General features: G+C 36.7%; 1 protein-coding gene across 6 annotated transcripts; it reads right to left on the reverse strand.

Moving 5' to 3' along the window:
* Positions 1-1,346: 1,346 nt before the first annotated feature.
* Positions 1,347-54,379, reverse strand: LOC145668410 (long-chain specific acyl-CoA dehydrogenase, mitochondrial-like). Of its 6 annotated transcripts, none has more exons than XM_081736217.1 (8): positions 54,270-54,379; positions 44,454-44,597; positions 43,510-43,647; positions 34,088-34,252; positions 30,089-30,320; positions 12,321-12,536; positions 9,940-10,067; positions 1,347-1,702 (listed from the first exon to the last, which is right to left on the reverse strand). In XM_081736217.1, the coding sequence occupies exons 1-8, from the start codon at positions 54,362-54,364 to the stop codon at positions 1,525-1,527; spliced, it is 1,296 nt and encodes a 431-aa protein (XP_081592343.1). In that variant the 5' UTR covers positions 54,365-54,379; the 3' UTR covers positions 1,347-1,524. The 6 variants fall into 6 exon arrangements, with proteins under 6 accessions (XP_081592343.1, XP_081592344.1, XP_081592346.1 ...); XM_081736218.1 differs by having other exon boundaries at positions 54,203-54,349; XM_081736220.1 differs by having other exon boundaries at positions 54,133-54,322.
* Positions 54,380-72,089: the final 17,710 nt, after the last annotated feature.

Below are 72,089 nucleotides of genomic sequence, written 5' to 3' on the forward strand. Positions count from 1 at the left end.
GTCAAAGCAGTAAATGCGAAGAGGCGTATCCAGTGGTGCAAGGACCACAAGGCATGGACTCATGAGCAGTGGAAACATGTAATGTGGTCCGATGAATCGACCTTCACCTTATTTCAACAACCGGTCGTGTTTACGTATGGAGAACATCGTCGAAGGCTTATGATACAGATTGTTTGCTCCCAACTGTAAAGCATGAGGGTGGTTCTGTTGCAGTATGGGCAGTGATATCGTGGTTTTCTGCAGGCCCCATCATAGCCCTGTATGGAATGATGAATGCTAAGGCGTATGAGGCCATTTTGGGGGATCAGGTTCTACCTATGGCCCAAATATTGTTCCCTGATGGTGATGGCATCTACCAAGATGATTTGGCACCCTGTCACGCTGCAAAACGGTGAAATCATGGTTTGAGGAGCATGACCAGGAGGTATCACACCTCCCCTGAGTCCCACAATCACCAGATCTGAAAATCATTGAGCCATTGTGGTCTGAGTTAAAAAGGCGTGTTCGGTCTCATTACCCTTCACCAACATTTCTTAAGGAACTGGAGCATGTTTTGGAGGAACAATGGTACAAAATTCCAGACACCACGAATCAGAAGCTGTATACGTCCATTCCACGTCGGATCCAAGCTGTTTTGGACGTAAAAGGAGGCCCCACACCATACTAGGTATGATTTTCACACTTTTGCAAACGTTTTAGATTTTTTTTGTCCAACCCCTGTATCTATATCTTCAAGCTGCAATAGAGAAATAATGTGAGATATGGAACTTGTTTATCTGACGCTGAATCTATATCAAAGACAATTTCTTGCTAGCTCTTACCAGCTCTTACCATACAGAAATCAATATTGAAACAAAGTTTTATTATTTCTTACTACTTCTGGTTTCAATAGAAGAATAACACTCAGATGAAATCTATCCATTGGGTGAAGAATAACTAGGTGGACTGCTCATCTGTCTATGAGCAAGTTCAGATCACTGCGCATTATGGTGTGGAAATCGATTCCTTTAATACAGAGATGGTGGTTGAACTAGCCTTTTGTTCGCTGCTACTACTACAAATACTATGAACAAATAGATAAAAGAAATGAAATCTTTCAGTTTAATGTCCCACGTTTATGCCATTTAGGCTAAGGGAGACGATGATTAAAGCAAATTAATGACGATGAAGAATTGGTGGATTGAGAATGTGGAAGGAAACGGAAGTACCCCGACAAAACCCATGGACGCGGAAATCGAACTCCAAGTATCAGAAGTAAGAGCTCTACCACTGAGCCATCATGCTTGATAAATAAAAGAAGAGACTCGTGTTAAAAATATTTAACAAGTGATAAATAAAATTAGATATTAGGTCAACAATGATAATTTATAAGTAACTTTTTACAGTACAAAAATACAACAAATCTTACAAATACTTTTGGACTCTTTCACCATTCATAGAAAAATATTTAGTTTTATCATTAACAACAAATAAGAATACAACATAACAGTAGAAGGTTTTAGAAAATCTCTGTTGTAAAGACTATCATCCATTAACAATAGTTCGAGCTATTAGTTCCTTCATAATTTCGTTGCTGCCGCCATAGATTGTTTGTACTCTTGCATCAACATATGCTCGGGCGATAGGTGTCTCCCACATATAACCCATTCCTCCATGTAGTTGAACGCATTGATACGCTATTTTGTTTTCTAAATCTGTCAGCCTGTGGAGATAAGAATAGGATAAAAAATATTATATTATTATATATATATATATATAATAATTATTATTATTTAGAAATTTACAAATTCGTTTACATTACAGTTGCTTCTTACTCATTTACATTTTTTTCAAACACTAATTTGGTATTTTGTCCCTTAAAAAAAAATAGCACCAATGCATTATATATTTTATCTAGCAACAATTGCGTGAGTTTGGTGAGAGGAGGGTGATTACAGAAGGAAGATTTCGTCCAATGCTTTTCCCACGGGAAGCGTTCCTAGCATCGCTGCTACGTTCCCTCTTTCCACAGCCATACTTAGTCTTTGTATAAGAAAGGCTGAAGCTCGAGTGTCGCCTGTGTTGAGAGTTATTCGATGTCCAACTTCTTTAATAAAGTTTAGTCCTTCATGACTCCAGAAGCCACAAGCTTCGATGGCGATGGTGACGAAGTATTATTTGTCCCAGAAGTTGTTATATTTTCGTCTCTTTTCAGTTTCTCTGCGAGTTGCAACCATATCCCAGCTTTTGTGGAAGAAGGAAGATTAGAGGGGGCTAGAGTATCGGTACACGTGAAATCCCATATTCAAGCCTTCCCTCGTTTCCATGGCACCAAAGACATTCCGTCAGGTCTCTTGCCATCAGAGCGACTACACCCCATTGGCTCTCTAACTGAAGGCGTTCCAGAGGAGATGAGGACTCTCATGATGAGGTCATTAACATCGGAGTGGCGAGAGAATCTGCCAGGACTGTGAAGACATGATAGGTCATGTATACCTTTCTTATACACTAAACTTCCGCAAGCAGGGTACCGGTGTTTTTCGCAGACATCTGCTCCCAAACGTAACGCACAAGCGATTCGAAAACTTTCGTCGGGAAGAGGCATGGATGGAGATGGGATAGCTTGTACTCAAACATCTGCTTCACGGGAAGAAGTAGCAAGAAGACGTGCCTTATCCTTAGGTTTGGTGGAGGACTGAAGAAGAGAAGAAAATCTGAAGTTTATAAGAGGAGCGTCCCATGAAGATTGCAAACTTCTCTTATCAAGATCAGGTAGATCAAGTCCGCCGCACGATGTCCACTGGAAGATAAAATCATTAATCTCAGCTTCAGAATCCTGATGAATATCCTGGCGAAGAGAAGTATTCAAAGGCATAGGGCTGTAAATGGAAGAAAGGAAAGATGGAGTGGCCAAGTCAAGGGCTCGACGAATGCCTAGACCTCCGTGATCCACTGGGAGTGATACCTGTAGCCATGAGCTATCCGTAAGAGAGCTTAGATTTATTAACTTAATTTCTCTTTAAAAAATAGTACCTGGCAGCTGTGAACGAAATGAAAAAATTAAAAAAAAAAAAAAAAATAGTACAATAATAAAAACAATAATTTCAAAAGGTTATTGAATTAGAGTCGGTATGGGGGCACGTTCATGAATATTATTATAGATCACTCCACCAATTTGAAATTCCAATGATCCTTGCACTTCCAAGTTTTCGACTCACCTCTGGATACTAGAATATATATAAGAATAAAAGAAATAAAAACAATATTTATTATATATATGACGGTTAATCAGCTAAAACTGGTTCGTTGATCATAAACAGTACGGCGTGGTGAAAGGAATGTACATTTGTAATGGCATACCATGGCATATGTCCTTGTTCATTCACAGTAGAAATAATGTTTCCATGTTTGTGTCGTTGCTGAAATAACCGCAGAAAGATGGCGGTTCGTATACACAACCCGTCCAAACAAGATCAATATGCTGCCACACAGTTCCTCACTGCTGAAGGATGTGTATGGTGACGCATCCGTAACACAAACAACACTGGTCGATGGTCAAGAATGTCTTGGGAAGGATGTGACGTTCAGGACTGGTTCCGAAGATTTAATTGGGAAAGTTCCGTTACTCTACTTATAGTCCTGACCTTTCACTTTATGACTTTCATATCTTTGGAACTTTAAAGTCAGAAGCTTTGCTCAGATGGTGAAATGAAGGCTGCCATCCGTCGCATGAACAGCATTCGTAAATTGGTCACACAATGGGACATACGCTTGAACTCCTATGGTGACTTCTTCTGAAGCAGAAATGCTGTGATAAACTCATCATGTACGCCTTTACACTGTGTGTAAAGGGTAGTTAGTACCATTAGTACTAGCGAACTACAACTTGGATACCAAAGGTCTGCACATCATAATATTTTTTACACATCCGGTATTAATCTTGCAAAGGTCTATCACCATGCCAATTTTGTTGAAGATCAGATTAGTTTCATCGATTTCGTATGGTATATCAGAAATCAGATGAAGGAAGAAAATTTTAATGAACAAAAAAGCAGTAGTAAAAATATAATTCTAAAGATTTAAATGTTTACTTATTTTTAGGGATAAACTACAAGAAGACTGTGCTCAACCCATGTAAAGTACAGGAAACCGATTCATATTCGCGTTTCATGATACGGTGTTTCCTCTTCTTTTACTTTGTCATTTCTTACATTCGTTCTTTAAATGTGTGTATGCAATTCATGGGGCCTGGACTAATAGATACACCACAACTATAAAATTCCTGTGCTTTCATGAATGGTATATTTTTACGTAACATACAGTCACATTAATACTCACTTGATCAGTTACATACCAAGAAGTTACGCACATTTAATTATATCAGATTGGAACACTAATTGATACTCACCTCAATATCTTTCATTTACTTTAATGTGGGTACAACGACCAATATTTGGAGTGCTGGGAATATGCAATCGCCTTTCAAGTAAATATGAGTAGCAAAAGGGAATTAAATGTTAAGTGTTTTTTAAACGGGGAGGTGGAAATTACTTTACCTGTAAAATCAAATATCCGTACGTAAAGTTCAGTCAGATAAGTATAGTAATTTTTACGTAAATAAACTACAGACACTGATGTAATCTAGGAATCCCTGACATTCACTTTTATCACGGATAATTAGTTTGCACTGAAAGAATGACATATATAAAATTCCCGTCTAGGTTCTATTGTATCCAATGTTTCGTTCTTTTTATCGAGTAGAAAATCGTATAATATACTCTAATGTAAAATGAGTTAATATATTCTTCTGTTTTATTTTATTTATTTTTTTTTTTTTTCAAGAGGGTATCGCGGCTTAATAGGGAGATCCCTTTCTTCTGATACGAGGCGACCTTGGCTCACTCCCAGAACATGCAAGTTTGTGCAGGACAAATGTTATGTCTGAAGATTCTCCCATTTTCTCCCATCAAACATACGTGATTGAGTCTGACCTGCAGGATACATGAACATTGAAAGCATTCTAAGGTCAACTGTGAACATTTCTGCAGTAAAAGGTAGAAAGGGACCTAAGTAGGTAGTCTGCTTTAATAATAATAAAATAATGTGTCTCTGTCTGTCTGTCTGTGATCATGTTTTCGCACAAAAAGGCGTCACCTAGAGCCACTAAAATTCTTAACAGAAAGATCTTCAACTGATCTAAGCGTGTACGAAGTCTTTTAAACGGCTCAGGGAAAAAATGTATGCACGTTTCTCGTAGTTTTTAAGAACGTCTTGTCTGTATGCAACCGATAGTACAACGTGGATATGTGGGCTTACATAGTAGCAGAGGATAAATACAAGGGCAACTAACTTTCTCTTTTCATTCAGGTTCTGAATTAAGACCTGGAATGACGGGTGCTTACTCTTTTTTATGTATCCAGGTTACAAACGTACATGTAATATGGTCTACAGGATGATTAATAAATATAATCTAAGATCCGGCAACGATCCAATGGATGCTTATAACTAGGGCCTGGAAGATGAGGAAAAATTCTTTTTTTACGAGTGCCCGAAGACGAGGCATAACATAATATATGCTCATTTTGGGTCATTGTAGGCCAGAAAACTGTGGATTTTATTTGTCCTTTTATTTTGCCTTCTTCGGCGTTTTTTTTTTTTTTTTTTTTTTTTTTTTTGGTTTATTGATCTTTTTGAAAGCTTTTCATAGGCCTTAACGTCTTTTTTTGCACTTCATCTTTCGATAATAAATTTATTGGCCATTAACTCGAATCACCATCACCTCTTAAGCATCTTTACTTTAGTCAAGAAAATTCAAAAGATAAGACATTATTTTACGACTGAACTAATACGACCAAATCTGCAACAATCACAAGTCAGATAAGGACGCGTAATAATGTCCTCCAGCAAGGGTGGCTGAGGGGTGGGAAAGTTTTCTTATTTTAGTTTGTACTTCAGTTTGTGGAAGAAGGACAGACCGTTAAGCTACCAGAAGCTTGTATTTTTTGAGCATTATATTCATTAAATATGTAATTCTAATTAAACTGGGTCTTATTTTTACGTCCTTTTTTCCAGTTTTTAGATATTTTAGGTCTTCTTATAGGTCCTATTTTGGCAATTTTTAGGTTTCCAACTTCCGAGCCCTACTTATAGCTAATTACTAAAATAATGTGTGTTTCTGTTTACCATCAGCTTTCGCAGAGAAAGGAGCAACCAAATTTGGTACAAAGATAGATCTTCACCAGATCTAATCACGCACGAAGGCTTTTTTTTATTTCGACTCGGAGGGGGGGGATTATGGGGGTCAAACGTATGTATAAAAGGAGAGGATAAATACCCGGAACAATGGACAATATGTCAAATTTATAGCTCTCAGGTTCCCTAAGATGAATAGTAACACTCCCAACAACATTCCAGTCCAACTACAGCGCCATCATCACAGGGGAAAAAGGGTGAGCGAGTGAAAAATAACATGTCCAAAATGACCGATATTATAGTGGAATCTGGAGTCTTCGGGATAGTCAGGCTGATCGGTGACAATCTTGATACCATTTACGCCCAACAAGGGACACGGCAGCTAGTCAGGTAACTGACAGGGGCAACGCCAACGGCGTTACTCTTCGTTATTTATTTTATTAATATTCACACACTTAAGACGTTACTCTTCCTTCCTTATTTATTTATTTATTTACTTCATTTTTTTTAACCCTTGTTTTATTTTCGGCTTGGGAGGTGTCAAAATGTATGCGTAAAAGGAGAGGATAAATACTCGGGACGACAAATATTAGAGTCAAATCTATAGTTTTCGAGGTTGTTGAGATGAATAATGAGACTCCCAATGTCGTTTAGTCCCAAGTTTCACTGCCAGCGTCATGGAGGTGGACGGTGAAAAATAACATCACAAAATGATCGATATTGGTATCGAATACATAGTTTTCGGGAAATCTAAGCTGATTGGTAACAGTATCAATGTCATTTGAGCCCATGTTTAGGCAAGAAGGGGCACGTCAGCTAGTCCGGAAATTTACAGGGGCAACGCCAAAGGCATTATTTTTCGTTATTTATACATTTTACACATACAGGTAAAAGGTATGGCAAAGGCATTGCTCTTCCTTGTTTATTTATTGCATTCGTTTCTTTACTTTCAAATATTCTGCATAGGTCTCATCATCCTAGTGCGAAGAACGAGCATTTCAGTTAGTATTCAATAAAATCCCTGTCTGATACTTCCACTTTCTCTTACAACAGTAATACCATGATATACAAACAGATACTCATCAATTTAATAGAAAAACCTGGACTTGGAAACACGTCCATATCTGGGCTGGCACTGGTCATGTGTTGATCGCAGCGCCGGGTTATTGATGTTGTTACCGAATTTTAGGCAAACACCATACTACGTCAGTAACAGTAGAACGGCAATATGAAAAGAACTGGCTAGTCAGTGACAGTGTAAAATTCGTGACCTTTGATTTCCAAAGAGAGCACTTGCTGGCATTCGGTTATGTGGTGCAAGTATGACAAAAGTAACAAGTGTATTAGGTGTGTTGCGAGGGACATGGTGTACATGATGATGACAGCCTACAAAACTCACGGTTAAATCACATCAATGAAGAGGAAGAGTAATCGGAAGAAAACCCTCACTGACAAATCCAGCCAAGAATTAAAGGGGAACTTTTACTTAGAACGTTCGTGCAATTTCAATACAAGTGACGGAGAAACTCAAGCATCACGTCCTAAAACCTGTGTCGAGAATCAAAGTCCGTCGAGAGTTACATGATGTGGATATTATTGTTATATAGTCCCTTGGGTCCCGAGTCAAAGGATGAAGGTTTTATTAATCGAGTTTAGTTCTATCTCTTGCATCCACGAGAATCGAGCAGCACACAGAAGTCGAATCAGATTCGTCACGAAGCATGGTCACTTACCTTTAAGTTCATCATCGCATCAAGTTACATCATCCGTTACGTCAATTACACTTCATTTTTCTGCTCAATTAAGCTCGATACAAATTAGTTATTCACTTGTTATTGGAATCAAGAAAGAATTCCATTCACTGTAAATTATACTGTAGCAATAAACCTTAGGTCATTTATATATCCAGCAGCTATCACTTGAATATAACAAATATCACTATTTCCCTTAATTGCAACTATTTTATTTATTTTCCAACTATGTCATGTTTATTTGGCTTTCGTATTTATTGTTACGGCCATTGATTTACTTTTGTGCTCTCCAATAGTTCGTTCCTTGCTCGTGTGTCAAGTTTTGGAGAATTGTCAAGTTTGAAATTCTTTTCCAACTTTCGAATGTGGCCTGTACCTGTCATATTGGAAATTGTTTTAGCGTAATATCCCACGACCAGACTAAGGGAGGCGGAGAGTAATTTAAGTAAATGATAATGGAAGAATTGGTGGAATGAGAATGTGGGAGGAAACAGGAGTAACCCGGAAAAACCTACGGACACGATATTGTCTACTACAAACATACCTTGGCCAAGGATCGAACGTACCAGAGGGAAGCGCTTTACCACTGAGCCACCGTGCCCCCCTTGCCACAATGGAGAAAATGCGATGTCATGTCCACTTTCTGTTGGGACATGGGGAGTAAGTTATTAGTAGGACATGAGAGGGCAAAGCTCACTTTGTATTTGGTAAAGTTCCACTTGTGACATTTTAGCCACAGGTAACTATTATCTGACGTTTCCTATCTCACACACACGCGGGAACAAAACCATTGGAGCAGACCTGTCTTGAGGAATTCGGAATAAGATTACATTAAGGGACTGACTGATTCGGTTTTCAATTGGAGCACGGTAGCTGCTACTTGTTTGTAATCGTTAGCTGAAATGATTTCGTTTCATCGTCAAAACTAATCCTTTACTGGATTTTTCATATCTGAATATCATATTATCATAATTCTACCCTTATGGTAATTTCTGCCTTAAATTTTAATTACGATTGTCTTGCATTAGCGAGCGGTGGAGTAGCACAAATTCTTAGTGCTTTATATTAACGAGTTAGCTCTCATTCTCCAAGTACTTTTTTTTTTTTTTTTTTTTTTTTTGTATCATGTAACATTACCGAGTCGGGTTGCAACAGCGAAACTGCTGATAAGGAACCATCACGCTTTAACACGACGCCAATGGTACCGCGAATATGTAATATGGACCGTTGATGACTGGAAACATGTGATATGATCAGATTTGTCATGGTTCAGCTTATTACAAACCACAAGCAGTGTGCACGTGTGGCGGATGTCCAAAGCAGCATATAGTCCGCAGTGTCTCCGCCCAACCGTAAAACATAGTGCTTCTGTAATGCTATGGACCGCAATATCCTTATTTTCAGTGAGTCCTGTACCGATGCTTACCGATCACATCACTGTCCATGATTATGTCGCCATTTTAGGTGAACAAGTGCATCCTATGATCCAAATATTGCTTCCATATTCCATGGTGATAATGCGCCCATTGATTTGAAGAACATCAACTGCTATTGCAGCGTGGTTTGAGGAACAGCGGAATGAAGTCAACACTTTTCCTGATCCACCTAATATCTGCACTTGAACATAAACATCTGTGGTCCATTATGAGGAGATTAACCCGCGCAAATTCTGCCCCTATCTTCTCTCACGGAACTGAATGATGCACTGTAACTGGAAATGTGTAATATTCCTCTAGCTACCATTCATAATCTCTGACTGCGTTTCGCGTCGTATCAGAGCTGTTATGGGGGAGAAATGTGATTTAACGCCATATTAATCTTGTAAGTTGCACTCTTTTCAGTTTTTTTCCATTAAACTGATGTATTTTCGAACCAGTTTTTAATACTGACGAGTTTTCAAAGCATAATGAAATATCACACATTCTTACTTTGGAAAACTGGAATCACTTCCCTAGGATTTAGTCATTAGAAGTGTGTTTTATATACTGTACTGACAAGTACATTGAAACATATTTACCAGTACTTCGCCATTGAAGCCATTCCATGATCAAGTTGTTGTCCAATATGAAGCTGAATGCACTGATCTACAAATGCTCTTCCCACACATATTTCAGTCTTCATTTCAGCCAACTTATGTTGTATAGTCTGAAACAGAAAAAAAAAAAAAAAAAAAAAAAAAAAAAACCCTTATTATTGCTAATTATTTGAACTAATATTTTGTTCTAATTTCTGTGAACGAATCTTTTTGGTTTTCTATAGTAGCCTGGGTCAAGACTAATGACACAAGGATGAAATAAAATCTAGGAAGTAGCATGAAATTAACTCACTAGGAAGATATGTGGAGCGGCTGATAAGTTCGCGACCTGAAGTACTTAGCACTGATTCTTGTACTTACTAATGTTAGTACTAATTGCAGCACTCTTTGCGAGCATAAATATCACCTCATTTCAATAATATCCCATTACACTATTATCTGTGAAAGGACAAACATAGCTATGTCAGTCGAATCTGAAAATTCTCGTATTTTGAGCACAGCGCCGTGACAAAATACCTCAAAAAAGTCCGCCTCTTTCAGCATGGGTGAGAGAGCTGTGAAAATGACTCCTGCTCCTCCTTACAATATATATTCTATATTCTCTAATACCACATAAATAACAATATTTTAGAAAACTGCCAGAATGGAAACACCTAAAGAAAATTGAACTTGACTAATTGGTTATGGACCATCGTTAGCCTGCAGAATAGCTCTGATTCCTCATGGAAATGGAAGCATTTAAATCATGAATAATTTCCAAAGAAAGAATGTACCATTCCTCATACAGTTCACCTCTGTTTCGCCACCAAGGATGGAGGAGGACATCTGCTCTATAGTCTGTGGTCCAGAACTGACCACAGGTATTCAATGTTGAGCTCTGTAGATTGACCGGGATAGGAGAGGTATTTGTAGTTCAAGCCGATGTTCAGCAATCACACTTTTAGCAGTTCCAGGCGAGTAAGTTGATGCATTATCATTTTTTAAAAAGTGCGTCATTGCCCAGAAACATCTAGAATACCTATAGAAAACTTCAGACAATAATAGGCAGTAACGTGTCCTGTAGGAACACCCACACAGCAAACGAAATACCACGAAATTGCAGCGGTGCTGCCGATATATTTCATGAAAAGAAAACTGGTCGGAGCATAAAGTTTTTTCTTTTCTTTTCTTTTTTTTTTTGGGGGGGGGGCATCATACAGAAATACTGTCTGTTATTGGAAATAAGATGAGAAGAATCACCGAACCATATTATGCACTTCCTATCTGCATGTTTTCGGCATTGCTATTGACATGTTAAAACGTTATTGGCGGTGAACAATTTGAAAATTGCAACCCGACCGCAGATGCTCAGATTATCATGCAACTCGCGTCGGATTATCGCTGTCGCAATAGACTGCTTCAGGTGCTGATTGAGTTTCGCAGTCAATTTTGCCACATTTGCTCTACGATCCTTGCTGATAATTTTCTTCAACGTTCGGCTATCCCTGTTACTAGAGTTGCCGATGTTGTTTTGCCTTAAGTTCCATAGGCCATCATCACCATGAACACTATTCCTGCCAATATACTGAACACAATGGCCACTTTAGATACATTTGAACGAACTAACTGTGCACCCACAACTTGGTCACCATAACGTTTGCATCCTTTAAAACATGTTTCCGTCACTAACAACGGTCAGGCGCAGCATACACGCCCTCAGTGTTACCTTCTCTCACTTCTTACTTAATGCAAGATATCGGCGTTTCCAATATTTTGATAAGCGTCTGTGTATGTGATAAGACAGTATTATTTTAAACCAAAATAAGTGTGTATAATTTACTTACGGTTGCAAAAGTACATTTTATTTTTAACCCTAAATAAAAATAATAGTCAACAAAACTGTGATCTTATCCCTAAATAGAACTGTTCTATCCATTTTAACTGCAAGACAGCCCTTTCCTACGCTCATACTCACTTTTTGAATTTTTGTGAATGACTTACAGACAATGAAGAATATAGAAAGTGTAGAAAGTAAGCCAGATAGTATCTACACGAACTAAGGATTATTTTCAAGACCCTCCGTACAGTGTGTAAATTTGGATGCCAAACAATTATAACGTCATGCACCGCGCACTCAATTTTCTGGTCTAGAAGAGAAGGTTTAGAAACGGTTATTATTCTTATTTAATAACATTCTGTAGGTACTACATGGCTCACTTTCCGTATTTTAAATATTTTTCACTGTCTTTCAGTTATTCATTGGATGATAAAAAAAAGGGGGGGCTGAGGTTAGCAAAGAGCCTTAATAGACAGAAATTACTTATTTACTTATTTTCTACGCAATAATCAGACCAATTTATACTTTTGTACACCAAAACACTCACCTGTAGTTTGACCAACGGCTTTCCGAAAGCTTTTCTTTCCTTTACATAATTTTTGGTTTCTTCAAACATCCACTCAGAATGTGCACAAGATCCTGTAGCTATTGACAGTCTTTCTTGAGGTAGTTCTGCCATTAAATAATAGAAACCTTCATTTTCATTTCCTAACAGACTTGATTTCGGTAAACGAACATCCTCGAAAAATAATTCAGCCAGATCCTGAGAAAGACAATATGAACAAAAGACAATGATTCACATAGAAAAAGATGTGTTATAGTAGTATAGTTAGTGTATACAAAATCAATAATGAGAAATTATTCTCAATCTCTTCCTAAACTTAGTACTAACCTTTTAGTATTGCTAAGGAAAATCGGAAACTTTACCGACTTTCCATTATGAAGGATCATAGAGGCTTGTAACATATTAAGCAAGAAAAGTATTCACATGATTGAAGATTCATCTCCAGTGGATATCTTACTTAAAAATTGTATATTACTTTTAACTTCGTTGTTTCTTTAGATAGCTCACTTTACTTTTCGGGGAGTATTCTGTATAAACATTCCTCCTTCTTTATGAATTAAGTTTAGTGTAAATACACTTAATACTATCAAATTATTCAGTTTCCTACCTCATGCACTACAGAATCCAAACAAGTACAATCTTCCCATATCCTGTATGCATGCGCATCTGTAATTAATTCCTCGAAACTTCAACTTAGAAAATCATATGTAACCAAGAAATTTATAATTTAATAAATTATTGATTTAAACAATAGATAAGTGTGAAACCAAAATTCAGCTATTTAATTATTATTGTTATAATCTGAGATGATGGTATCCCATTACCTATCCAGATTCCCTCTTTCAGTGTGTGTTTTAACCTTTCGTAAAGTTTTGAAATCCTATACTGTATATTTAGTTCCCTGAAGATGCTTGGATAACCTAGGGATAGCCTCTTTATTTTCTCAGAATTCCCTTAAGTGTTCTTTTAATCTGGTGTTGATATTCCTTTTCGTGATACCTATATCAATATGTAAGCAGGAACAAGATATCTCATAAATTATGCTTGAATAGTTTTTGTCTACAAAACAGCTTTTATACTGACTACAAGACTTTCTAAAATAAACTGGTGATTTCAAGCTGAATTTTCATTTACATTTTGAAGCTATGTTGTAGAGTCTGTACAGTAAGCTGGGAAAGTAAAGCAAAGTACGAAGAGGTTCTGTAAAGGGAGGGGACAATAACGAAAGAGGAACCCATCAAGGTTAACAGTACGCAAAAACACATATAGTCCAGTCCAGATACCAGTAAGCAAGAAAATATACAGGCAATACGGTCCAGATTCATAGAAAGGTCACATACAGCAAAGGTAACAATAATCAGAAATTGACTCTAACATAAGGGAAACGGGTACATGAGTTCTAGTAATTTTATTTAATAACAACAAACAGATCCTTTTTTTTTTTTTTTTTTTAAATATTTTTGAACATGGTTGTAAATTCAGTTTCTTTTCCAGAAAAAATTCCATATTGGATTTTACTGCAGAGATGGAAACAGCAGCAGTTAGGATTAGTGACGCTGGAGGAGTGGAAAAAATTTACATAAGAATGCAAAAATGCTTTTGAAAATTATATTTGTAGTCACCATATGAAGCATTTAGGGTCAGAATTAGCTCGACTTACTAAAGGGTTTAAGATTGGCTACAAAGTAATGATTGTTGATGTATTAAGGTGGATAAAGATAAAAGTTCACCCTGATATATAAAAGCGAAAAAGATATTAAAAGAAGTTGAAAGTTAGAATTTATTTTGGTTACCTGAAACGATTAAGGAAGCGCGTAACGTCAACTTGGTTAACAGATGACAACTACATGCGGATTTCGCTCCCAGACTCCAAATTTGCTCAGTCTACGGGCTCGCACCAGATATATTCGTTCTTTGCAAGGGAAGAATACACTTATGGCATTATTCTTTGCGAAAAATTTAAACCCATTTCCTCATTGAATACGAATTCAAATCTGTAAGTCATTTTTCTACATTCACTGAGAAAAATAAATTAATAGAAATTGATCCCTGTCTCTCGTTAACAGCAGAATTTCCGAAAACGCTGTTAAATGTCCACCTGTTTTGAATAAGGATTTTATATACCAAATTTCGTATCTCTAATCTTGAGAGATTACGAGATAGGTCATCTTATTATAACAACTGCAACGCCCACCCTTTCTTCTTCCCGTCTTTTCTCTTCCATTGTAGGAGAACTATCAGAAAACTTTTAAACACGCCTTAAATTAATTTAAATGAAAAATCTAAATATCAAATTTCATGTCTCTGACCTGAAAGAATTTCGAAATATGGTCATCTGTATGACTTGTAATAATAAGTGGATGTATCAAAAAACGATGAAACGCGACTATTTACTTTAAATGAGAAGTTCATAAACCAAATTTCAAGTTTCTGCTCTTTAGGGATTCGAAGATATGGATATTTTACTACAATAATTGCCACCGCTATTTTCCCCTTTCGTTGTTTAATTTCCAGAGCTTCTTTCTTAGTCGTATCTTACGTCACAAATTCTATGCACTGTCAAAATTTGAAGCTCTTAGCTTAAGTAGTTTTTTCTGGCCATTGATCAGGCAATCAATAAACTCATACGGGCTTTCAAGATATGGCCATCTTATTATAACAATTGCAACCCCAACCTTTTTCTTCTCGCTTTTTTCTTCCCCTCTAAAGGAAAACTCAAAAAACGCTAAAAACACATCATCAATTATTTTAAATTAAAAGTTTAAATACCTATTTTTATATCTGTAAACTTAAGTGATTTCGGAATATGGCCATCTCATTACAACAATTGTTAACTCCAATCCGTTTTTCTTCTCATCTTTTTTCATCCCTTCTAAGGTAAATATCAGAAAGTGACGAAACACATCTAAAATTATTGTACATCAAAAGTCTAAATACCAAATTTCATGTCTCTAACCTTAAAGAATTTCGAGATAGGCCATCTTATTTTAACAACAGCCATCCCATCCTTTCTTCTTATCTTGTAGGGAAAATATCAAAACACGCTAAAACAGGACTTTCATTATTTTCAATGTAAAGTCTAAATATCAAAATTTCATGTATCTAATCTTAAAGGATTTTAAGATATGGTCATCCTATTATAAAAATTGTAACCTCACCCTTTTTACTTTCCTTTTAGGGGAAATATCAAGAAACAGTGAAACACGTGTCTAATTATTTTAAATGAGAAATCTATATACCAAACATTGAAATACAAATGAGAGGTCTATAAGCCGAATTTTATGTCTCTAACCTTTATAAATTCCGCGATATGGACATTTTAAGATAATAATTGGCATCACTCTTTCCTCCCTTTCTCCGTCGAATTTCCAAAAATCCTTCCTTAGTGTCACAAATCATATGCCCTTTCAAGTTTCTAGCTTAAGCGGTTTGGCCTGGGTGTTGATCACTCACTCACGTCTTCTTATATATATATATATATATATATATATATATATATATATATATATATATAGAAAAAACTAAAAATAGATGCATCTGCCTTACCCGTTATTTACAGTATGCCGAAATTACATAAAGAGGTTTTTCTAATAAGGCTCATTATTTTGGGGGGCACTTCCATCCGACATTTAAACTTTCTACATGGATTTGAAAACACATTTCAAAAAATTTTTCAGAATTTAAATATGTGGTTAATAACAGTTCGGAAGTCACTCGTTAGTGAATGCTAAACAGTTAAAAATGATACCCGTAGATGTTATAGATATGTTAAGCTTCATACTCATCAGGGGTACACCCAAAACTGGTTGAAACAGAAAAATTCAATCACTTCGAAATTTTCTTGAAGTTAGCCTCTTGAACAATTATTTTAATTATGAAAGAAAATGTTATAGTCACAGAAAGAGGGGTCAGTCATGAGGAATCCATTTTATACATTATTTATTTAATATAGTTATGAATAACTTTGAATCTGGTATTTTGGCCGGAACTAGAGTACAATTAAATATTTTCGTTTTGCTGATGACACGTTAATTATTTATAAAACATATATAAAGGGCAATTACAACACCTGCTTAGACAGCAAGAACTTATGAATTCTAAAATCAAATTTAGGTTAGGAAAAGAACAAAATTGCTATTAATTTTCTTGATTTAGCTTTTAATACAAGTAACAATAAATTCCAGTCCAAAATTTATAGGAAATCTACTATCAGCACTTGTTCCGTATGTAACAAATTTGGACATCCATGGAAGGTGAAAGCTAAACATACAGAGTAATTATTTTACCGGCGGATCTAAATGAAACTGAATGCATCATTAAATTGGAACTGATTAATCGTTGTAAGCAGCCCACTATAGTATGTTGGCAAAAAATCAAGCCTTAAATATTGTCAATAAGTAGGAAAAGAAAAAGTAGACTAAAAGTGACAAGCAAACGAACAAATGGGTTCAATTTCTCAGCTTATCATACAGATTACCAAAATAGCTTTAAAGCACAGCTTGAAATCACCAATTAATTGGAATCTCTTAGTAACTGTAAAAGCTATTTTGAGGAAGGAAGGAAAAAAAAAATCTTCACGCGTAATTTATGATATCTTGTTCCTACTTCCATACTAATATAGGTATGACGAAAAAAATATCAACACTAGATTAGAAGAACACTTGAGGAAATAACCGAGAAGATAAAGAGGATCTCTAGGTTATCCAAGCATCTCCAGGAAACCAAACATACAGTACATGCTTTCAACAATTTACGACAGGGTCGTCATTAGGACGAAAAATCCAAATGAGACATTGAAAAAGAAAATCTGGATAGGTAACGGGATACCATTATCTCAAATTACATCAATGAAAATTAAACAGCTGAATTTTGGCTTAGAATGACTGGCCTGAAAAAGCTCTTACATCTTTTTGACCGAGTGTCCCCACCGGGAATCGAACCCGGATCTCTCGCATCACAGACGAGAGCATTAGCAACCACGCTAAATGAGCTACTTAGAATCTTCCAATTTGGAGCCATATCCGTTGTCACTTGACAGTATTGCCAGGTTGAAAATGAAGAAAGATAAAAACTTTGATTCTGTTCTCAATTTCTTCATCGCTATAGTCCGTTTTCGTGTTCCTGCACTTCGAATATTATCTAAGAAGGAGCTCTTGCGACATCTTAATATTGAGACTCCTGAAGTACGCAGAATTATCTCTGACCTGAAATATCTACATAAAATAGTTAATGGAAGCTTAAGATCGGAAATATTACTTCAGGAACTATCCTTACGTGTTCCTTCCCGCATCACCCGGAATACCCACCTATTCCATCTTGCCCGTCCTAGGTTGGCTGTTATACAGAGGTCTCGTTTTTATAGAATGCCAAACTGTTATAATCAAGTAACAACTGATGTGGACATTTTTTTGAGCTACCCAGTGTTTGAAAGAGCAATTAAACGAGCTTTGACGGAATAGTTTTACTTTTACACTCTTTTTTTCTATGTTGTTGTTATTGTTGTCTTGTTTTTCTTTCTTTCTTTTGTTAGCATGTCCCTATGTAAAATGGCAAAGTTATGCTGTATCTGGGAATTTGTTCAATAAATAAATAAATAAATAAATAAATAAATAAATAAATAGGTTGGTTGGTCGATAAGACTACATGGAGTGGGATGTACAAATTGACAATTCATGGAGGAAATATATACATAACTATATAAGGTACATGGAAGTGGTAGGCTGGAATTCTGAGGGTACTTACGAGGAAATCGTGGTCGAATGTATTGTAAAAATGGGTAGTATGTTCTAGGGCCTATATATGAGGAATTTGAGCACTGTAAATTATCCGCGAAAGTCGATGCGGTCGAAATCAAGAAATTCACCGACACAGAAGTACCCTTTAGGATTGCAATTTGGGATAGAGGAACGTAAATGTTAACAGTGTGGTGGTACGTACACCAACTAACACTTTAGTCCCCAGTCTAGCAAATGTCCAACTGAGCTTTTCACCAACTAAAATATCACCTTTACTGAAGTGGATGTCAGACGTAAGAATGGAAGACTCGAACCTGAGAAACACGTCAAAGCTACCAATGGTATACAATATCTTCACTTCATACTATCACACCAATGTTACTTATCCTTATGTTCTGGTAATTCCGGAAATTCGTACCTTCCCCGTATCTTCAACAATTAACTCACCATTCTCTCGACAGTACCCTCTAGCAGAGAATACCACTAAACTTTCCCTTCAAATAATTCAATGATACTAAAAACTCTACATACTTACACAACACCATTTCAGTCCCTCTATTCCCTGCAGAAACTTACGAATCCTACTTACATAGTGTTTATACAGAAATTCTGGTACTGATTTTCCTGACTTTTTCAAAATTTCCCTGACCTACGATAAAGCAAACACTATAATTTATGGCTAGGTTTAGAAAATAAATAAATTCTTAATCAACCTCCATCAATGCCATAGCCGTCTCATGCTCTCCTTTTTCATTTTCTAAATAAAGTATAAGCTTACTTTCTTACTGTAAATGGTTATTATAAATCGAAGTTTCTGTATTTGGACTAGTAACAAATAATAACTACACACTGATGCTAATTTTAGTATCTTCGCATTCTGAAACTAACTAACATACGGTATATCATAATTTGGCCTCTCACCTTGATTATCTTATCTACAATCAACAATATAACTTACTTCTTTTCTATACCATTTGATTTTTATTTATTTATTTATTTATTTATTTTTTCAAAACTTGAAGATCTCTAACATCTTTCTGGAACTCTTCAAGCTTCTTTATTTCTCAAGATATTTTTAAAGCCTCTTTCTTATTTTCTATTTGAATCTGTCTTCATTCTTTGAACTTTTCTTCATATCCAGATAAAACAAATAAATATAATTTAAAAAGAAATAAACAAAATCCCCTGATTTTTTTTAAAGAAATATAGCAACATTTCCTGACTTTCGGCATATTTTGATGTATTTCCTTGATTTTCAAGTTCAGTGTGAGTGTGAAGTGAACCCTGTTACAAAATACTCACTCTCTACCTTACCTGAAACCGAAAAGGTTTTTCCATCCCGCTCATAATAGTCTATCAAACACACACTTGCACACACTTCACATTGTTATTACTGAACTAACTCCTTAAAATATTCTGTACTCCAACCGAAGAAATACCAGGAAACCAGTATATACAATTTAACCTCTACGCGACACTAGTTCTAACTTGACAACATCCAACCTCAAAGGTAATGCACAATTCCACCATTCTATTCAATTCTTCCTACCAAATTTACATGCTTCTATTTATCTACTGGCCTGCTTTTACGTAGATGAAATTCGAACTTTGATTTCGTTCCATATCAATAATCATTGATGGCTCCTACAGCACTCAATTTCAACCGATACTTGTCTTAACCGTTGTTAAGTGTTGAACACAGTTTACAAGTTGGCAAGAAGTCTTCACTGAACTTGTATCAAGTTTTGTTAATTTGTGCTTTGTATCCCGATTTTACTCAGTTATTGATCAAAGTAGACATATTCTTTTGGACTGTATCCCAAATTAGTTACTAATAAGTTTCAGTAAATAACTGTTACAATTAAAAGGTACATTTTCTAAGCAAGGAAGCTCTGGAGTTGAATTACGGTTAGAAAAGAGAATATTAAAATAAAGTGATAAACGTGAAATCATAGATTTTTCGGTTTGGGTTTTTAAGTCGACCACGTATACAATACACGGTACACAGAGATTACACGATTTTGAATAGTCTATAATAGGTGAGCACTTAAAGTGTATAAAGCCAGTATCGAAGTAATCAGCAGAGACATTTTAAAGCTGGGCCGCGGTGGCTCAGTGGTAGAGCGTTCACCTCTGGTGGTAGGGGTCTCGGGTTCAAACCCTGCTCCCGCCAAGTGAACTTTGTGGTGGACAAACACCGTGTGCGTGGGATTTCTCGGGGTCCTCCCGTTTCCTCCCACTTTCTTCATTCCACCATTTCATTCATTACTCATTATCACCGTCTCCTTTAGCCTAAGCGGCATAACCGTGGGACGTAAAACTCAAAATTTCATTTCATTTCATTTTCATTTCACATTTTAAAGCTTAACAATAAATAATCCACTTCACTATACTGATTTCGATTCTCACACAGCTACTTGTTTGATTCTACATAAATTTTCCCCACGCAATTTTCATTTCGTATTTTCTCTCATTATTATCACTCTCTTTAAATCATTTCTTAATTTAATTCTTCTTATTAATTTATATATTATACTTTTTGATACTTGTTTTTTTATTCTATTACTTTACACAACTATAAATATATCGTATATAAATTCCTCTCTATTTGAATTACTTTTTCTTCTTTCTGTGCTCTTAACGACCAACCTATACCATTAGTTTTAGCCTCTTCTCTCTCCAAACCGTCTATTTCAGCCTTGCAACAGTACCAAGTGACTCTAGATTCTAGACATCCTACAGATTCTTTTCTGGTACTTCTTCTTCCCCATCCCTACCACCTAATGAAGGTACTAGCGAAAGTGTTTATAGTTTACTTATTTTCCTATGCCATGCTTTAATTGTCACTTCTTGTATTGTACATAAATAGTATATAGTTTTGTCATTTCTATTTTTTTCCCACCGCGCTCTTATTAATCAACGTCTTGTAAGTTTATCTTTACTACTAAATTCTCTCCATTTTCCACCTGGCAACACTTCATGCGATTTGATGCAACCTGCTTTCACTTCATAAGCTGTGAGCAATTGATCTTTCTCTCCTGTTTTTTTCTCCCATCTATCTGATGATACATATTTGCGAAAGATTATAGTTTACCTTTATTTGCTGATAATGGCTTTACTATTTTCTGGATAAGAAATTTCATGTCTGCTTCGGGATTTCTTTGTTTCGATCCTCGATAATTTCAGCGGTAAAGAGATATTTTGCTTTAGGTGGTGGAACGGTTTTTCGTTCAAAATCAGTTTATCTTCATTGTTCAATTCTGCTGCAAATCATGGAATAAGAGGACATTTTGATTTTTTCTGTACAAAACCTACAATCTACATATGTTATCTTGTAATGAGCTGGTGGCCCCTTTTATGTGTTTCCACATTTAGAAAGAAGTCGCAGGGTGTAAGGTCGGGTGACTGCGCCAACCATGCTATAGGCTTATTTTGGTATTTCTACAGCAAATTCATTCTTATACACATAAATTTTTCTTCTCATCCTTAATTGGGGTATGTGAATGTTCTGAGCAATTCGAATAAGTCTATCGATCTAACTATGAGACAACAGAGCTACTGTCTATCGAAACTTACCTACTCTCTTCATCGAACATACTTTTGTCTACAGAAAACATGATTCAAAGATGCCTCACCTACCAGCACTCACGATAGTTATGAAGTAAGCTTGAACAATGTTATAAAGTTAGTGATAAAATATTTGGAACACCAATTTTAAACGGAACGTTCTCCGTCATCTAGGTCAAGATACCTCTTTACCGTTGAACATGTCTCTATGATCTACCCTATCAATATTTTGCTGATGGAGTGGTTCATACCATGTTGTCATATGGGACTCCTCCTCCGTTTATTAATAGAATCCGCTGCATTACTTTTTGCTTACAATTATGAATAATTGTGTGTTAATAAACACATGCTTAACACAAATGCAGAAATCGTTATCAGTTACACATACCTCAATATTGATACTAAATTTACCCAGTACATAAGCCAGTGTTAGTATGTTAGTAGACCTCATCTCTGGTTAAAGAACATCACATGCAATGTTCAGTGTTAGTGTTATAATCATAGGTCACCTTTCAAACTGCACTGCATTCAAAGAGATTGTTAAACTCACTAATCCCAAACAGATTCCAAGGCAACATGCATTAATTTCTAAATAAAAGTAAACAAACACCCTTAAGTTATACTTATCACTTTTAAAAGACACACAAATTTAAACAGTTTACAAATAATGCATAATAAGGTATAAGGACTGTCGTATCAATATTAAGATACAAGTAATTTTCAGTCCAAGCATTAATTAAAATGTAATATGGAGTACCATATATCTGATCCATCTTTTACATACATACATAAATAGGATACTCACTTATGTTGCACCTTCAACTTTTATTCCTAATATATTCGAGAAACTGCGGATCCCTTAGTCGGTCAGATGTCGAAAAGAGGAAGTCGGTGTCAATAAATACATAAAACTTTACAACGCATGTGTTCTTATAACGATAAATACTGAGCTTAAAGTAGTGTACAACAAGCTTGCGAGCAACTATTCTTTAAAATAATAATAATAATAATAATAATGATGATGATAATAATAATAATAATAATAATAATAATAATAATAATAATAATAATAATAATAATAATAATAATAAAACACTTCAGAACACAGCACTAGTTTTTTTTTAAAATTCAAAACATATATATTATATATACACACTGTATATTATATATTACTACAAAATTAAGAATGGAATACTACAAAGTATTCATATATTTACACAACCACCGCAAACACAATGATATAAACTAAATATACTTGAGCTAGGGTTGCATATATTGTTGCCAGGACATAATCATATACAAACTAGTGCTGTGTTCTGAAGCGAGAATAGGTACTGGTCGGCTTGCTGCGAACTATTTTAAACCTAATTTTTATTGTTTAAGGAAACCATATATCACTGTGGTACTATGTGATTTCATTGATACTAACTTCAGTTTATCGACATCTGATTGCCGAAGGGAGCCGCAGATTCCCGATATATATGTCAGGGATAAAAACTGAAGGAGCTACATAGGTGAAGGAAATCAATTGTTACTATGCTGTGCTGCTCTCAATTTAACTAGAACGAACGAAAGAAAGAAAAAACATTGGAAAGGAAGTTATTCAATATTAGGATTGGATATCCCGAATCCGACGAGATCCGAGTCTTGGACCTGTATTCTTATCTCGGATCCAGATTGTATTCATAATTTGAATCGTGAACTCAGATTGAAAAAAGGTATCCATATTCTTTGTTTTAATTATGTGGCCGAAAACTTCTCACTCAAAATATTTTCTAATCAAGTTTTTTCTTCTTACATAAAGGTGTGCATCCACAAAAGATTGAGTGTGAGATGATTATTATTATTATTATTATTAATAATAATAATAATAATAATAATAATAATAATAATAATAATAATAATAATAATAATAATAATAATAATAATAATAATAATAATAATAATAAAGACTTAAAAATCTCTCTGTCTTGCAAATATGTAGACGGGCTGGTTTGCTGGTTTTTCGTGGGCCACCCGTTAGTGGAAGTGACCGTTCTTCGCACGGAATGAATAAAAACCGGAAACTTGAATATTATAAAAATGCTTCTCCCCTTTCCCCTTTTCAAGTGGAATTTTTGGAGACACTGCAACATGTGTTCGCTTATTTTTAATGAAGAGGTTACACATCGGACTTTACACCTCTAACTTAAGCGCATACTTGCAATGGACACTTTATAAATATAAATTCGGAAATTACAACATATTACAGAAATTATTCCCTTTGCAGAATGTATTTATTGTAGGATTACAAACTTATGTTAGTTGATTAGGTATAGCTTTGTATATGTTTAGTACAAAATGTGACTGCAGTGCAATAAATGAAAACCCAAGACTGGACAAAGTGGATGTAGTTCCCAAACAAATCCATGAGGAAATATCTGCTGTATGTGATGAAAAAGTCCTTCATATAGTGTTGTTGCTGAGTGATACAGATACATAGATACTTCAAATGTCGACGCATGAACATAAAAGGATGATGGAAGATGTGGTAGACCATCAGCAGTGAAGGATGAGATGACCCGAAAAGTTGGAAACCTCCTAAATGAAGATCGCTGGGTACCCATAAAAGAAATATGCTAGGATGTTCATCCAAATATAGGAACCGTGCAAACAACCATACATGATCACCTGTATATGTCAAAAGTGTCTGCACGATAGATTCCACGTCTGCTGACACCGTTCCAAAAGCAACAAAGACTGGACTTCTCAAGACAATTGTTGGACCCCGCTAATCAGGACACAATTTGTTTTTTCCCCACTAGTAACGATGGATGAGAAGTATATTCATTACTTGGATTCGGAAAGCAAAGCAACTTCTAAACGGTAGAAGTATTACGGCTCCCCGTCCCCTAAAAAGGCAAAAGTCCTTAAGTGTGCAAAGAACTCAGTTTATTGGGTGCTGTTACCCTCACGGATTATTCCCATAAGGCCACACAATTAATGGGGAATATTAGGCATATTTTTCTTTTTTTTTCTTTCTTTTTTTTTGCCGAAACTGCGTGACAAAATTAAATATTACAAACGAAGAATGCTTCTAAAAGTGTGTGTTTATCCTACATGACCCCGCGCGTATCCATACATTTAATTTCGCTCTGTGTGGGTATGATATTTTCCCGGATCCTCCATGCTTCCTGGATCTTGCGTCTTCGGACTTCTTCCTCTTTCCTAATATGAAAAGCTTTTTTTTTTTTTTTTTTTGGGGGGGGGGGGATTTTCAAGATAGCAATGACGTAATTTCCGCAACAGAGGCATAGCGGGCTCAATGTTCAAACTACACAGTTTTACAAAGATGCCATTCACAAGTGTTCGCAGGGGTGAGAAAAATGTGTAACTTTGAGGAATGTATGAGAAGTAATATTTCTGCAAAGTTTCACTTTTTACCGACTATTCGAACTAGGTGAATACGGAAATTTTATAAACGTCCCCTGTACATAAAATAATCTTGATGGAGTCTTACATACAAAATTCCCTAAGAACAAACTCAAACAAATAGCTCTATACCAGGGTGTCTATAGAGTTTCATTTTCAAAATTTCAGTATATTTCCAGTATATTCAGTATAATTATCAGCAAAATTCCAATACCTAATATAATGATGTTTTAATTTGTAATTGTTTTACCATCAAAAGAATAGTTTGTTTTTAATAAATTTATTTAGCCTTGATTTTTTGAAATACAATGGTTTTTTAACACTTTTAAAAGGGCCTCTCAACTCCCCTTACAGCCCTCTACTCCACCAATTGCTTTAAATGTCTAATTACAAAATGTATACAACTCTTGCTTTGGAAAAATTGACAATCTCAATGAATACAAAATTGTTTCTAAGACTATTAAAACAATAAATAAATAAATAAATAAATAAATAAAAATAAAAGCAAATAAATAAAAAACAGTTCCATGATTTTTTCAATATGTGGATCAAAATTCCAGTATCAACATTAATTGAGTTGATTTTGAGTTTAACGTCCCGTTCAGCAGCGAGGCTATATGAGACGTGGACCTACTGATTAACGTGGAATCCGAACCACATGAGCTCCCGCCGGGAATCGAACCCAGGTCTCCTGCGCCAAAGGCGCGTACGCTAACCGCTTAGCCACGGAAGAGCTCCAGTATCAAAATTAAATTCCAGTGTAATTCAAGTATTTCCAGTATCAGTAGACACCCTGTATACAGACCTTTGTATTTGTCTGAAACCAGGCACGCACCCAGAAATTTTTGTTTGGGGGAGGGGGTCCAATACTACAAGCCACTACGTCTATATAGTATTGAACGGATATTATTTTGTACCCGATAAGTAATTGTAAAATTCTCCCATCTATATTTTCAGAAAAAAAAATGATAGAACTAGATTGTTTTATAAGAGAACGAGTACAGACGGTGTAAGATCAAATGTTCATGTTACATCAATCATTTCCCTGTTAAAAAGTATAATTTTATCAAGAAAGTGTACAAATGCATGCTGATTTTTTTTTTTTTTTGGGGGGGGGGGGTAGGTGATCTGGACACGGTGGACTTCCTGTGGGTGGCCCCTGTCTGGAACACGCACGTCTCTTACGAAAAAGTGAACATGACAGGAAGCGTACGTGAATTTAGCCACATATTTGAAAACACGTATACATCAAACAGTAAGTTGAAAAAACATATTTCAAGCGAATACGTCATAACTGTCAAAGAAAGCCAAATACTTCCGATTGCTTTCAGAGAAAAACTTTGAAAATTAAATTTTAAAAAAGAGAAGTGTTGCTAATCTCTTTTTACTACAGTAGCATTAAAGGCTTCTGAAAAACAGATGAACCGTACGATCGATATTTCTCTGAAAGCCACGAGAAATAATAAGGTACACAATTTCAATAATCAAATTTCTAGTTCTACTCCAATGGCTATATCCCTTAGGTTAAAGGATATCGATGATTAATAAAAAGAATGATTATGAAATAATTGGTCGAATAAAAATGAGGAATGAAACGGCAGAATCCTAAGAATTCCAACGGATAAGATGCTGTGCATCACAAACTCACGTAGACGGGAACACCACGCATCAGAGGTGAGCGCTCTATATAAAAAAATTAAGCTCACTGACTTTTACTATCAAATAATCGAAACCATTGGTCAAGGTCCTGAAATTTGTATAAACGTTTTTCATAGATGTAAGACTGTGAATATCTATAAAACAATCTATAAAACAAAGTTTTGCAAAATTTGACTCCTCTGGAAGGAAAAAGGAGATTTTTTCTTCGTCTAGAAATTTGAAATTTTGCATAAATATGCTTCTTAAACTGTAATTTATGAGTAAAATTAGGACTTCGTAACCTTAAAATGGTTGGGAGCTTAAACGGTCTCTCAGTCCTTACCAATTTCAGAAACCGTTGGGTCTGAGAACTTCAAATTTTGAACAAATGTTTTTCTTAAGGTTAGCTTAAAGGGACAAGTTTTGCCGATAGATGTCATTACAGTATACGTATCTCTCTCATGTTTTTTTTACCTTTCACGAAAATTCAAGATTTCTCTTACAGATTTCAACTTAGAGATTTCAAATTTTTAGAAAAGGAACTTCATAACCTATCGAAGGCAACACTCCGTGCCGATTTTTTATTTAACACTTTCCTCATTGTTGAAATGGCTTGTTTATTGAAAAGGATATCCAAACCTTTAACAATATAACTCTTTCAACAATGAAGAAAATTCAAAATAAGAAATCGGCACGTATTGTTGCCTTCGATAGGTTATGAAGTTCCTTCTCCAAAAGTTTGAAGTCTCTAGGTCGAAATTTGTAAGAGAATTTATAAATTTTCGTGAAAGGTAAAAAATACATGAGAGAGAGACGAAGATTGTAGTGACATCTATTGGCAAAACTTGTCCCTTTACATCAACCTTAAGCTGTAAATTTGATTAAAAAGGGGATATACAAAATCTGAAGTCCTCCTCATAAAACTTGCCTTCTGCTGTCACAATGAGTACGAGGATTGATCCAAAATTATTGAAAGAATTTACGAACAGAACATATGCGAAGAGTAATGCACTTTTACTAAAAGAAGAAGTGAATGGTCATATTTGTACTGGGATAGCTAACTGAAAAGCTATGCGTATGATGAGCAGTTAACCATAATATTCGTAAATCTGGAAAATGAAATGAAATCTTTAAGATTTAACGTCCCACAATTATGCCCTTTAGGCTAAGGGAAACGATGATTAAGGCAAGTGAATGATGAAATAATTGGTGGAATAAGAATGTGGGGGGAAACGGGTCTACCCGAGAAAACCCACGGACACAATGTTGTCCACTACGAACTTTCTTGGCCGAGGATCGAACCAGGGGCCCCACGCTCGAGATAAGCGCTCTACCACTAAGCCACTGTGTCCCTACTCATAAATCTGAAGAATGCACATGATAACATACGTACGGAGCATACATATTGGAAAGACCTTCAGTAGACTGGAATATAAGAAAGAACAAACAAATTATATGATGAACAAAATAACTCTATAAAGACTGAAAGCGAAGAGTGCGAACGAATCACAGAAAATGTCGATGTTACAACGTGAAATGTCTCAAACAACGTGGTGTTATACTATTCAACGTCGTTATAAAAAGCAGAGTTAGGGAAGTATAATAAAATCAGAATTAGACTTATGTTTACATCTGCAGATGATGTAATGATTTGGAAAAAAAATCTGAAGAAGTAGCATAAATAAAATTGGATGCTTGGGGCTTAACCTTCGAATAAGCCATAAAAAAAAAAAGTCAAGCTCGGATTATTTTAAGATAAAAACACCGACAAGACAGAAAGAAAGAAAAAAAAAATACAAAGAAAAGAACGAAGATATCAGAAACTTTTAGGTATCTGTTTCAAAAGTGATAACAGATGACCAAATGAGAAAATAAATTATTAGGGGAATACAAGAAGGAAGACTTTACCAAAGTGTGAATCATTTGATAGGAGATCGGAACAGCAGAAAATTGAGATGCTATTAAATGTTGAAGATTTCATATTTTAAGCAGTTATGTAGGTCGGTTTTACATATTTCATTGGTAAGAGTGCACGACAGCGAATGAGTGATAAATGAAGAGAAAATCCTACATGAAATACACAAGTATGTATATTGGTGAAGAAATTAACAAAACAAATGGTAAATATCCATCTGATGAAGAGTTTAACGAAAAGCAATTGTAAATCTTTATGTTTTCATTATTTTCTGGTAAAAAAATTAATTGAAAAAATACACTTCACGTTAAAAATTCATTCTGAATGTTTTTAGTTGCTTGTGATTGTCAGAATGTTTTTATGTTTCAATGAGTTATGAAGTTACATTCGTCATGCGTACGCAGTAAAAATCAAACCACAAAATTCGCGTCTTTTTATACAATACAAATGCAAACCACATATTTTTCTTCTATAGAATACGTCACTATGACGTGGCTTGCGTTATCATTGATGATCCCGAAAGGGTAGAAACATATAGAGATAATCTCACTACTTAACAAACAACATCAGCAGGCTGTTTTCTAATGCTACGTGTTACATCCATCATCTGAGCTAAAGCTAGGATTTAACTCCTAATTAGCACAGCATTGGCTCAGATGAAAAATGCAGACATAGTATTCAAAAACTTAGTCTTCACATTCTATACTGGATACTTCTTGACCCGTAAAATATTAATATTGATATCCTCTTTGACAGGGTTCATACAAAAATATTGAACTTAATTTCTCTGAATTTTCCAGGTTTTCCAGTATTATTTTTGCAATTTCCAGGTCTAGTGGAAGAAACTAACAGTAAGAGAACACATAAATTTTAAGAATAATATATTTATATATTTAAGAATGGCCATCCTTCTCCTCAATGAACGATTACTTTATTGTCTTAGAAACAGTAGGAGTCAGTTCTGAGGTTGCAACGATGAAATTCTAAAGAACTGCTTCTATGGGTCAGTATCGCTTTCAGAAAAAGTGGAAAGGTTACTAGTGTGCCCATTATATCAACGAAGGTGCATTTATGAGTATTGTACCGGATCGGTTAAAGGAAAAAAATATTAAGTTGAGAAACCTACTATGGGAATTAAGTAAATACGTTTGTTCCATACTTGAATACATTCAAAATATTAAATTCAGTTTCCCTGATATTGCCAGGTCTTTTACTAGATATGATCGATTTCCCTGAACTATTCAGGAATTTTTCTCCCAAAATCAATTTCCCTGAGATTTCCAGGTTCTCCAGGTTTTCCAGGTTGTGTATGAACCCTGTTTGATACTGAAAATGTACTCATTGTGTTGTATCACCACATACAAATGACATATAAATGGCGGAATAAAAATGGAATGAATCAGTTAAATTTTAAGTTTCATATTTCAGTATTTGTTGAATACTACTAAGACACTTTTGCAATAATGATTAAAAGAATATCAGACCTGAGTTTTCTGTCCCATTTTCTTCAGTCTTTGTCCCTTTTTAAATCCTGGCATACCGTCCTCAACGAGAAAGAGAGATATTCCATGAGCAGCTGATTTGGCCTCCTTATTTGTAAGAGTAACGACAATCACAACATCACACATGCTACCATTCGAGATAAACGTTTTGCTTCCATTTAAAATGTAATCATCTCCATCTTTCGTAGCATATGTCTTGATTCCCTGAAGATCGCTGAAATTAAAGTTGTAACCAGTTAGTAACCGTACACAAGGAACACATATTTGATGAAAGTCAACTGATGTTATTTTGATCTACGTTTAAACTTCCTGGTTATAGATCCAATTACATATGGAGCACTCTCAGGTCTGTAACCAGAATACTAAGACAGAGGGAAGACGGGGTGCTGTAGTGAGATAATTCTTGTGAGAGAGCTAACTTGAGTTTATCTTACATTCTCAACTGCTGATTTTTCGAAAATATATTTATCTAAATAAATAACTAACAGTTTCAGGGGGTGATGAAGGTGGTCGCAGGAGGGCTTAGCTTCTCTCCTGACATTTCGTAGCGACGAGATTGAGTAGTCTCGGACAGAGTACCAATAAGAATGAGTCACACACTTTCGCTGTGCGATAAAAAAGCTATATATTATTTCATGTCTTAAGTTAAGTGAATGTCATCTCTAACATAAATATTTCCAAATAATTTTCAAGGAAACTAACGTATCTTTTCTTCGTTGCAAGGTGACTTTTGATTTTTTTCAGTGTTGACAAACTATAAAACCAAATAATACGGTATAGACTATAGAATTCTACGTAGTGCATTTAGTGATAAAAACTACATATAAAAATTTACATTTAAAAAACTGATTTTTTATGTATTAATTTCTGTTATTAACGTTATTTATAATAGTACTTCTATCTCTGTTTGATACCTATCTATCTATATTATGATCTGTTAATGCGAATATTAAGGATGCAAGTGTGGTTCTTTCTACCTGAGAATATGATTTATATAAAAAAAATATATATCATTATAAACATCTACACTTGTACAAGGTAGATTTAGATTTTTATATTAAAATGTACCATATTGCATCTTCTTCATATTATTATTATTATTTACAAATGTTTGAATAAACCTGAAATGGATGGATTTTCTTCGAAATCTTTGACATGCTCCGTAATTCAATTTTTTTGTATTACACTTGGTCATATCATTTTAAGTGCTATTGTATTCGTACTTAACTTCTCAGTATTTATTGCAGTTTTAACACTTCTTAAGTCTATACGAAAGCACGAAGTAACGTTACACATTTCTTAATCTGGATTGTCTTGAGTTCGGTCCTCTGTTTCTACGTCGCTTTTGCCTAGAGTATAATCCGGAAGTGAAAAGTAATGTTTAATTAAAATATATGTAAATATGTTGCATGAGTGAATATATTTTCAAGCACAATATTACCGTTGAATACAACACGAAAATTCTGTGAACTTACCCAAACAGTCGCTTGTATGAATGTATACTCGTACGCACATTTCATACTATAAAAGGTGTCTCTATTTACAGTTTAACGTTCCTTTCAAGCACAGAGTTTATAAACAAGTGAGTTTACAGCTCAAGGCGAAATACAAATGATATGTATTTCTATCCGGAACCAAACGCCCAGCTTCCAGAACGACAGACGAGAACATTGTTTAGCAACAAGTAAGTTCCTTTATTTATTCATTTTTCAATCGGTTCAGAACAGATGAACCTATTGAGCTCAGTTCTTGGCACCTTACAAACATCACATGCGTCACAAAGTCATTTGCCTTCTCAAATAATAGAAAAAATATTAATAAAAAATAATTACCGTTATTTATAGGGATGGAATGAGGAGCGACCGAATTATTTTTAGTTATTTTAATAAGGACTGTAACCTTGATTTAAGATTGGCAACATCAGCATCGTGACGTGACAGCTGAAGGAAAATATGCTTTCTAACTCCTTGCGGCCAGCGGAAGGACAGAGGATGTGCGGGAAGGTTTAGCCCTTCAGCTCTGTGCTGGTTTTGCGCGTTCCATAGGTTACACAATGAACTACTATCGACAGCGGGACGCTCGTCAAAGCAAAAAAATTAAAAACGTTCACTTTATTAGTCTTTCTCACCCAATTTTGGTGAAAAGGACATAAGTTAGCATCATTGAAATCAGTCTTATCGTCATTTTCGACTCAGAGGAACCAAAGTTAGTTTTGTCTTCGTGTGTGTGTGTGTGTGCCTAAAACAATGACTCTTTGTTCGAAAAGTTGCTGAGAGACTTTTACTGCGTCGGTTCTCACGAGGGTAAAAAGTCACGAGTTACCCCCAGTTGCTCAAAAGCCATCTAAACCAGTTCCTGATTGGACAACTTTTGGTAATCAACCAATGGTGGACATTGTTACATGGTGACCAGAAGCACAAATCAGTCGGGAAGTGACGATTGAACCCTCCACCACGGAAAAGTCGTGTTTGTGGAGCGGCCCGATGAGCGACTGATAAAAGACTAGGTCTATTTTGTATTTCGTTCATAAGGCATTTGTGGTCACGTCCAGTGGAGAACACTGTTGTTTGGACATCGAGTAGTGATAGCAAAAGGGCATTTACCAATTACCCTAGTGTGCAAGAAGTTTGTGGCAAGTTTACAAAATCGTCAGAGGATTGTTTAAGTGTACGTCTCAATAGGACACGTTATGCCACGGATCTCTATCTGGAAGAAGCTGTAAGTAGAGTGTTAAATTTGTCCTAAGTCAGCGGCTGAGAAGTTCAATGAGTTATTTACTGGAGAATTGCATTCCTCCAAAGTCGTGTTAAAAAGGAAACTTATACATTCAGCAGAGAGAGAGAGAGAGAAGGACATATGATCCGTTATATGCAAATTATCTTCGCAAAAACCACTTTCATGACACGCTGATTCGTATATTTTGTTTTATCACTTTTATAGAAAGGAAGAAAAAGAATTAGTTAGCTACAATAATAAGGTTGATATTTGATATTTAATTTGCACGGCCGTATAATGATCACGTATTACAGAATATTGTTAATGTTTGTCTTGTGTTTTCCATACGCATTCAGTAACATCAAACCATAGTAATTGTAGTGAGATGTAATGTAAGTAATCCCAGAACTGAAAATATGATTGTTTAAATGTAGTTATTGCCTGTGTAATTATTTTAACGTTGAATTTAAAGATTCCTTATACTGCGAGGACGTAAGTTGTGGTATGTGCTTCAGGTGATTAGTAGAAGCAGTGAGCTATCCGTCGCATCGAGTGTCAAAAGAAAAAGGAAAGTAAATAACGTTAATTTTTGCATTCAGATAGCTTGGACACAACTGAACACATTACGTACCAATTCCCATCTAAATACTCCCAAGTTTAGGTGACAATTGGCAAAGCATGGTATTTATCCTGGTGGGAGGAGATGATTGGGAGTTTTATACTTTTTATCGCGTCTCAATTTCAAGTGCAAGGGTCAATAGACGCAGCCTCCCACGCCAGCGATAACAGCACGTAAGCGTAGGAGGAAAGAAAAAGACCTCGTAGTGCAGGGAAAAGAATGACTCATATCATTTCAGAGGAAATATAGCTTTCCAGTAGGTTTCTAATGAAGGATTGTTTTTTCTTTACGACGCTCACATATAAATTATTATGAAGAAAATAAAATTTCTTAATGTACTTTAGTTACTTCAAAATTTATTAACACGTGTTACGTATGTTAACTTTTATTTTTGCAAGCTAACGCGGAGGGACGGGGGAGCTAGTTTCACCGCCACTGCCGATGTGACTTCCTTGTTGTAGAGCTCCAGAGCCACTATTGATGCAAATCGTACTATTACTTCCCGAGATATTGCCGTACACTGAATGATTAAGCACTTTTGCCGCAATAGTAAAAATATATAAAAATTTTCTTCTTGATAAAAATTTTGCTTGCCAAACATTCGAAAATAAACCAATGAAAAAAGAAAGAAAAAGAAGTATAATCACCTTCCTGCTCCTGGTTCCGTCATTGCTATTGCTCCTATCTTTCTTCCAGCCACTAAGTCGGGCACAAATTTCTCCACTTGCTCTTTACTACCATAATTGGCAATATATGGTAAAACTATGTCAGAATGTACTAGAAAATTAAGACCCAATCTTTCGGCGTACGTTCTGTAATAAAGGAATTATGAGTGAAATTACAATCCAGATATCAATAGGAATAAAACAAGTTAGTCTCTTCTAATTTTTATACACTTAAATTCAGTCAGTAAACAGTTATACATTGTATCACTCTTGAAGTCTGTGCTCAACTATTTACTCAGCTAATCACAATGTATCACTGATGTGGAAACAGATTTGGTAGGGGAGTGATTAATGCATTAGCACGGTACCCCGGAAACCCGGGTTTAATTCTCGGTCCAGTTGTGGGTTTTTCACATTTTGTATAACAATTTATAGTTTTTAACTTTTTTTTTTTTTTTTTTTTTTTTAAGTACACTTGAGTTCTTTTACGCGCTTTCTTTTACCTCGGCAGTAAGAAGCCAAATAACTTCTGACAACTATTATGAGGATAGAAAAAGAAAACAAAAAAGTTAGAAAGCGGAACAAAGTTTTATCAAGGTGGAAATAACAAATTGAGAACTTGAATAGTAAATGCTGTAATACGTATAAATGTTGTAATGACGTGGAAAACAGAGTAACTGAAGACGATACTTTGAGAATGAGCATTGAGTCTACAAATGCTTTTCTTCTAAATGAGTGTTGAAGTTCTTACAAAAATTTAAAAGTGATTTTGAGAAGTTGTTTTAGTAGAATACCTGTGATGAAGACACTGAATAAGTAACATGTATCATCCACTCGATTTAATATCCAAAGGTGAAGATACAAAGATCACATGCAGTACTGAAATCATTAAGATTCTAAAAATGAAAATACGTAAAATAATTATTTATTTACTTTATTATTAATCAGTTACGTAAGATATCGCTTAACGCTCATGAAGAATTTTTAGGTGCAAGGGAAACTTTGTGAAGGACTACTAGAAATAACAAAAGTAATGTTATTAGCAAGAATATAATCAACAGAATATAATTTCACAGTCAACGTTATTTTTTTGAAAACATATGCACTGAAGAAGGCAATGCCTTTTTTTGCCAAAACGTTCATATTTAGATAATTTTGGAGTGTAGAAAGAAAAAAAGGTTGGACTATAAGCACAGACGCTTCGCTCTTTGCTTTGCGTAACGTCACTACCGAGAAGCACGTGGGTATTGAAGCGTACGAAGCATACAGAACATAACTTTTTTCTTTCTTTATGCACAACATTTTTACTGTCGTAACTCTTTCCTACACACAAACTACGAATAAACAAGTAAATAAATAAATAAGCTAGTACTAAATAGAACATTTTTCTAATGCTATTTACAGTATAGGAAATTAAGAATGTATATTGCAGGATCATTTATTCACTTTTAATGAGATACATAATTCTTGAATCATAATTACATTTTAAATTATTTATATCTGAAATGTTACTGTGAATATTTCTATGCAAAGTTACAGATAAATATATGTGTTAAGAGGGTAATACCTACAATTTGTGGGGATTGGAGCTAAAGTATGATAAACTGGGGAACCAATAATGGGATGAGTTCCACACCCGGTATGAATAAATTACTTAGTGATCATTGATAGGGATATTTCATTAAATATTTAAAATAAGGGAAATAATAAATTATCGGTGCATCCAACTGCGAAAGCCTTTTGATGCCTAGAGTTTTATTTTGTTGAATATACTAAACTCAGGCTAAACTTTAAAATTGTACATTAATATCTGCTCCATGTGAATTTTATAAAACGTAATCTCCCCGTGTTAGAACGTCACGTCGGCTACCCATCACAGGTTTAATGTATCCACTGTTTATATTATGACTACATTTCGCGACATTAATAGTAAACAGTCCTTATAAATGTTTTTGGTTCATATCTAAATACTTAGTACTAATGTTATTCATACGTCGAGATGAGACGAGAAATAGAATTCTCATCTCGTCTCGTCTCGAACTTTTTTTAAACGTCTCTTATAAATTTATTATTATTATTATCATCATTATCATCTCCTCCTCCTCCTCCTACTCCTACTACTACTACTACTACTAATAATAATAATAATAATAATACTGATACTAATAATAATAATAATAATCCAAAGCAGTTTATTGGCAACAACAGCTTGACAGCCACTAGTCGCAAATAATCAACGAAGGATGGGAGATTTACGGAAATATGTTTACTGGTTTAAATTCATCCGGGATAATATCGGTCATGCTTCAAGAAAAACAGCAAATAAATGCCAGTGCACCTTACAATTGGAATGAGTTGCAGTGCGGTGTGGAGATTAGAGTTTTCTTCGTTAGATGGCTACCTCCCCAAAATCAATAAGAAAGAGGAAACTGGCAGTGGTATTGGGAATTATGCTGTATGGTTCTGTGCTACTGTGTAAGTATGATCAGGACACAGTGAAAATAATCAAAATGAATTTATCGATAAAAGATTTTGGAGAACGGAATCCGCTGTTGCTATGCAAAGGGCATTTAGATACAAATTTGCCTCACATTCTCTCCCAGACAGGAACATAATATGGTCGCTACTGAATAAATCAGAAGAAACAGGACCGCTTCTGGGCGAGACAGGGAAGCATCGGACCACGCAGTCGGGTGTTGTGGAAGATGTCAGTTATCGACTCCTTAGGTCACCCAAGAAATCTTTTTTGTCGTTTGTCACAAGAAACCGGCTAAAGCATTTTAAAATTTGATTTATAGGTGTTACCACTAACACTTAATTTGTATTTTCACTAACATTTAATTTGTATTCTGCAATTTTGCTTTAGAAATCCAAAATTTTATTCTAATTGTTAGCTGGGGGGCGTGGTGGCTCAGTGGCAGAGCGTTCATCTCCGATGCTTGGGGTCCCTTGTTCGATCCCAGCTTGCGCCGTGTCGACCTTGTGGTGGACAAACACAGTGCTTGTGGGTTTCCTCGGGGTTCTCCCGTTTCCTCCCACTTTCTTCATTCCACCATTTCACTCATCGCTCATCATCACCGTCTCCTTTACCCTAACCGGCATAAGCGTGGGACGTAAAACTTAAAGATTTCGTTTTTTCTAATTGTAAGGTACACGGGCGAATATTTGCTGCTTTTCTTGAGTCGTGACCGATATTACCCCGGATGAATTTAAACCAGTAAACATAGTCCCATAATTCTCCCATCCTTCTTTGATCATTTGCCACAAACCGTATGAAAATCGGACTTCAGTTACACATTCTAGACCCAAATAAAATCCGTGAGTTTTAAAAAAATCACCCTGTACAAAGAACAGTGAATACATTAAATCATAATTATAAAATAAAAGTTTATACATAAAATCATAACAATAAAAGAAACATGCTAGATACATAATGATAAATGATTATAAAAATAAAAAACAAACATGTAGTATTTGTAATTTAAAAAATATGCATAAAAATTACATGCATGAACATAAAAATTGAAAGTATATTTATATAAAAAGATCAACACTAATAGAAATAAAAGAAAATATATACGCATTAAAGACACCCATTCGAACAAGATTAACTAACTAACTAACTAACTCTATGGCCTATGGAACCCGGAGGTTCAGTACCGCGTTCACAAAAGCTCTCCACTGACTTCTATCCTTAGCTAATTGGATCCAGTTTCTACTTTGTATTCCTATCTCTGCGAGATCCATCTTAATATTATCCTCCCATCTGCGCCTAGGTCTTCCTAATGGTCGTTTTCCTATGGGTCTACCAGTCAAGACTTTGAAAGCGTTTCTACTTTCTTCCATTCTGGCTACATGACCTGCCCACCTAAGCCTCCTAGACTTGACGACCCTAACAATGTTGGGTAAACCGTATAAACTATGTAGTTCCTCGTTATGAAGCTTCCGCCATTCCCCATTCTCGTTCCTCTTGGGTCCGAATATTCTTCTCAGGATCCTGTTCTCAAATACTTTCAGTCTATGTTCTTCCCTCAGAGTAAGCGACCATGTTTCGCAACCATACAGAACAACAGGCATGATTATCGTTTTATATATTTTAAGCTTCAAATTCCTCGACAGAATTCGCGACGACAAGAGATTTTGAACCGAATAGTAACACGAATTCCCTGCTTTTAGTCGACATTTAATTTCTTCGTGAATATGATTTTCGTCTGTTAATATTGATCCTAAATATTTGAAAGTATCCACTTTATCAAAAGCATTATTTAATATTTTAACGCCTCCACAATTTGCCGTATTACGGTCCCGACGCACTTCCATGTATTTAGTTTTCTCTGCATTTACTTCTAAACCCATGTCCCTGCAAGCGTTTAATAATATCTCTGCATTTATTTCTACTGTTCTCCTATCATCCCCTATTAAATTTACATCATCAGCATATGCCATAACCTGGTGAATGCCGTTCAACTCTAGGCCCTGGTTGCTATCTTTGATTTTCCTTATAGCGTATTCCAGCACAAAGTTAAATAATAATGGCGACAACGCATCTCCTTGTTTCAGGCCATTTTCGACGTGGAAGCTCGTGGACAAAAATTTTCCTACCCGGACTTTACTTTGGGATTCACTTAAACATATCTTAATTAATCTAATTAGCTTTCTCGGTATTCCAAGCTCTGTAAGAACGTTGTATAATGTTTCTCTCCTAACCGAGTCGTAAGCCTTTCTAAAATCAATAAATAGTTGATGTACCGGGGTATTGTATTCCCACTTCTTTTCGAGTATTTGGCGAATGGTAAATATTTGGTCGATAGTTGATCGATTTCGTCTAAATCCGCACTGATAATCTCCAATAATTTCATCTGCGTATGGGGTCAATCTTGCTAACAGAATATTTGAAAGGATTTTATAGGATGTTGACAGAAGAGAAATGCCTCGATAATTATTACAGTCAGTTTTGTCGCCTTTCTTGTGAATTGGAACAATGATTGACTCTTTCCACTCTTGTGGCAATTCTTCCTTGTTCCAGATAAGGAGAATGAGTTTGTGTATCTTGTTCCACAATTTTTCGCCTCCAGCTAAAATTAACTCAGCCGGAATTTCATCTACACCCGGAGATTTGTGTTTCTTTAATTTCTTTATAGCGGCTTCCACTTCTATTCGATTGGGTTCTGGAATATACGGTTCTGCGGTGTGTATCTCCTTTTCTCCACGCACATTAGTTTTTGGCTGCGTGTTCAGCAAATCGTCAAAGAAATCTTTCCATCTATTTAAGAGGCTATCCGTATCAGTGAGAACTGTTCCGTCAGATTTCTTTAATATATAAGCACGAGGTTGATAGCCTTTCTTAAATTCGCTGATCCCCTTATACATGTCCCGAATATTTTTATTTTTACTATTATCTTCAAGTTCCTTAATTTTAGCTTTCAAAAAATCCCGTTTCTTTGTTCTAAAAGTTTTGGAAGTTTCCCGCCTGATATCTGCGAAATTTTGTGTAGTTATTTCATTCGGATTTTGTAGCCACCATAATTTTGCCTGTTTTCTCTTCTCTACTAGTTTAATGCATTCTTGGTCGAACCATGGTTTGTTCCTACGTATTTCCGCGTGTCCCAGTTTTTCTATTGCTGAACTTTTAATGCTATCTCTAATTTCAATCCAAGTATCCTCAACACTAGTGCACTCCGAGTCTTCTAAAACCGAGAATCTATTCGAAACTTCAATCTGGTATTCCTCTCTTACCTGGCTCTCTTCTAATTTCTTTAAATTAAATCTCTCCGTTTTCGGACATTGAGTATTACCTTTATTCAACGATAATCTCTCCCGTATTATCGCTGCTACCAGGTAGTGATCAGTGTCACAATCAGCCCCTCTAAACGACCGGACGTCAATTATGCTAGATTGTCTTCTTCTATCTACTAAAACGTGATCAATTTGATTATGTGTTTTTCCGTCTGGTGATGTCCAAGTGTATTTATGAACGTCGCGATGTGGGAATTTTGTACTCTTCACGATTAGATTTTTGGATGTTGCAAAGTTCACGAGTCTAACACCGTTGTCATTACTTTCCTTATGCAAACTTTCGTTTCCTATGATCGGTTTGAAAATATCCTCTCGTCCTACCTTCGCATTGAAATCCCCTAATAGAATCTTCATATGGTATCGCGGGAGTTGGTCAAATATCCGTTCCACTTCTTCGTAAAAACTATCTTTTATATCGTCACCCTTATCTTCAGTTGGAGCATGTACATTTAAAACAATAATATCACACCACCGTCCCTTAAGAGTAATAAAAGAAAGTCTGTCAGTAACAAATTCAACCCGTTTAATTGCTGGTAATATTCGTTTGTGAACGAAAAACCCTGTTCCTAACTGGTGATTTTTATTTCCTTCCCCGTAAAAGAACGTAAAATTTCCGGAATTCTCAGATCCATTTCCTTCCCACCTAACTTCCTGAACTCCTACTAAGTCCATCCTGTATTTCTCTAACTCACTCGTTACAGATTTTAACGCGCCTGCCCTATAAAGACTTCTAATATTCCATGTTCCAAATCTCATGTCCATTTTCTTTTGCTGATGTCGTGCCAAGTTATCAGTCCTTGTCCGAGGCTTTTGTGAATGTTTCTGAACAAGTACCTTTTTTTACAGGATGAGGGTGTTAGCCTTACCCAAACCCCCAAGCTGGAGGACCACTCCTAGTCGTCTGTCCGCGACTGCTTATTCAGTATATTCGCAGCTAACCTCTATATCTAGAGGCCTTCTCCTCGATCCGCAACCTGAGGACGCGCCATGCCGTGGTGACAGGAACCCACGTTACACGGGAACAAGATTAACGACTTTTAAAAAAGAATTGATGACAAAGAATAGAAAATTTAAATTGGAATAGATCTAAACTAGAAGAGAAATTATTACCTGTCTCAATACAGCTATAAATAGACGATTTGGAAAATAGTCTGGTAGAAACAAAAGGAGTACATTTCCTGGCTCTACAGTAAAGAAATTTTAATGAAATGAAACCATCTAAATATTATTATTATTATTATTATTACTATTTAGCAATGGCAGTTCGTGCTTTGAATATTAGGTGGTGCACAATATATGACCTTGTTTTTCATTATAAATAATTATTATATAATTTTAATAATTATTATAAATAATTATAAATATAAATAATAATAATAATAGTTAGTGTAAATTATAATAGCGATTTCTTCATGGCATACTTCAAGCATGCAATGGAGAAACTCATTTTGTATGATTTTTAACGTACCCTTATAAATTGTTGCGTTTTCTAAATGACCCTTAAGAGTGCTGTCAAGTTCACCATTGAAATTAATTAATCCACTAAATACGCCTGGATTTGAAGAAGAGTCTGTTTCATCATGTCCTCTTAAAGCCAGTTCGAAAGGACTACAAAACTGAATCCAATTGATGATTATATTAAGCACGTACCTGTTTTGCGTCACTTTTTGATTGCGATTCTCTGGACCGCCCATAACCAGTATCTAGTTCAGCAGCAATATTCACAATTTCTAACACAGTGAGATTAATAACGTGTTTTATGAGCTGACGAATTTTCATGTTTATTATTATTATTATTATTATTATTATTTTGTCGTGCAAATGCTGGATATCCACAACCCCTTTTTTACTCCACATCTTCCCCCGCTCCGAACAACAAACACGGAAAACAAAACAAAGTATTTCTAATTTTACATCTACATAACCATTTATGCTGTCTGTAAAGTTGAGATTACACTTCCTTGTAAATGTTCGTTTCTAACTTCTAAGTACTTGCGTTATATTGAGAGTTGGAATCGGTCCTTCGACGTTTTTCACAAGTAGCTTTTCTTAAGTTCTGTTTAAAAGCGGCTCATTCAACAGAGATGTTACTGAATTCATTGTCACTTCACGCATATCAGGGACAGACACATAATTATGCAATTACAGCAACCATATTCCAATGAACAACAAAGACCGGTACACGCACACAAACATACAACACTACAAAGTACGAACAGATTCCACAATTAGATCGTGAACATACTCCCGTCCGACTCCAAATACATGATTTTTTTTTCCCGGTATGATTTATTTTGCACCAAAAGAAACCTTCGAAATACTCGCCCTCAAAGACCTTTTAGTAAGAGGGGTGCTAGCCCCTATTTAAGCAGCCGAAAGGCGTGGGTGATAGTAGGCGGAAGAGGAAAATGAAGAAAGACAACGGTTTCGTTCCGTACGTTCTCCTACATTCCCTTTGGGAGGACATTGGTTAGTCGAGTATAGGACAGGCCTAGCAGTCCCCTTTAAAATCTCACCCCTTCCCCCTTAAAACAAAACAAAATAAAACAAAAACAAAAAAACCTGCTCTCCAACTCTCTCATTCACCCATACACATATGAAAAGGAAAACATTCTTTCTATGCTGCCAAATTCCTACTCATTCAAACACTAGTGTATTAAATATTGGCACCCTCAATCTGTCTTCACTCTTCACGGGGTCGCCTTTACTGTCTCCATTGCTGCCTTGACCTTACTTGGTTGACAGAACCAATAGTTATGACCACTTGGCAATCTCGCATTTAGGTAAGGCGCAAATTTTTGTTTTCCTCCGTCTGTGTACAACTTGGAGGAGCGGACCATTCCCCTTCAGGCGAGAACCGGGTCAGCCAATATTGCCGGAGGTGGAGAATTTTCAGTTCCAAAGCGTTTAGTTTTGGAAAAAGTTATTTTTGTTTGTAGACTTGCTCGCAAAAGATCTGCCAACATATAGATCCTTATGAGGCACTATAAGGATCCTCGCATCCCCCGCAGTGACCCAGCTGGAAAGTTTGTCAAACTCCCAAGCAGAAAGCTATTAGCAAGTCCCGTTTCAATGCACTTGTTTTAAGAAAATATGGTGTTGACAATACAAGGAAAAATGATTTAGCACAAATAAAAATTGAAAATATTGAAAGGAGGTTTGTACAAACACGCAAACATTAAGAGAAACCGAGACTGCTATTTAGATAATAATAATAATAATAATAATAATAATAATAATAATAATAATAATAATAATAATAATAATAATAATAAATATTCGCTTACTTTTACAAAGTATAGTATCACTTACGCTTACGAAGTACTTTATTCATTCGTTTGTTCTTACGTCCGGAATTGAGAACATATGAATGAAAATACTAATCAGATACTACTTTCAAATTTCGATACGTAAAAACACTTAGTCGCAAATTTAAGGTTCGCATCATACAGCTCGATTATGCATGATTCTCAAAATCGGTACGAAAAAATGGAATGACAGTTGACCAACAATTTTGAATTCTTTGAACTCATATTCCACTACTTTAATACTTTCTCCTTAAAACATATACGCCAATACTCAATAAAAATTTTCCTAAAATTGCTTACTGTTCCTCAATAACAATAGCCGCATCTGCAAATGTTCCTCCAATGCCTCCTTTGTCTGATGGAACTGTGATTCCAAGAAGCCCCTGCGATCCAGCCTTCATCCAAATTTCGCGACTTAAGTGGCCATCTTTTTCCCACCTGCAATCGCCAGTACATTCATTTATTCATTTTAATTTCGTAACGCAACTATAGCAAGTATATTAACATTGAATATATATATATATATATTTACACATTCAGGAAAGTTCGTACATAAATATTTTACTCAACTATTCTGCAATTTCAAATACATTTACAACTTCTATCAGTGTCAGATAGAGCCTAAACACACACAAACGATCGCTCACCTCTGATGCGGGTAATCCTGGTTTGATTTCAGTCCACATGAATTTGTGTTGGACAACGTTGTGTTCGTGGTTCTTGTCAGTTTCTTCCGTTTCATCCCACATTTTAAATCCATCTATTATTTTGTAATCACTCATTTTTATTAATCATTCGTCTTCTTTACCCTAAAGGACATAAACCGCGGGACGCAAAAGAAAGATTGCACTTCATATAAACGTATGTATCACCGAATACTTTGGAGAAATCCAGTAACCTAGAAGCTGAGTACGATATAGAATATTGAATTGAACAAATATAATCACAATTTACTTATTTAACGACAGAAATTGACGCAAATCTACAAAAAAAATTAAGAGAAAACTTTAACACTTAATACGTGTTGTTAAGAGTTTTCTTAATTTATTACGGCATTTTTTTCTGTTACCTTCGGTAGGTTACAGATCCTTATTGGACAACAAATATTCTTCTGATGTATGATTTTTTTTAGCAAGGAGCTCGAATCTACCAAAGATAGCAGAAGAAAACAGTTTAGAAAAATTCTTAATATCAAGTGGTACATTTCGTCTAATTATATAATCAAAAATTGTTGTGTTTGGTACCTTTCTCTGTGTGGAAGGATTTCCTCTCGTACAAATCTTCTTACATTCTGTCTAAATATATCTTGTTCGGGGGAAAAAATAGAACGGCTGCCTATGTCACACAAACTGGGCATCTGTGCAGTCGGTGGACGCATAGTAGACATACTAAAACAAAATAGGAAAAAATACGAATAAAACATCTATTAGTTATAATAATAATAATAATAATAATAATAATAATAATAATAATAATAATAATAATAATTATTATTATTATTATTATTATTATTACTATTAATATTAATATTACGTATTATTTCTCGCCAATGTTGCGTACACTCAATATTTCATAATATTCATTTCAAGTAATTTGAATTAATCGTAACTTTCAGACGCTATCTACGAGTTTTTTTTTTTTTTGTTTGGTTTTTAAAATCATAATTGCCTAACAAATAATATCATTTCCAAAATACTTTTCAAATCACTGAAATGTTAAACAGAATATACTATGATTTTATTTCGGGAACATTTTTTGAAATATTGAATTATTTATCTTTGGCCACAACTAAGCTAATCGAGATTGTTCTATTTGTTAGGAAGTCCAATAGTGTCTTCTGATAAATTTTAGAAGCAATGGAAAACGAAATAAAATGAAATCTTTCAGTTTTACGTCCCACGGTTATGCCGGTTAGGCTAAAGGAGACGGTGATGATGAGAAATGAATGAAATGGTGGAATTAAGAAAGTGGGAGGAGACGGGAGAACTCCGAGGAAACCCACGCACATGGTGTTGATCCATCACAAAGTAAGAAACAATGGAAACAAAATACAAAACTAATATCAGATGATCGAATGTACTACATAGGTTCTACAAGTTACTATTAAGGGAATTAAGGAGGGGAAAAAGTGAAGGTAGAAAAAGAGCACAGAAGGAAATATAGAATACGTTGTACGATTGGCGCTATTTCCTGTTATTCTATACTGATGCTTCTCGAAAATCTTGTTTATGGTACGAAAGAAACCGTCATAATTAATCAGAAAAGGGAAAATATTTTATTTACTGAATTCGGTAGAAGAAAACGAACTTTTTCTTTTAACTTTACGCTGAAGAAGATTCACTAGTTAATATTCATTTTACTCACTAGTATTCACTAGTTAATACTTTAAAAATGTGTATGCAAATATGATTTTAAAGCTTATTGCATATCCTAAAAGATTTGCATATTTCTGCACACATTTGAAGTTACAAATTATTTTAATATTTTTAACGTTCTGAATCGATAGTTTAGTATGCATTGGACATCCATTAACAAAGTACTTTGCCTACCTCTGGAATGCTCTTTTCTAGTATTGGGAAATTATATTGTCTGTCAAGATTTTAATTTCACTCATGTACATTTTTCGACAGTTTGTTGAAACAATTAAGCATCTTGAAACTTAAGGTGCATTTCTCTACAAGTTGCTTCAAGTTGTTAAGAAAACCAAGTTCTGTCACAGGCAAAACTAGAAAACAGGTTGAAGAGAAGATTCATAAGGTGCTTAATTCAAATCCAGGATTAGAAAAGATCGTGTCAATCAACCAGTACAAGTGTTTGCATACTATTGAACAAATATTGTACAATCACTACAGTTGATGTGAAAAGACATTTTCGGCCTATTAATTTATACCAGAATAAAAATAGCAGGTACTATGGGAATTCATTTTGCAAAGCGTAAATACTGTAAATCAGTGGGTGTGAAATTAATAAGCTGTTTCTTAAGTGCATAGAAATCCGGGCTCTACTCATTGTCATAATGCATTAAAATATATTCATTTCCTCTGCATAACTATTAATGATTACGTACGCTGTCTCCGTTTATCTACATTCAGTTCATTCTAGATCGATTCGGTTACATGTAATCAGGTAGGTTTTCGCTATTGTTTGAACTATCCTTATACCATCTGCTATTAAGTTTAAATCTTCCGCATATAAAGTGGTCGGTTAAGATCATTCGGTGTTAACCCTACTTTAATTTTATAATTGTGTGTTAGAATACACAACACGAAGTTAAAGCAGTGACAGAGTTAAGGCGACTCTTTGTTTCGTACTGTTATAAATCCCAAAAGACTAAGAGTCTCTTCTTTCCATTTTTACTTTACTACTATTGTTAACAAGAGAACGTTAACAGTTTGGAGTAACATTCGCAAATGATTAATGCTGCACTAACCATTGTACGACGAACTCAGGAAAGGAGATGATAATGATTACAGCGGTTCGAATAGGAGGCCAAATAACCAGACTCACCAGACGTACTCGATTTCGTAGATAGCTTCTGATCTCATGCCCTTGCTCGTATAAACTACACAAGGTGCAAAACATCCTGCGTTTTACAAATAATAAGAGTTGATTTACTGGATTTCAAGAATAAGAAATTAATCAACATTTGAAGTGAAGAAATTAATCAACATTGGAAGCCGTGGATTCAAAAGGCTATTGTGACACGAGCGGCTAACATAAATTCCCTTCTCCATTCGCATAAATAAATTAGCATTGATGAGTTAGTAAAAAGCAAGCTGTTCAAGGTTCTGGAATCTTTCCGGTCCCGTTCTTCGCACGATTGTGCGTCGTGTCAACGAATTGGTCCAATGATTTTTAAATGTTGTTGTAACGGCAACAACGAGTGGTCAGATGGGCTTATTTAAATTAAATTCATAGAAAACATTCTTACTGCCTATTAGTGGGCATAACAATCTATTTTTGGTTGATTCACAGCCATAATTCAAAAATTGATCAGTATTACCGATAACTATTCCTGCTGGTAAATGTCTTAAATTTGTATCTCCTTAAACAACTCATCGAGTTCTCTCAGACATGTTTTTGCATCAAAAGTATGAAGTGAAAGTATTGACTGTATAAGTATATGTGACTGTATTATTCAGAACAGTAACTTTAAAGTAAAACTATCTCATTGACTTGCAAATATTCAACTGTATCATACGATTTCAACCAGTTCCAGTCATATTGGCATGCACACTTGATCCTCTAGACTGTTGAAACCTCCTACGCATTTTGTTGTTAATTTTAGTACTGCCAATGGTTTTTGATATCTATGGACAATCCGTCTTCATTGACTGCTGATAAGTGACAAGCGAAGGTTTATTTTCAGCACTTTGTGGCAATTTGGTGGCCTTGTTCACCAGATAAGTCATTCACATTACGATCAAATCCCTTTATAAACATATTTTGCACTTTTTGAGCAACGGTGTAAAGTTGGAATGATACTTCATGTAAATATTGTTTACGCTCCCGCTCGGGCTCCCTGCTGTGTTCCTACCCCGATTAAGATATATGGCGTTCATGCTTTTCAGTGGCCACCTAGTACAAGTTAATTTGTGCGTTATGCATTGCCGTTTTGATACCATATGTGCACAAACTGTATTATACTCAGCCATCCTAAGTCAATTTGCACCCACTAATAAAACTCCTCCCTTAAGAAACACTTTCTATGAAAAGTAAGAGTGAATTTGCTGCTGAGAAGTTCATATTTTATAAATATAACTACGTCTCCCATAAAACGAGATAACCCGGAAAATGTAACGTCATACAAACTAAACTTCTTTACGCAGTGTACACGTGACACTGCTACTTATTTGTATATTTCCTCCATCTAATATTAGAACGCATTTCTGTACGAATTCCCATTCTAAAGATTAATTATACGGATTCACAGATTTGTAAAATTTACAGAAGAAATTTGTAATAACATATTAATGAGTAGTGTGTAAATAATAAAAATAAGGTGTGTTCTTACCTGTGAAATTCGTATGTACGTGAAAATACATTAACGGAAGTCGAACATGGTATGCAGGTATTCGTCCATAGAGTATTCCATTTCAAATCGAACAGGGAGGTCCACACGATTATCTTAGATTTTTTTTTTTTTTTTACATATATATAAGAAAAAATGAAATCTTTGAGTTTTACGTCCCACGGTTATGCCGGTTAGGCTAAAGGAGACGGTGATGATGAGTAATGAATGAAATGGTGGAATGAAGAAAGTGGGAGGAAACGGGAGAACCCCGAGAAAACCCACGCACGCGGTGTTTGTCCACCACAAAGTTCACTTGGCGGGGGCTGGGATCGAACCCGGGACCCCAAGCACCAGAGGTGAACGCTCTACCACTGAGCCACCGCGGCCCCCTTTTTAAATAAGAAACTACATACAAAATTATTAGACCTGTATTTTATCTTTTTGCTGAAAATTTTTTTCTTCGATATACAGCTTTCCAAAATGGCTGTCCTCCTCTCGGATTGCTCGAAAAACTGAAAAACATGTCAAATTAAAAATTATATTGTAGAGAAACGAGTGTACTTAGTAACATAGTAGCAATAATAGGAACAGTATAAAGTTGTATGTTTCGGTGGAGGGCCAAAATTCGTCTATTGGTCCAATAGGAATCGCGCAATTCACTCGCAATGTTGCCAACTTTCGTGAAATTTTTGTTAACTTTAAACAATTTTTTCCTGTCCTCACGAGCAATATCAACCATCTGCTTCTAGCATCGAAATCTACTCCATAAGATCTCTTGAAAATGTAGAGGACTTACGTTTCTGATTATTACATCGTACGTTATAGCATGATGAAAAGCTCAAAATTTCATTAAGACGCCACGTTTGGGCGCCATTTTCTCAAAAAACCCACCTTTTAAAAATCTGAAGTTTTTACAACTATTGGAGAAGTACCGTTAACCGTTCATGCGGTTGCATTCCCTAACATTCGATTTTTGTACTTGAAATGTAAATATTTCCTATGGACATTTAGGTCCTATACACAAGGCGAATTGAAACGGAGTATGAAAATTTTGAGAGATGAATCCTGACATCAAATCAAGTAGAAAAGTTCCTATAAACATGAGTTGAATTCCGCTTCGTTTTCGAGTTACAGGGTTTTCAACTTGGGCCTCAAAATCGGCTCGCGACATTGGAAAATAAAATATACATTTCGCGTTAAATCAGAAACTATGTGTTAAAGTTATGATAAAGTTCAGAAAGATGATTTGAATCTATATTATGATTTTTACATGCGTTGCAATTCGGTTGGCACTGTTGCCAACTTGGTAGAACTTTTATTTGTTTTCAAATGACACTACGTGGATTTTATTTGATATTTGGTATTCATTAATGATTGTAAAACATCACATGAAGCACAATTTTCCCCACATCACCTCAGTTTTCGAAAACTTACATTAAAAGGTTTTATCTCGTGCGTTATTGATACTGTAGTTTGCAACACTGAGTATGAATTTCGCTTGACGTTTACCATCATTAGTAAAACCAAAGTCATTAGTAACTCTACGCGTCAAGTTCGAACTTGTTAAAGAAGTTCTGCTGCAGCCAGTGAACAGTTTGTTACGTGATTTGGTGTTGTGAACATCGTCCTAGAGTTCTCTGCAACCATGAAAATTGTTTTCACTGGTAACCCTTTTAAATTATGATGACACAACACCTGTGCCATGGCGTCGACCTTCGGAATTTGCTTTGTAAGTCTCTAGTAAACTTTTTTAGACCGGGGTTTTTGCATTCATTCAAATATGGAAGCATCATAGAACATATTTTATGAGCATTTTGCAGCCTCGCGTGCTCTGTCTGGGGACTGTGACGTCACAAAAATGGACGATGGGTTTAAAAAGTTTTTTCAAAAAATCCCTGACACATTACTCTTTACCCTAGAATCATGGTTTGTACCTCGTTGGTTTCGTTATGAGACAGGCTTTCGAAATGTAAAACTTACATTTCCCTATCAGAAGCGGAAAAATCTCGTCCAAAATGGAAAAAAGGGGATTTTTTAAAGAAAAAAAAATACCTTTTCCCCATTTTTCTCTTCACATGTACACGATAGCGAAATTTAGGTGGTACCATTTGAAAGGCTGCCTTACGCTGAAGAAAATGAGGTATGACTCATGTTGCTAAAGTCAACAGACATGTGTCAAAAATATCTCGATTTCTTTATTTTTTTTCATTTTTTACACATTTTTAGTCAATTACTTTAGTAAAGTATCTATAGTATTATCACTATTTATTCTTAAGTCATGATACGTACCTCGTTTTCTTTGGCATGAACCAGTCTTTCAAACGAAACCACTCGTATGTCTCTAGCATGTACCATAGTGGAGGGGCCCAAAATCGGGGGAAGGGATTTTTTGACAAAAATTTCCCTTTTTCGCGAATTTTCTCCACTTTGGTACATGCTAGAGACATGAGAGTGGTACTGTTTGAAAGACTGGTTTTGGCCAAACAAAACGGTGTATCAATCATGTCTCTCCGATAATTAGGGATGAGTCAAAAATTTTTTATATAAAAATGGGTTATCGATTGCTCACATAGGGGAAAGCTGATAGTGTTTGCACATGGGACAATATTTTTTTCCTCTCTTATTTTTCAAGATATAACATTGAAACTTCGTACAGTTATTACACATAGTATGTAGTATGTTTGAGATTTTTTAGGGCTCTGTGGGTTGACACAGGGCCGGCCAGAGGGGCCTAAAATCAGGGAAAAAGGATTTTTTTGACAAAAATTTCCTTTTTTCGCCAATTTTCTCCACTATGGTACATACTAGAGACATGCGAGTGGTACCGTTTGATAGACTGGTTCATGGCAAAGAAAACGAGGTACAACTCATGTTCCCACAATGAACAGTCTTGATGATGATGATGATAGTATAGAAATTCACTAAAAAGGTATTATCAAGGGAAAATATGTAAATCGGCTGTAGCATCAAAACTATTCATCCCAGGGCCACTCTTTGTATCTCATTCTCTTCACCATAAAGCAAAGTTCTTTTTAGTAGCATTTGCATGATCGTATCCTATACCAAAGAGGAGATAATTCGCGATTAAAAAAGGGATTTTTTTTAAAAAAGAAAATCTCTTTTTTCCACTTTGAGCGGAAATTTTCCGCATTTGATTTACTTTAGGAAAATTTTACGGACGCAGTTGGAAACACTGCTTTACTAGAAACAAAACGGAGTATGAACCATGATCCTACGATAAATAGTCTTGACGCAATAGATGATTGAGTGAAAGTCTACAAAATACCTCAAAAAAAGTCAATTTAAAAGGGGTAAACATGACATTGTAGTGCACTAGTTACAGTGTTTGTGTGAATAACAATGGAGATGTCCTATTACAGTAAGGAGCGTATTAAATGTGTTGATTATGCTAAAAGACATAAGAGTGTTGTGTACAGAAAGAATTCTCGACAAAAAATTTATTTTGTGGTAAAATATTCCACAATCTGAACATAATCCTCTTATGCCTTTTAGAATAATCAACACATTTAATACGGTCCTTACTGTAATAGGACTTCTCCATTGTTATTTACACAAACACTGTAACTAGTGCACTACAATGTCATGTTACCAGTGAAAACAATTTTTGTGGTTTCAGAGAACACTAGGACGGTGTTCACGACACCGAATCACGTAACAGTTTAGCGGCTGCAGCAGAACTTCTTTAACAAGTTCGAACTTGATGCGTAGAGTTACGAGAGGTTCTGCAATAATAAAAAAAAAGTTCTTAATATTGTGACAACTTACACAAACGTAGTTTTTATTTGACATTTTTGTTTTACTAATGATGGTAAAGATCAAGTGAAATTCACACTCAATGTTGCAAACTACAGTATCAATAACGCACGAGATAAAATCTTTCAATGTAAGTTTTCGAAAACTGTGATGATGTGGGGAAAATTGTGCTTCATGTGATGTTTACAGTCATTAGTGAATAACAAATACCAAATAAAATCCACGTAGTGTCACTTGGAAACAAATAAAAGTTCTACCAAGTTGGCAACAGTGCCAACCGAATTGCAACGCATGTAGAAACCATCATATAGATACAAATCAACTTTCTGAACTTCATCATAACTTTAACACATAGTTTCTGATTTAACGCGAAATATATATATTTTATTTTCTATTGTCGCGAGCCGATTTTGTGTCAAGTTGGAAACCCTGTAACTCGAAAACGAAGCGGAATTCGACTCATGTTTATAGGAACTTTTCTACTTGATTTGATGTCAGGATTCATCTCTCAAAATTTTCATACTCCCTTTCAATTCGCCTTGTGTATAGAACCTAAATGCCCTTAGGAAATATTTACATTTCAAGTACAAAAATCGAAATTTCAATAATTAATTCCGAATGTTAGAGGCTGCAGCCGCATGAACGGTTAACGGATATTAAATATTTAGGTACTTCTCCAATACATGTAAAAAATTCAGATTTTTAAAAGGTGGGGTTTTTGAGAAAATGCATCCAAACACGGCGTTTTAATGAAATTTTCAGCTTTTCATCATGCTGTAACGTGGGATGTAATAATCAGAAACGCAAGTTCTTTACATTTTCAAGAGATCTTATGGAGTAGATTTCGATGCTAGAAGCAGATGGTTGATATTGCTTGTAAGGACAGAAAAAAAAATGTTTGAAGTCAGCAAAAATTTAACGGAAGTTGGCAATATTGCGAGTGAATTACGCGATTCTTATTGGACCAATAGACGAATTTTAGCCCACCACCGAAACATACAACTTTGTTACTACGTTCACTCCTTTTTCTACAACAGAACTTTTAATTTGACGGTTTTCCGTTTTTCGAACAATCCGAGAGGAGAGCAGCCATTTTGGAAGGCTGTATATCGAAGGATTTTTTTTTTTCAGCAAAAAGAAAAATTTGGGTCTAATAATATTGCATGTAGATCCCATATAAAAAAATAAATGAAATCTGAGATTATGATGGGGACCAATTGTGGTTTGCCTGGACGATTTGAAATGGAATCGGTCCATAAGGTAAGCAGTGACAGATGAACAATTTCTACAACTTACAGAATAAATTAATAATAATATTGTAAAGGACCAGTATTTGAATAATCGAAGTACGTTGTATTGTTACGTCTAACACGGATCTGTACGTAAAGAATCAGAAACTGAAATGTAACATGTTGCACACATTCTTCTTTATGCAACCATTGAGCACATTGTATAAAGTGAAGGAAGGTTAAGAGTTACGAAGCGGAACCATTGAAGTGTTGAAGTTCTTACAAATTTCTGAAATTGTTACAAGTCATCAGCAAAAAAGAGTGGTGAGATGTGGTGAAAAGTAAAAGGTACGTTTTTTTAGGTTTCAAGTGAAAGGGTAAATGAAGGGACGAATCACATATCGTTGTATCGTGCAATCAGTGGTTTTCTACAATCCGCGATTACGAGTATACCCACTATCGTTGACGCCAACGTTACGCACGCACCCCTTGCTTCTGCTCGTCCCCCTGTTGCGCTCCTGCCCTGACTTGGTTATATAGCATTTGTGCTTTTTAGTGGCCACCTACCGCGGATTTTTTGTTTTTTGCACAATACTTAGAAAGTGAATCTGCATCGAGGAATGCAAGTGCACACCTCAAAAATGGTTGTTGAAGGTACAAAAGAGAATGCAAAGAGAAAGAAGTATAAATTTCTTGGTTATGTATGGATCCGTATAATCAATCTGTTCCAAACCAGTATCATGCCCAGACACAATTAACAAATGTGTTAATACACACCTAATAAATTTCTACAACTCTTTTTACAATTCATGAATATACTACGTTCGTCTACTCAAAACTTCATACCTTATAACATCAGATAATATTGTGAATTAATTATGTATACAAGGAATTTATATTGAATACCTCGCACCACTATCACCCGTATCTTAAATATATATAACTGGATACTAGAAATGTTTTATATTTGGCATACTTCTCATGCCGAGGTAAATAGTATCTTGATAAAATTGTAACATTTTTCCGTTGAATTAAATTTCTACCTAAGGCCTGCACACTCATGTTTGTTTACAAGCTTACTTCTTCTTCTTCTACTACTAAAATCAATTTGGCATGACGAATGCCAAATGCATGTCATATAAGTTTTTATAAAGCTGCTCATCCTTTTCTCATTCCGTAACGATCTTCGCAAAATATGTGGATTGCAGCGCAACGTAAAAGCTGGAATAAGGAATTGTAATGCTTCTTATAGACGATCAAAGAAAGCTTGAACAAGACCATTCAATACATCAAATTTACACGTTCAAAGAAGTATTGTTCAAAACACTTGAACAAGAGTCTCGAATGGTCTTGAAACAACTTTTAAAAGATGACAGAGGTATTAAATCATGCTTTATATACTTGTTGATAGGTGGCAGTTCAAAACCAGTGACTGAAAATATGAAAACGAAACTTCGTACTGATTTTAGTTCAGACCTGCGCATGAATAACTATAATATTACCACATCTTTCTTAACTTTCTGCACGCTAGAGACCTGCACGGGCCGGGCTTGGGCGGGCCGACTCTATTATTTGTTTGGGCCGGGCCGGGCTTGGGCGGGCCGACACTGATTTCTCTTCAGGTCGGGCCGGGCTGGGGCCGATTAATTGTAATTCTTTAATAATTATTGACATTCGTTAAACGATAATTAGAATAAAGGCAAACGTTGAAGAAGTGTGCCCGTGAAAAATGTTACAAAATGAAACTTCGAAAATTTATCGGGCCCGGGCACGACTTGGGTCAAGAATTTTAAAAAACTTATCGGGCCGGGCCGGGCTCGGGCCGAAAATCTTCAAAACTTTTCGGGCCCGGGCTGGGCCGGGCCTACGAACATCCGGGCTGGATTGGGCTCGGGCCGAAAAATTCGGCCCGTGCAGGTCTCTACTGCACGCATTTGGAATTTAATAGATTACTGGTATATTAAATCATTAGAAAACAGGTCAATTGATTTTATAGCAACTCCCTTCGAATTTCCACAAAGTATTTTGCCCCTTTTACATTTTATGCGGGTTAGATTAGCTTAAGTTAAAAGAGTAAAGTACTGCTTGGATATAAAATCCCTGTACTAAGCTTTTTAAAAATCTGATTCTTCAAATGGTGTACTGATGGTAGAATCACACTCAAAAAAAAAAAAAAAAAAAAAAAAAAACTGTTTCCCGAAATTGTGTCACGAGACAATAACTGCCATTTGATATTATTTATGCAATGGCATCGAAGACTTTAAAGAAAAGGCTGAAAACACAAGAAACCAAACGAAGCAATGATAATATATTTTTCAGCCACTGGATTTACTTTGCCCATATCTGCATCAGAGTTTCTTCAGAAACCTATTCCATATTTAGTACTGGTTAAGAATAATCCGCCAAACAAACAGTAATTTTACTGTTAAAATGTGTGAGCAGTTATGCCAACCTATGGGAAAATCCCATTTCGTGGGAGTTTTTGACCTTATTTTCTCGGAAAGGGATAATAAGCAGCATATATGGGATTTTTCGAGAAGATCGAAATTTACAGCTTGTTCATTTAGATATTGTAAAAAGTGACTAACATAGAGAAAATTAATTTTTAATATTATAGCATACTTTTAATTAGTATAACGTGGGAAATTCACACGTAAAATGGGATTTTTTGACTCTCGACATGGGATATCAGATTATTTCAGGTTGGCTCAGATTATCACTGTGTGTGAGTGCGTATGAAAGAGGATTGTTTGGGATAATAATTTCCACTGTCGGAACATGCCTGTATAATGTAGGAAACCAGCATTTTATGTTTAGAAGTATAATGTTACCAGTATCAAATCATTACAAGGGCTATAGTTGAGTTCAAAAGAGTGAATGATGGGCCTGGTCATGACGGACGTACTCTCGCGTGGATACTTTTTTACGTTCTTGCCCTTACGCTGTTAAATAGCATTCTCGATTTTAGTGTTTTTTTCACTTTCGTATATGTGGCATATGTGTGGATACGCATTTGTACCTTACGAGAAAGTCCTCGCAAAATTAACTTGCACCATGAAAGCAATTCCTACCTTAAGAAATAACTCCTGAAATACTACGTGTGAATTCCGTAATAAAATAATTGCATGTTATTTGTAATAGGATAACATGTAACCTTTTTCAGGGTACTTCTGCTCGCGAGTATATTATCAATTTGTACGCAATTATTTTTTTATTATTCCAGATTAATAACAGTACAAAACGTCTTATTAAAGCAAGAAAAATAGATTTATATTTCTTATTTGATGGACTCTTCTTTCTTAATCTATACCCGATATTCTTTGCAAGTCACGCAACCATTTTCATAGAGGGAGTTTGGCTATGGGCATATAATTTGAAGAAATCACCAACTACCGCTGTAAAAACTGTTGCAGAAGTACCGTAAGATACTGATACATGGATATTTGGATAGGGCACATACTAGTTCTTAGGTGGTCTTGACTCGACTACGATAGATCCCATAGTATTGGAGCTATGGACCATTAAAGTTCGTTTTTTCATGTTTTCGGCAGCCTGTAACTCCGAAAGGAAGCATTTGTGCACCCAGGATGGTTTATACTTGTTGTCTTATCTTGGTGTGAGGAATCACCTCCCAAACGTTGTCGGTGTTACCTTGAAACACCTCACATATATATATATATATATATATATATATATATATATATATATATATATATATATATATATATATATATATATATATATATATACAGGCGCGGATCCAAGGGGGCTTTAGGGGCTATAGCCCTCCCCTTGACGCTCAGGTATACACTGGATAAAATGGGCTTCAATCCTGCTTTACACTGGGTAAAGCGGCAAACTATGGTTAAGCTCCTCCCTTGATCATATCCTGGATCCGCCATTGTATAGGGGAGAGGAAGGGAATGGCGATCAGCCCACCTTGCGCTCTTGCATGACCCGAGAAGTTAAACTAGTGCTGGCATCTGCCTCTTGTAGCAAGGTTTCTTGTGTATTGTCGAGGAAGTTGTCAGAGAAGACTGAAGTCTACAGCGTGCTGAAACTTGTTTCTGTTGATTTTCTTATAAGGATCTGCATATTTCAACTCACAATACGTACAATTTTATGTTGTAAGATCTTGAAGTTACTGAGATTCATAAAAAAGTTATATTTACGTCTAATGCACGACACAGAGTTATATTTCAAATAAACTACGTTTTATAGTATAACCAGCTCAATTTTCAAAATGGCACAATGTTGGGAATGCCGATCAACGTGATCGATTTACCATCATGGTGATGGCCATTCCTAACAAACATTTGGAATACTTCTCTAGCCAAAAATTATAAAAGAGGCTATACCTAAGATAGGTAATACGCCTACTTGAGTGAAACACTGAAACTTTGGTATCGGTGTAACCTTTGTGGATCGTGGGTGCATGCTGACTGTACTATTGTGGACTCACCACATGGATATATCTGTGACGTGTCTTTGAAAAAACGTCAATAAAACATTCAGTGGACGTTTCTCAGTCTTTGGAAGGCGCAGTGTAGAAAAAAAAAAAAAAAAAAAAAAAAAAACGAACTGCCTATGAAACTATGTGTGTTTATTAAGCTTGTACTGTGATCGCTATTACCAACATGTGATGGGAATGGCGACCGAAGTAGGAATTTGAGTTTTTTCCATCGTGTTCCCGAGCTGAAAGAATGATCCTCTTTTTATTTTTCATACTTATTGTAGAAGGATTGCAGTACGTATTTACAAATTTGTTTCAATATATTTTTCAAATGAAACTACGTAATAATCCATTTTTCTTAGGTGATCGCCATTGCCCACCTCTCCCCTATATATATATATAAATAGATAGAGAGAGATATAGTAGATATCTATATCTACTAGATAGATAGATAGATAGATAGATAGATAGACAGATAGATAGATAGATAGATAGATAGATAATATAAACAAAATAGAGTTTGTGTGTTTCTGTCCGTCTGTCTATCTGAAGTCTGGGGACCAGACGAGTGGACTGATAGTTGTCAAATTTTGGTCACGGATACCTTGATCCAGGCTCCAGACCAAGACGAAGTGTTTTTTTTTATTTAAACCAGAGAGTCTCAGGGGGGTCACTTGCAAATTCACCAAATTCGGCTGCGGGCGGGGGTTACCGAGACATCTAAAAATATTAAAAACTGACAGATATTAGTGACAAATATTAAAAACTGACAGATATTCATATCCATATTTTCGTGGTCACTGAGATCAATAGTGACACTCCCATTGACGATTACTTTCAAAGTCAGCTACCATTATATGCGACCCGAGGGGTGCTTGTGGTGTGGTTACCAATAAGTAGTAGAAAATAACCAATATTAGTGTCGAATTCATAATTTTCTCGGTCGCTGAAATCAATGGTGACACTTCCATTAGCGATGACATTCAAACTCAGCTACCATTGTATGCAACCCGGGGGGCCCCTAACAGCACAATTAACTAGCAGGCATATGCCTATCATGTTTCCTCAGGAAAATGGGAATGTGTCCAGTATGTGTCTTATGTACCTCTGAGAGAGAAATCACATGGATGGCAAATGACAAGTCACAGTCCATGTCCGTCCCTAGGCACATGCCTGACATGTACCTGGGGAACGTGCCTATGTTCTAGGTATGTTCCCCATGTCGTAAGCGTCAATGAAACACAAAATTATTTCCCCAAAATATGTTAAATCGCCTATACGCGTAATGTGTTTACATTAAGGAAAGTCTAAAAAGCACTTTAAACTGGTAAAAAATGTACCCCAGGGTGGGCGCGAATCACTAACCTTTGGATTATTAGCCGCGTGCTCTTCCGACTTATCCACGGAAGTGATGAAGAGGACGTCGCTTATAGAGGGATAAATTGTTGAGGTCTTTTGAATTTGGCTAATCAGAGTGTTCCTTTAACCGCGTATATTCGACGATAACCGTTTGGGATCAGATAAAATCTGCTCGCCATTTAATTTTATAACAAAATGACGAGTGTCTGTTTACTTTGTTTGTTGGTTCTTCCATATTCACTTTCAAATGATCGGTGACAGTTGCCATCCAATAAAGTGGATGCGTTTGTTGCTTCTAGTACACAATTGCTTAGAAAAAGGAGCAACAAATGCATGACATAGGGGCCGCGGTAGCTCAGTGGTAGAGCGTTCACCTCTGGTGCTTGGGGTCCCGGGTTCGATCCCAGCCCCCGCCAAGTGAACTTTGTGGTGGACAAACACCGTGTGCGTGGGTTTTCTCGGGGTTCTCCCGTTTCCTCCCACTTTCTTCATTCCACCATTTCATTCATCACTCATCATCACCGTCTCCTTTAGCCTAACCGGCATAACCGTGGGACGTAAAACTCAAAGATTTCATTTCATTTTTCTTTTTGGCCGAAAATGTGTTATGTGAAACTTGTAAATGGAAAATAAAATTAATCACAATCTTGTTTTTCTAAAACAGGTAATACTGAAAGCTTTTATAGAATTCAGATGTACTTTAGTTCAACATTTTTAATTATTACGTGCATATCTAATTTCTTGTACACTGTAAAAAATGAGGTGTTGAAACAACACAAAATGACTACCACTTTAGCGTGTTACTTGTGTGTTAATTGAGCACAATTTTTTTAAAAGGCTAGCATCCTTTTAGAGGGCTACACTCTCTTTTAGGTATAGGATGTGATAGGATAGTTTAGGTTCATAGGAACAATGGTTGGGCTAAGTGATATTCTTTATGGATCCTTTATTATCCTTATTTATCTGAAACCATAATCATAACGTTGGGAAAGGTATTCTACGTTTATTAGCCAGAACTTGCAATGTAGATTAATTGGTGTCACACATAGACATATATAATAACAATAACTATGACAAAATACATACAATAGCAATAACTATTAAGGTAATCGCAACATAAAAGGTTACAATAAATGATGATTATTTGATATGAACATTCAAATAATTAACATGTAAATTATTAATCAGGAAATAATGAGGGCGAAGAATGGGATGAAGTGCGATACACGGGACAACACAGGGTTATGTTAGGAAGACGAATGAGCGTTACCTTCTGCCTAGGGGTATCTCTAAGCTGATGATGACGCTGGAAGCCCTGTTAGTCACAGAGGTATCCCTGTGCAGTAAATGAAGGGAAAATGTGAGGTAGATGGGCATGAAGTTGATAGTCATGTAACAGGACTCGATCTGGATAATCGGGAGGCAGAGTGTAGCAGTAAAGTGTGAAAAGGAGACAAAGTGGAGAGTAAACGTACCGAGACGGATAGGATGAAGTTCATGAAAATGCATACTGGCCATGAGTAATGGATGCTGAGAGCTGTAACGAGCTGAGATGAATTTCTGTCGGAGAGACTCAAGATGATATGTGATGCTGGGGAATTTGATGAGTTTATAAAGTTCTCTGGTGGGGCTGGGTAGCTGAATACGGTGGGCTATGCGGAAAACATGTCGTTCAAGATTTCGCAGATTTTCGTAAAAGGAAGCGGATGCAGAAATCCAGGCGGGGAAGCCGTAGCTGAGAACTGGACGCATGAATGCTTTGTATGTATTAAGGACTACGGTCGGTTGGAGTCCCCAGGTCGTACCAGTGAGGCGCTTCAGGAGATTTAAGCGTTGGTAGGCTTTGGCAGCGATGTGCTGTAGGTGAGCTTTCCAGGTTAGGTGAGTATCATAAATGATGCCTAGGTAGGTGACAGTTCTGGTTGGAATGATGGGAGTATCGTGAACGTAAAGTGAGAGCAACGACGGGTTTCGATGGACCTTAGAACGTTTGCGAGGTGGAATGAAAGTGATAGCTTGGGTTTTCGTTGCATTAATAGAGAGGTTCCACTTGGTGCACCAACGAGTGAAGCTATTAATGGCCTCTTGCAGATTCTGATTAATTTGTCGAATCGTGTTACCCAAGGCTAGAAAGGCAGTATCGTCCGCATATTGAAATAAATAAATGTCAGGAGGTAGCGAAGGAAAATCGGCCACAAAAATGATATACAACAGAGGTGATAGAGCAGAACCCTGAGGTACTCCAGACAGAAGAAATATAGGATGAGAAAGCTGATTGTTGATGGAGACGTAAGAAAGGCGACAGACCAGAAAGTGATAAATAAAGCGAACGTAAGCAGTGGGGAATTTAAGGTGAATAAGCTTGTAAAGAAGTGCAAAGTGCCATACCTTGTCAAAGGCTTTCTCCAAGTCAAATAGTAGAAGGCAAAAGGGTTTGACAGAATTGTAGTGAGTTGTGATTAGACTGCGAGGCGAAGGAGTTGATCGTTGATGGAGTAGGAAGGTCGGAAGCCTACTTGGTGAATAGGAAGTATACTTTTAGTTTCGAGATACGGATGTAGCCGCTTAACAATGATACGTTCTAGAATTTTACTGAAAGTAGATGTTAACTGGATCGGACGGTAGGAGGATGTGTCGGTTGGAGGCTTATTGGGCTTTAGAAACATCAGAGTTTTTGAAGTTTTTAAGTCTGTTGGAAAGAAGCCTGTGCGAAGAATGAATGTGTAGATGATGGCGAGCAGATTCAATAATAATGGAGGACCTTCTTTGATATGTCTATATGTAATATCGTCAAAGCCAGGGGCTGAATTTCGCTAAAGGTTAACAACAGTAATGAATTCATCGGTAGTGATGGATGCTGTGAGTGGATGATATGGTAACGTATGAGAGACGTTAGGCTGTAAGTCAGGAGATGCAAGATTGATGCGGTAAACAGGGTGTGCATTGATGGAACTGGTAGATGGTGTAGGAGTAAAGATGTCCTGTAAGTAATCAGCATAAGCGCTTGCCTTCTCTTTGTCAGTTTGGAGCGGAGCGTTATTGTGAAGAAGTGGGTAATGCGGCTTGGTATATTTCCCACACAGGGCATTAAACCTTTTCCAGAATTTCGTGGGATTGCTGGTTTCATTAAGAATATTACACGTTCTGACCCACTGTCTCAGTTTATAACCTTGATATAGTTTCAAACGGTATGCTGTAGCTAGGTGTGATGATGAAGAGTATCAGGATTTCTAGTACGGAGGTATTCTCGGTACAATTGACGGGAACGGCGAATTATAGATAAATATTGTGGGGGAAGACTAGGTTTATACGGTGTGGAGAAAGTGGATGGAATGTAAAGTTCTGATGCATGAATGATAGTTGAGTTAATGGTATGAATGCTGTCATATAACTGGTCTTCTGTCGCTGGAGGTTGCAGATGATGTAATGACTCAGAGATATGGTCACGGTACTTGTCCCAATTGGCTTTGTCGTAGCGAAGAGTTGGCCGAAGATGTGGTGGATTGGTAGAGTGAGAGGCCTAAGTATGGCGATACGTCAGCCGAATAGGTGCGTGATCACTGCCAAGAAGTGCAAGCACATCTATGGTAAAGTAGGAGGCAAGAGTACTAGAAGTGATGACTATGTCGGGTGTCGCCTGAGAGACAGGACGAGATGTTGTCGGTAGATCATGAAGAATGCCTGTAGTATTGGAAGTAATAAACTGAGTGAAGGTGGTGCCTTCATTATCGGTACAGCTATGGAGATTGATATCTGCCATGATAATATAGTGCTTGTAGGTGTTGAAAATATGTTGGATGAAAGCAAGAGGTATCGGATGTCCTGATCTTATATAAATGGTGACGAGAGTGATGGCAATTTGAGGGAAATATAGAGTCGTTATAACATGCTCGGGAAGATTTTTAACGGGCAAGTATGGCGCCAGGAGGGAAGGGTATGGTAAAACCCTATGGCTGCCCCACCATTGACTCTCTGAGCGGGAGGAAGATTGTCATGGCGATGGATGTTATAGCGAGAGAGGTGGATAACGTCCGATCTTTTAAGGAAGGTTTCGTTTAAGAGAAAGGCATTTGCTTTTTCTTCGAGCAGTAGCGTTTCGAATAGTAATTTGTTTTTAGAAAAAGATCGAATATTAAGGAATAAGAAGACAAGAGCCATAATTAAGTGCAATAGGTGATGGCAGTTAAGAAGTGGGTGGGAGATTTGTTGTGTGAAAATGAGCATCTGTATTAGAGTAAGTGGCGTTGAAGGAAACATGAAAGATAATGCGAGCAGCGTGAATGATTTGCTGAAGGATATGAGGGCGAATGAAGGGGTGGATATTTTGTAATGCTAATGTAGTGAAAGCAAGAAGTTTATCGATGGTGACAGGAGTGGAGTCGACGGGAAAGTCAGTGTTTGTGCAAGAGTCGTGAGTCCGGAGTGGGGCTACTAGTTCAGGACGAGATATTTCAGGTTGAGGCTTTCCTTTGCACTTATAGCTATAAGTTGGATGCTGTTCATTGCATGTAGCACAGCGAGGCGGAAGTTGTAAATTGGAACATGCGCGAGTTGAGTGAGTTCTAGTGCAGTAACCACAAACAGCTGTGTTTCGACAATTAGCAGTGGTATGCTGATTGTAAGCTTGGCACTTTTGGCTGAACGAAGAGGAAGTGGTGGTGATGAGCGAGATGGTTCTACACGGTGCCTCTTTTTATAGATCAGTGCGCCATTAGTAAGCAATGAATCAATCGTCTCCTGTGATGGGGTTAAGATCCGCATCATGTATTATGTGGGCCCCTGATCGTTACGAATACGAAGAACTTTTGTTATGTTGAAACTTTCTAATTGCAATTCTTCGTGGACTTACTCATCTGTGTATGAAGGGTCGACTCCCCTAACAACAACAGAGAGAAGAGGAGGTTTCCTAGGAGGTGGTATAGTAGCTTACGTCTCGATGACCTGAGGGTTTCAATTTTTGCAGTTTTCCCAAAGATCTCGAAGGAATCTTTGTTCCTGATGGTGATAGCAAAGTTGGGATCCGGCATTTTCAAGATTATCCCATTACGGGACTTTACTACTTGAGAAAGAGCGATGCTCGGTAAGTACTTGCGCAGTTGAAGAACCACGTATTTAATGTTATCGTACTTAGGATCGAAGTTTTGAAGCAGAAATGAATGAATCGGTGGAACTGAAATTGATGAAATGCATGATTGCGGATGAGATTGATGTGACGATGATGGATGAGAAATAGCGGTATCCATGGAAACGGAAGTATTGTTTTGGCTCAAATCTTGCTTCTTTGCTGGCGGTGAGTTCATGACTCGCTCAGCATAGCTTTCTGGATGGTGTGGCGATGTTCATATATGATAAGACACAAGAATAACAGATAAAGAAAACAGATGGAAGCACAGCTATCTGTGTAACTGTTGTCAGATGATTCACAGGTTTACAACAATATTATTGCGACCGATTACTGAAAACATAGAACATTATTCGTTACTTGCAGAAGTGCCAAAGATATTTCCCAAAGCTTTGCTCATATTAACGATAAATACCAATGCAAATTCTCCCAGGTAGTGACTAGTTATTTTTGATATGCTCGGAAGGCGATGTCTTTTTGCAGAGATTAATACTCCAGATCGATACTTATTTCGATCTATCAGCTGTGACGTACCACACGTCAGTACGGCTGTTTTTTGCTACCTTCCTGCTCCTCATCCCGGGTTTTTTCTCTTGCCCTACTTCCGAGCACTGTACGTCAGACTAATCAAGCCAAGGGCGTCTAGTGCTACGAGTTTGGTACCTGAAACTACCCAACCTTGATGGCTATCCAAACGGGTCGTCTCACCTTACATTTTTCATCTCATAGCATCATATCATCTCCTTACACAGTTAGCACGGCTTTGTGCCCTTGATCGGCTACTCTGATGGCGGACCCTGGTTTAGTTTCTGGATAATCCTTACAATGTCATCATGATTTTTTGCCGCCTGTTATCCCTGGTCCCGCTGGTCACACTGAGAAGGTAGAGAAGCGGAAAGACCGCAGAGAGAGACATCGTCGAAACTCCGAATACTCTACTGCTTCCGCAGCTTCTGGCACTTCAACTCGGACGAGGTCTCGATCACCTCAGAGTCATACGAGTTTCGCTGCCAAGGTAAAATACTCACCACCAGCTAAGAAACAACACTTTCTTTCCGCCTCTGAATCTTCAGATACTGAAAGCCGAAGGCACATCAGTAGTACGCAAATCATCTGACCAAGTCATTATTTCATCAAACACTACTCCACCTCTGCACTCTTTCCTGCTCCAACACTACGATTGTAAATTCTCTAATGAAAAACTCATCACCTTGCAAATACGAAAATATCTACCTAGCCTCCCACTTCACGAAGTTGTAAAAACACGCAATGGCTATATCTTCAAGTCTCCCGATCCAAATTTCGCCACTACTGTTCGCAACAAAGCATCCTTTGAAATCTTCGGTAAACAATCAATCCTCACCAACCTCACATCTTCCCGTCGTAAACAATCTCCTCCTCCGAGGCGATCCCCCATGTTATCTATTGTTATTCGAGGAGTCGATCTTACCTATTCAGATGAGGAAATTTCGGATGAATTACAATCCGAAGGGCACACGATTCATAAAATCATCCGCATTCGTAATAACAGCGGTGCCACCTACATGGTGCGTGTCCTTACACCATCACAGGAAACTATTGATCGTCTTCTTACCCAAGGTGTATATATATCTATAAACGCAGACACCGCGTGGAACCTTCTCGGTCACCTGCACCTATGCCACTCAGGTGTGAGAAATGTCAGGAGTACAACAGCCATTCAACGGCCCAATGTACCAACCCTGCTGTTTGTGGCTATTGCTCCGGTCTACACCAAACACGCCTCTGTCCGAATATGCAGCTCCCTCTCAGTGTTCTTCCTGCAAAGATCAGATCCTTCTTATAGCTACAAATGCAAAAGTAAACCTCTTCCTAACCAGGCACATCCTGAATTAGTGGCTCCCTTACGCACACAATCAACCTCAACAAACACAGATCAGCATGTTGATGATCCCATGACAGTAGACAAATTGTTGGAATTCCTTACACTTGCTCTTCAAAACATTCACCCCTTTCATAGACAGCACGTTCTCCAACAACTCACCTTAGCAGCAAAAGAAATCTTTAACGTTTCTCTCTATGCTACTTATTCTAATAATTACGTTCATACCATTCGCTACGAAACTACAGCCAAACTTTATACGCATCATGGATTTAAACTTTTTATTTCTCAATATCCGTTCACTTCCCAAAAACAAAAACCTTTTCCAGGCAGTACTATTAGAAGAACATGTCACTGTATTTCTTCTAAACGAAACCTTTCTTACGAAGGCCATCTCGTGCAGAATCCCTCGCTGACTTGATCTGACATGACAATACCCTACCAACCCTTCGCGCTAACGGTGAAGCTGCTATAGGGTTTCGCAATAACCTGCCATACAGACAGCACTCTTGTCCTCACCTGCAATTACCTGAATATGTCATCACCACAATTTATTTCAAGTCCATAGTAATTACGTTCGCTACAATCTATGTACGACCTAGCAATCGACCTGGCGCCTTCTTTTCATATATATCCGATACGTACAAAGATTTCATTATCCTTGCAGATATAAACCTTCACAGTCGATCAGCCCAGGAACGCACTCAGTTTTGTGACTTCATCACCACTCATACTACTGGCATACTACTTGCACTTCCTTCTCCTGCTCGACCAATTTCAAGCACCACGCCATACATCGCACTTACTTCCAGTACATTAGTTACTCATTGCACTGTCACAATCTTAGATTTGCTCGGTAGCGATCATGCTCCTATCAAACTGACCTACCATACGGGTCTTGCATGTCCATCACGTTTCCCTACTTCTCGAGTCACACCTCGATATAATAAGACCGACTGGCTTAGCTATCGTACTTATATATCTTCTACCATAGAACCCTACCAGGGCCCAGTCACTTCTGATGATCTTACTGAACAAATTGGCACTCTCACTACAGCAATCCAGCGCGCATCTACTCTCTATATCCCGCAATCTTCATCCGTTCCATATCTCCCCGAACTTCCACCCCATTATCTTGCTTTGGTTCGACGCTCTCGCCAATGCTATCGCGACTACCTTCGCACACACAATCCAGATGCACTTATACTTCATCACCAATTGCAGCGTACTGTCCGGAATTATCTCTCCGCCTATAAACAACGTCAGTGGATTAAAACATGCAATAATCTAGCAGACACTTCACATCCAACAATCTATTGGAAAAGTTTCAATGCTTTATGTGGCAAAACCTCTAAAACAACATAACCTCTCCTTGTCCATGATAAGCCGCTCCAATCAGATCTAGACATATGAAATGCCTTCGCTGATCATCTTCAAAGCATTTTTACACCATCAGTTTACGATCATACCTACCGCACTCATCCTACTGCTCAAGTCAACACTGATTCACCTCAATTACAGCCCAACATCACTCACATTCTTCCGCAGCATGTTCTCACTGTTCCCATTACACCTAATGAAATCACCGCTGTACTACGCCGCAAGAGAAACACCGCTCCAGGATTCGATGGCATAACTTATAGACATATTAAAGAATGTCCCTTTGCTCTTCTCTCACTACTTGCTCTTATATACACCTTTATTCTCGGCACAGGTCTCTTTCCCACTGACTGGAAGGTTTCGAAAACACCCATGTTTCTCAAACCTAAAAATCCACCATCCGATGTTTCATCCTATAGGCCAATACAACTCACCTCCACTTTCAGTAAAATTTTCGAACTGATCCTGGTTAAAAGATTACACCCATACTTAAACAAACGATCATCATATCATTCCAACACATCAAGCTGGCTTTCGGCCCTCATATTCAATTAACGACCAACTCCTTCGTCTTAAGTCACTTGTCACCAATCATTATAACTCTATTCAGCCCTCTTGTCTTGTTCTCTTCGATCTTGAAAAGGCGTTTGATAAAGTTTGGCACCTAGGGCTCATCTATAAACTTATCAAATTACGACTTCCTGTTGCATATATTCGGCTTATCTTTCATTTCCTTACCTGCCGTCTTGCCTATATTGCCATCAACGATCAGCTGCCACACCTGATCTTCTTGTTATCAGGCGTTCCACAGGGTTCGACATTATCACAACTCCTCTATCTGCTTTTTGTCGCCGACTTTCCTGAGCTACCTCCGAACGTCTCTTTATTCCAATACGCCGATGATACAGCATTTCTTGCCCTCTGTCGCACAATAGTACACATCAATCTTGCTCTTCAGGAAGCAATTAATCGTTTCACGGATTGGTGCCACACTTGGCAACTGACCATCAATGCCGCCAAGACACAAGCCATCGTTTTCATTCCACCCCGAAAACGTACGAAGATCCATCGGAATCCTTCCAAGCTATCCTTACAAGTCAATGACGTACCGTTACATCCTGGCAAAACAGTTACCTATCTAGGCATCACATTCGACCACTACCTCACCTGGACACAATATCTCAATTCAGTCAAGGCAAAAGCATATAACAGACTTAATCTTCTGAAACGTTTAACAGGTACCACATGGGGTCTCTCCTCGAATCTTGTTCTTAACACTTACAAAGTCTTTCTTAGGCCAGTACTGACATATGGCTTTCCCGCCTGGATCTCTGCACCAACCTCATATTACGAAAAACTTGCCATTCTCGAACGTCATGCATTTAGAATTGCTTTTCGCATCTCATTGCCTAGTCCTACACAAGATCTCTATTCTCGTATTTCTTTTCCTATTCTCAAGTATCACCTAGAAGCCTTACGCTGCAAGTTCATTACCGACCGCTTCACTCATCACCAGCCACTTCTTTTTGATACCATTCATTATCTTACACTCCATCCCTACAAAGCACGCTATACTTATACACCTCTACATTTACTCTTCACGCTATATTATTACACATTACCTCCTAATCATCCAGCTCATGCGCTCATAGAGGACTTTTGCATTCATGCTCATATACCTCATATATTTCCATCTTATATTGCACAGTGATTTCCTCTGTTACTAACAGGGCTTCCCCATGTCTTCATCAGCCTACAGTCGCCCCTAGGCAGAAGTTAACTGCATTCGTTTACTTAACATCTTCCTAGTGTTGTGACGTGTCTGCACCTCATGCCATCTATCATACTCATAACATATTTTCCTTGCCGAATAAATAGAATCTTAACGCCTCTTTTTCTCTTCACTTTGCTTCATTCCTTGTTTTGTGCTTTCCATCACCATCCATTTTTTCAAATTTGTCCGTAAATATCTTCTTATACCCTGCTTACATTATGTGTTATAATCTTTGTGCCGTACTATAATATTTGTATTGTATTTGTAATATGACTATGTTCCCAAATTCCTTCCACTACCAATGTCATAATGATTATGATCGCAAAGATCATAATGTCCATGTTATTTTGATTTAATAAATAAATAAATAACTGTATATAATGAACACTATAACCCAGTACTCTAGCCTCCCTTAGACCATCCACACATAATCCATGCAACAACTTTTCCTATAACTTCCCTTCCCTGAAGGAGGGCGTACCCCTCTTAGAGGTAGCTAGCTTTCAAGCTAGCATTAAAAAAAAACAAAAAAAACTTTGTGCTGAATTGACACACAAGTAACACGCTAAAGTTGTAGTCATTTTGTGTTATTTCAACACCTCATTTTTTGCTGTGTATTTTATCTTATGAATGAAAGCAGGGGTGCCCACAAGGGGGGCTATGACGCAAACTGCGTCATTGAAATATTTGGGGGGGGGGTTAAAAATCTATATAAATATGTTTGAGGGTGTGTAAAAATTAATCGAAAAGATTTTTTTTTCATGGAAGAACACCTACGGATAGACAATTGAGGGGGGTGCGTCATGGACATGAGGGGGGTGGGCACCACTGATGAAAGTATACACGATAAGTCTTAATATTATCATATGTAGCAGGCACACTTGCATAGCATAAGCTTTATAAGGTAATACAAGAAAAATTACACTGTTCTGATTCTTCTTCCTTTTTTCTTTTCTCTTCTTCTTAGCCCTGCCTATATAGAATAGTGACTAGCGCGCATGTCTTTCGTACTCAGAGTCTTGGGTTGATTCCCAGTGGGAGAGCCTTGAGCTTGTGCTTCGGATTACACCTTAAACTGTAAATCCAACTTTCACTTAGTTTCGGTGTTGATAGAGACCAGTGGCGGCTCGTACCAAAATGCTCAGGGAAGGTATATTATAATAAAGTGTACTATCGAGTACACAATAAAACTAAATTTATTGTGTTCTCGCCTTAATGATCTAATATTACAAGACAGAGCAGTGCCGTGGAAAAGTAGGTCAAGTGGTAGAGCGTTGGCTTCGAATTCGGGAGGTCGCGGGTTCGATTTTCGCTGCCGACCATCCTGACTGGGGTTTTCCTCAGTGCCGGGGTGTACAGGCCCTGGCCGATACCTTCCCAAATACTTTTCATTGTTGTTGTTGTTAGATATCCAGTATAAAATGGCCTGTGAGTTGTATCTGATGATTGTTAAATAAATAAATTAAATCAGCCCGGAGCGAGAGTATATGAAGGTGCCCCTACATGACTAAGTGAGGTCGACAGCCCAGCCGCGAAGCGCCACCACAGTTGGTACGAAGCGTAAGATTTTCAAAAATAAACCCGGCTTTTCCTTGATTTTGAGAACTTTTTATTACCTTTTCTTTACATTTTATATATGTGCACATGCATTTACCTAACATAACATTATAGGACCACTTCCTAAAGCAGGGAGAGAATTTAAGTACATACTAGTAATATTCCAAGTAATTTCTCCTGTCTCTGTCTTCTTTCCTTCTTTTCTTTTGTCCCCCGAATTTTTCGCCCTTTTACTTTGGTGCCCAGGGCCGTATCCCCGCTCGCCCTCCCCCCACGACACGACACTGTTACAAGGAAAGATGATAAGTTTGTTTCAAGCCACCATTATGTAATGTTTTATGTTAACAAATCCGAATTCATAATTGTTTGTATTTATATTATTAGACCTAATTATTGAATCGATGATTATCGATCTTTATAAAAGTCAGTGTCAAATCGTATTTAAGCTTGTTGGTGTTTGTGTGGGCTTTGGAAGCGCGAGACCCTGGGTTATCGCCTACCGCTTGTAATGAAACTGACACAACAAATGCATCATAACTAATAAATATAAATAAATAAATAATAATAAATATTTTCAAATGGTCATGCCGTCTTGTTTAATATTTATTTATTTATTCACAAAGAATTAGAAGAAAACACACGTTTTTATTATTTATTTTTTTATTATTTCTTCATGTTGTTCGTATGCCGATCGTTTAAGAAAGATAAGATACCGAGCACTAACAATATGTATTATCTGTTATCGATACTGCCTCTTCCTCTCACTTTGTCTCTAGCATGTTTAGTTTCCTAACGCCGCTTTAAGCCGTTCGCATCTCTGTAAAATAAATAAATAAATAAATAAAATAAACAAGCGATACTAGCGACCTCAGGGAAAGGGAGCCAGCGCTTGGCGGTAGTGTACCTGTTGGAGTAGGCAGAGTCTGCAAGAGCTGGCCAAAACTTTATACGAATATGCTTCGGAACATGTATTGGATATTATGCTTATTCATGGGCTAAAACTTGCAATACACACTGAAAATATCTGGCAGAGCAGTCAGATTAAAATTTGCCGGCCTTAGCTATTTCAGAGCTACTAGCAGGTTCTTCATGAACCAGGCCCGTATCCACGGAGGTCTAGGGGGTGTCGGGCTTCCCTAAAATTTTTACAATAGACTTGCAAATTAACTATAATATGGTGATAAACTATAACATGGTTGGATCGCCCCCCCTAACTTCTACCGCCCTCCCCATTATTTTTGGACTGGCTACCGGTCTGTCATGAACTACAATGCAAAAGTTGATGAGCGCACGTTCGTCTAGGCCTTTGCGTGTATCATTAATTACAAATTTAAACATTTCGAAGATTCTCTTACAG

The sequence above is a fragment of the Thermobia domestica genome, chromosome 13, assembly GCF_964235325.1.
Source record: "Thermobia domestica chromosome 13, izTheDome1.hap1.1, whole genome shotgun sequence".
Lineage (NCBI taxonomy): Eukaryota > Metazoa > Arthropoda > Insecta > Zygentoma > Lepismatidae > Thermobia > Thermobia domestica.

Excerpts from the sequence above, each read along its gene's own strand:
- LOC145668410 (XM_081736217.1), bottom strand. The coding sequence starts at position 54,364 with ATGACATGCATTTGGCATTCGTCATGCCAAATTGATTTTAGTAGTAGA. Across the intron at positions 30,321-34,087 it reads ACGGAACCAGGAGCAGGAAG|CGATCTTCAGGGAATCAAGA; the intron begins GTGATTATACTT and ends CTTTAATTTCAG. Across the intron at positions 1,703-9,939 it reads GCTTCAATGGCGAAGTACTG|GCTGACAGATTTAGAAAACA; the intron begins GTAAATATGTTT and ends TTATCTCCACAG.